The sequence below is a fragment of the Lissotriton vulgaris genome, chromosome 8 (assembly GCF_964263255.1).
Source record: "Lissotriton vulgaris chromosome 8, aLisVul1.2, whole genome shotgun sequence".
Taxonomy (NCBI): domain Eukaryota; kingdom Metazoa; phylum Chordata; class Amphibia; order Caudata; family Salamandridae; genus Lissotriton; species Lissotriton vulgaris.
The window spans coordinates 785,243,558-785,315,646 of record NC_141696.1 but is presented as its reverse complement, the minus strand read 5'-3'; positions in this window follow the sequence as shown (position 1 = coordinate 785,315,646).

Here is a 72,089-nt window from a genome sequence, read left to right as displayed (position 1 = left end):
TTTTCTTTTTGAAATAAAGTAATTTGCGGGTCATTGATTTAGTTAGTGTTATTCTTGTGTGCTACTGATTTCTGACCCTGCAGCCTACATCACCTCCCTGCGCCTGCTTGGAATTCTCTGTCTCACTTGCCTTAGAGTCAAGTGCTAAAAGGGGAGCACTTTCTACAGTTTGAGGGTCCATGGTTTGAAAGGCCTATATCACTAGGGGCAATACACTTCCCATTGGCACCATCAGATTCCAGTAACTTATGATAGCTGTGGGACTCCCTGGGCTGAATTTCAGAATTGGTATTATCAGTGCATGCACATAATCTTGCCAAAAGGGTCTTAAAAAAAGCCGCTCCATCACTGGCCAACTTATTTGGTACAAACTGCAGAGGGCAAGGTCATCCCCTGTGGTAATGAATCCAGGCACTTGATTTGCATGCCGTCTGACATTTGAATTGAATAAATCTGCTTCCAAAACCTTCAACTTTCAGAGCTGCATTATATTTATTGTTCAAAATATCACACTTTATTTCAGCACTCAATCAATCAATCAATTAATCAATATTTAAACCATAAAAGTAACTGACAATAACATCAAGCAGTGTATAACAATATACAGTAAAGCAAGACATTAGGAATCCTCAACCATTGAATTCCTTAGTCCAATAGCACAATTTAAAAAAAAAAGGAACAGAAGGGCAAATAGAAGGATCACTAAGTGTAAGAACAATAAAGCAAGCCTAGCCTGCATAATGTTTCTTCCCACAAATAGTGGCTTTAAGAAGCAAGATCTAAGTGTTTGTGGATTGGACAGAAAAAAAATAAACTGACTGAGATCATAGTAAAGCAAGGGATTCCCACTCTTTGTACAGTTGTCTACGAAAGGCTTCTTCGAACCAAGTAAGACCAGCTTTCTTGATGCTCTCAAGGGAGCTAAAAAGAAAGGGGCCCTTAATTTGAACAGATAATCTCGATTGTGTTTTTTAGTTCCGTAGCGGGTTGTGGGTTTATAGGGGAATAGAGTGGGAAGTAATTTAATTATAATAAATTAATGAATATTTTTTTTATTTGATCATATTTATTTAATTGTGATTTTATAGTGTTAATTGTGGGAAGTAATTTATTGGTTATTAATTATTAATTGGTTGTTAAATAATGCAATTAATTAATTAATAATTCATTATGTTAATTGTGTAATTGTTTTAGGTGCAGGTTGTGGGGTTAATAGGGGTAAAGAGTGAAAAGTAATTTATTTTTAATTAATCAATAATTAGTTGTTAATTAATATGAATTAATTAATTAAAAGATAAATATGAAAATTGTGTCATTGATTGGGGCTTATGGGGTAAAGAGTGGGAAGTAATTTAAGTTTAATTAACAATTAGTTATTAACTAACATTAATTAATTATTTGAAAATTAAATATGGAAATTGTTTGATTAATTTCAGGTGTGGGTTGTGGGTTTGATAGAACTAAAGGGTGGGAAGTAATTTATGTTTGATTGATTATTAATTAATTAGGGTGATTGTATATTTGTGTGTGGGGGTTTTGGTTTAAAGGGTGGGGAGTAAATTAATTTTACTTACATATTATTAGTTTTTTAATTGAAAATACATTTTAATTGTGTAAATATTTTTTCAAGGCTACTTTTTGCTGTGGGTTGTGGGAATTATAGGGGTAAATTGTGGGAAGCTAATTAATTTGTATGTGTTTAAAAATGTTTTTTTAATTAATGATATTTCTTTAATTGATAATTATTTATGGTAAATATTGAAGTACTTTTGTTATGAAATTTAGATGTGGGTCGTGCATTTTGTGGTGCTATAGGGTAGGAAATAAAAAAAACGAAATTTGAGTAATAATTGATATTTTTGTTTCTGAATAATTTCTAATTAAAAATATTTATTTGTTTGAATTTTTTTATTTTATTTAATATAATAGTTGTAGCTATTTGTCATATGTATTTGCCATTATCATGTGGTTTTATTTTTTTACTTTTTAATATTAAATATATATTTTTAAATGTTTAACATATTTATATATATATATATATTTTTTTAAATATTTTGTTGTTGGTGTTGATATGTTACTGGAATGGGAATAGTCATTTTCACCCCTCAGCTATCCAACACTTTTTCTACTGTTGCAATAATTGGAGTGGGAACAGTAATGTTTCCACCTCCGCTATCCAACACTTTCCCTACTGTTACAATCACTGTAGTGGAAATAGTAATTTTTACCCCTCCACTATCCAACACTTTCGCTATTGTTGCACTCGTTGGAGTGGGAATAGTACATTTTTACCCCTCCACTACCCAACACTTTCCCTACTGTTGCATTCATTGGAGTGGGAATAGTCAGGTTTTACCTCTGCACTATCCAACACTTTCCTTACTTTTGCACTCATTGGAGTGGGAATATTAATTTTTAACCCTTCAGTATCCATCACTTTCCCTAAAGTTGCACTCATTGGAGTGGGAATAGTAAATGTTACCCCTCTGCTATCCAATAATTTCACAACTGTTGTATTGACTGGAGTCAGAATAATAAATGTGAACCCTCCGCTAGACAACACTTTCCCTACTGTTGAACTTACTGGAGTAAGAACTTTAAGCATAAAGTTTTTTAAATAGTTTAATGTTTCAATTTCTAATAGAATTATTTTAATTAGATTTTATGTTACTGATAAATGTATGTATGTGTGTATATATATAGTGAGCAAGTACACTCTGTCCGAAACGCGTCTGTTCGACTTTTTGCACCCTGCACTTTATGATTCAATAAAGCAACCAACAATGAAAGACTGACTTGGGCATGTCTTTTGTATCCGCGCGCTGGATTCTGCGTTCTGCGTTTGGGATTTCTACGCGGCCACCGGCTGGATTGTAATATATATATGTATATATATATATATATATATGTATATATATATATATATATGTATATATATATATATATATATATATATATATATATATATATATATATATATATATTCACTGAAAAAACCATAGGTTATAGACCATATATAGTTAGGGATTAGCATTTGAAAAACCTTATTTTATTTGCACAAAACCATTGAAATTCAATATATAGTTAGTTGCACTAACTATATATCGCGGACCCGCAATCCACTGCTAATGATGTCACATATTACATCATTCATGACATGGTCAGTGACATCACTGATGACATCACTGATGACATCTCAAATGACATCACTGATGACATCACTGATGACATCACTGATGACAACACCCAGTGACTGTATGTTTCTGTAAAGTTAAAATATGTCTTACATATTGAAGAATGAGTGGATGTATAAGTGTCTGGATGAAGGATTTGGTAGGTGCATGACTGACTGTATGAGAGAATGATTAAATGTGTCTCACTGAGTATATGGGTTAGTGATTAAAGTGTCTTAATTTGGCAATCATTATTTATGTTGTTCTGTAAACTGCTACATGTTTAAATCAGTAGCTATATCAGTAACTATATGGGTTATTGAATGGTTGCCCAAGTATTTGTATGGGAGACTGAGTATGTGTGTGGGTGGCTGGGAGGTGTATAACTCTGTGCATAGATGTGTGAGCAGTTGATTCCCTAGGTGTATGGGTTCAAAAGTCATGTAGAAACAGCTGTATGGACAGTTGACTGTGTGCATGAGTATATTGGTGAGTGAATGGATATCTCAGTGCTACATGTGAAAGTAAGTACATATGTAAAACACACTCCATGTGAGAGTTGACATATATAAATAACTGAACATAAGAGCCAGTGAATGTGTGAGTGGCTGTATGAATCATTGTGAACTTGTATCAAGGATTGTATAAGAGAGTAAATATGTGTTACTATATGTTTGAATAAGTAAGGTGTGTATAACTGTATAGTTGAGGAAATGGAGATGTGATTGATTCTTTGCATGACTGACTAGGTGTGTGAGTAACTCCATGGATGTGTGACAGTCTGTGAGTGCCTGTTTACACTGAGTGTATCTAAGGTTATATTAGAGTCTGAAGATGTATTATCACATAAATGATATCATCAGTGATGTAATCAGTAATGTCAAATGAGATGTCAGTGATGTCATCAGTGATGTCATTTGAGATGTCATCAGTGATGTCATCAGTGATGTCATTTGAGATGTCATCAGTGATGTCATCAGTGATGTCACTGACCATGTCATGAATGATGTAATATGTGACATCATTAGCAGTGGATTGCGGGTCCGCGATATATAGTTAGTGCAACTAACTATATATGGAATTTCAATGGTTTTGTGCAAATAAAATAAGGTTTTTTAAATGCTAATCCCTAACTATATATGGTCTATAACCTATGGTTTTTTCAGTGAATTTTCAAGTTTTTGTAAATGCAAATTCCTAACTATATATGGTCTATAACCTATGGTTTTTTCTGTGAATTTCATTGGTTTTTTAAAAGCTAATATCTATAGCTGTAAAATATATTCTTTATTAAGTGACGTATCACGTAGCGCGTGAGACGCCTCATGATGCATCGCATAACCGTGACGTATCGTCTCTGCAGCGCAAACCAAACCCAAAACGTAAGCGCGCCAGAACACGCTTAAAGATATATATATATTTTTTTAACCTTAATTAGACAAAATCCACACGTGCACATATCACAAACGTTCAAAAAACACAATATGTCGGACTCCCGTTACGCTGCCGGTTAGCTGCCCGGTTAACGTACCAGGAAGCACCTTTACCGCGAAAAATCGCAATTTTTTTTTTCTTTTGCCCCGCAGGGAACTTTAATAGCCCCCTCATCAATCCTAGGGGTTCAGGAGGGGTCTGCCTTACCCCTTTCATTCATTTACACCTTTTTTTTTTCCACCTCTTGTCTCTTGATCCTACCGAGAGACAAGATGGCGGCCGCTCCGGACTGTTTACAATGTTGACAGCCAATCAGCTACTCCTCAGACTCCCGTTACACTGCCGGTTAGCTGTCCGGTTAGCTGCCCGGTTCGCTTACCAAGACGCGTCTCTACGGCGAAAAAATCGGATTTTTTTTTTTGGGGCCCCGCGTGGCTCTATAATATCCCCCTCATCAATCCTATGGGGTCAGAAGGGGTCTACCTTGCCCTCTTTCCTTCATTTCCTCCTTTGTTTTGGTCTCCTCTTGTCTCTCGATCCTACCGAGAGACAAGATGGCGGCCGCTCCGGACTGTTTACAATGTTGACAGCCAATCAGCTACTCCTCAGACTCCCGTTACACTGCCGGTTAGCTTCCCGGTTAGCTGCCCGGTTAGCTGCCCGGTTCGCTTACCAAGACGCGTCTCTACGGCGAAAAAATCGGATTTTTTTTTTTTTTGGGGCCCCGCGTGGCTCTATAATATCCCCCTCATCAATCCTAGGGGGTCAGAAGGGGTCTACCTTGCCCCCTTTCCTTCATTTCCCCCTTTGTTTTGGCCTCCTCTTGTCTCTCGATCCTACCGAGAGACAAGATGGCGGCCGCTCCGGACTGTTTAGAATGTTGACAGACACCGGAGAGCCAATCAGCTTCGCTTCGCAAAGTTCCGATACGCGAAAAGTTCGCTAACCGGATCGCTGCCCGGAGCGCTGTTACAGATATATATCTTGATTTAAACGTTAATTTCTCAAAATCCACTGAAGCACATATATTGAGACCTAGCAAAGGCACATCGGGCTAACAGTCCCTACAATTTTGCCAAGTTTCGTGGAAATCCATTCAGCCGTTCGGGCTAAAAGTGAGTCCAACCGCCCTATGGAAATTAACATGGGAAAAACGCGTTTTGGGACCCCCCTTTTTTCTCGGCCCCCCCTTGACGAACCCCCCCCAACTTTCCAGGAGCTGCTCAGAAACAAAATGTGCAATTTTCCTGAAAATTTCAGCCGATTCCGTCCACAAACGCCAAAGTTATTAGACATAGAATTTTCAGAAATCCCATAGGGAAAAAATCCTAACTATATATACCTACTGGCGACCGCCAGTAGGTAATATATATATATATGTATATATATATATATATATATATATATATTCACTGAAAAAAACCATAGGTTATAGACCATATATAGTTAGGAATTCACATTTACAAAACCTTATTTTACTCACACAAAACCATTGAAATTCCATATATAGTTAGTTGCACTAACTATATATCGCGCACCCGCCATCCACTGCTGATGATGTCACATATTACATCATTCATGACATGGTCAGTGACATCACTGATGACATCACTGATGACATCTCAAATGACATCACTGATGACATCACTGATGACAACATCCAGTGACTGTATGTTTCTGTAAAGTTAAAATATGTCTTACATATTGAAGAATGAGTGGATGTATAAGTGTCTGGATGAAGGATTTAGTAGGTGCATGACTGACTGTATGAGTGAGTGATTAAATGTGTCTCACTGAGTGCATGGGTTAGTGACTAAACTGTCTTAATTTGTGCATCATTATGTCTGTTGTTCTGTAAACTGTTGCATGTGTTGATAAGTAGCTATATGAGTAACTATATGGGTTATTGATTGGTTGCCCAAGTATTTGTATGGGAGACTGCGTGTGTGTGTGGGTGGCTGGGAGGTGTATGACTCTGTGCATAGATGTGTGAGCAGTTGATTCACTAGATGTATGGTTTAAAAAGTGCATGTGGAAACAGCTGTATGGGCGGTTGACTGTGTGCATGAGTGTATTGGTGAGTGAATGGATATCTCAGTGCTACATGTCAAAGTAAGTACATATGTAAAACACAGTACATGTGAGAGTTGACATATATAAATAACTGTGCATAAGAGCCAGTGAATGTGTGAGTGGCTGTATGGATCATTGTGAACTTGTATCAGGGATTGTATAAGAGAGTAAATATGTGTTAGTATATGTTTGAATAAGTAAGGTGTGCATAACTGTATAGTTGAGGAAATGGAGGTGTGATTGATTCTTTGCATGACTGACTAGGTGTATGAGTAACTCCATGGATGAGTGACAATCTGTGAGTGTCTGTTTACACGGAGTGTATCTAAGGTTATATTAGAGTCTGAAGAGGTTGATCGTATTATCACATGAATGATGTCATCAGTGATGTTGTCAGTAATGTCAAATGAGATGTCATCAGTGATGTCATCAGTGATGTCATTTGAGATGTCATCAGTGATGTCATCAGTGATGTCACTGACCATGTCATGAATGATGTAATATGTGACATCATCAGCAGTGGATTGCGGGTGCGCGATATATAGTTAGTGCAACTAACTATATATGGAATTTCAATGGTTTTGTGTGAGTAAAATAAGGTTTTGTAAATGTGAATTCCTAACTATATATGGTCTATAACCTATGGTTTTTTCAGTGAATTTTCAAGGTTTTGTAAATGCTAATTCCTAACTATATATGGTCTATAACCTATGGTTTTTTCAGTGAATTTTCAAGGTTTTGTAAATGCTAATTGCTAAATATATATGGTCTATAGCCTATGGTTTTTTCAGTGAATATATATATATACATACATATATAAACATATATCATCTGTATATCTATATAAATACAAACATAAATGCATGCATACATATACTTATATGCATACAGATGCATGTTATTTACATGAAAGTTGAAAAAACACTAATAAAAGCAAAGCTAAAAAGCCACCTCATTACAAACAGAATGGCTTTAACTTAAACGAGGGCGAGATCTATTGCATTTTCAATGCTTGTTTACTTTGGTTCCATCAAGAAGGCATTCAGATGTGTCACACATTTGCCATAAATTCTGAATGTTAGCACTCAAGTTGCACATTAGATCACTGTAGTAAAGCTACTGCTCATCAGGGACGTCTGCTGCTGGTATTCAAAGTGCATGTTTCAGTCTGCATGTCAGAATTTTTTTAATGAAATAGAAGAGGATTTGAGAAGTCACTCAAAATGATCCCTAATTTTTCTTTCTGAAGCACTAATCATACTTTCTAAGGCAAAATTAACCCCCTCATGTTGTTCCTTTTTAAATTGAGTGTTTTCAGACTTACCACTTCATTCCAATCAAGATGGCTTCTGGTGTGCCATACTTTTGTCATAAGTAAGACTGTTAGCGCTCTAGTTGTTCTTTAGAACACTCTGGGACATTCTGCCATTGGGCTATACTTGGGGTACATCTGGGTGATATTTGCGCTACATTTAGGCTCTTTTGTCTTTGGTGGCCATCTTGGGAGACTGTATGTCAGAATTTTTTAATGAAATTGAAGAGGGTTTGAGAAGTCACTCAAAATGTGCCCTAATTTTTCTTTCTGCAGCACTAATCATAATTCATATGGCAAAATATACCCCCTCATTTTGTTCCTTTTTAAATTAAATGTTTTAAGAGTTACCACTTTATTCCAATCAAGATGGCTTCAGGTGTGCCATACCTTTGTAATAAGTAGGACTGTTAGCGCTCTAGTTGTTCTTTAGAACACTCTGGGACATTCTGTCATTGGGCTATACTTGGGCTACATCTGGGTGATATTTGGGCTACATTTGGGCTCTTTTGTCTCTGGTGGCCATTTTGGGAGACTGCATGTCAGAATTTTTTAATGAAATAGAAGAGGATTTGAAAAGTCACTCAAAATGTGCCCTAATTTTTCTTTCTGCCGCACTAATAATACCTTCTATTGCATAATATACCCCCTCATTTTGTTCCTTTTTAAATTAAATGTTTTAAGAGTTACCACTTTATTCCCATCACGATGGCTCCAGGTGTGCTATACCTTTGTAATAAGTAGGACTGTTAGCGCTCTAGTTGTTCTTTAGAACACTCTGGGACATTCTGTCATTGGGCTATACTTGGGCTACATCTGGGTGATATTTGGGCTACATTTGGGCTCTTTTGTCTCTGGTGGCCATTTTGGGAGACTGCATGTCAGAATTTTTTAATGAAATAGAAGAGGATTTGAAAAGTCACTCAAAATGTGCCCTAATTTTTCTTTCTGCCGCACTAATAATACCTTCTATTGCATAATATACCCCCTCATTTTGTTCCTTTTTAAATTAAATGTTTTAAGAGTTACCACTTTATTCCCATCACGATGGCTCCAGGTGTGCTATACCTTTGTAATAAGTAGGACTGTTAGCGCTCTAGTTGTTCTTTAGAACACTCTGGGACATTCTGTCATTGGGCTATACTTGGGCTACATCTGGGTGATATTTGGGCTACATTTGGGCTCTTTTGTCTCTGGTGGCCATTTTGGGAGACTGCATGTCAGAATGTTTTAATGAAATAGAAAAGGATTTGAGAAGTCACTCAAAATGTGCCCTGATTTTTCATTCTGCAGCACTAATCATACTTTCTATGGCAAAATATACCCCCTCATGTTGTTTCTTTTTAAATTGAATGTTTTAAGAGTTACCACTTTATTCCAATCAAGATGGCTTCAGGTGTGCCATACCTTTGTAATAAGTAGGACTGTTAGCGCTCTAGTTGTTCTTTAGAACACTCTGGGACATTCTGTCATTGGGCTATACTTGGGCTACATCTGGGTGATATGTGGGCTACATTTGGGCTCTTTTGTCTCTGGTGGCCATTTTGGGAGACTGCATGTCAGAATGTTTTAATGAAATAGAAAAGGATTTGAGAAGTCACTCAAAATGTGCCCTAATTTTTCATTCTGCAGCACTAATCATACTTTCTATGGCAAAATATACCCCCTCATGTTGTTTCTTTTTAAATTAAATGTTTTAAGAGTTACCACTTTATTCCAATCAAGATGGCTTCAGGTGTGCCATACCTTTGTAATAAGTAGGACTGTTAGCGCTCTAGTTGTTCTTTAGAACACTCTAGGAGGCTGCAGTAGAACACAAAGGAATCAACTGACAGTCTCTGTCCTTGTTGGATGTACATGTTTTACTGAGAATGTCAGACTTCATTTTCACATGACTGAGAAAGATAATGTGAATTTACAGAAAATATGCTTTCAGTTTAGCTTATAGATCCCCTTCCAAACCACTGTGGGAAAATCATGAGATATTAGTTTTCTTTCAAACAATATTCATGATATCACAGCAGAAGGTTTTTTCACATGGTAAAATCACCTTAGAACCCACCACAATTCCTTAAACGAGTATGGTACCATCAACAAATGATTTATAATGTAACTAAAGTCCTAAAACCCTCTATTAACTACAATGCTTTTTAATGAGGTGCTATCATGTATATTGGTCCCAAGATGGCTGCCAACACTTCTTGGATGAAGTGCTGACAGCCAATCAGATCAGATGTGTGGTTAGGCTCCGCCCAGATATATATCTTATTTTGAACCTAAATTACTCAAAATCCACTGGAGCACATATATTGAGACCTAGCAAAGGCACATCGGGCTAACAGTCCCTACAATTTTGCCAAGTTTCGTGCAAATCCATTCAGCCGTTCGAGCTAAAAGTGAGGCCAACCGCCCTATGGAAATTAACATGGGAAAAACGCGTTTTGGGACCCCCCTTTTTTCTCAGCCCCCCCTTGATGAAACCCCCCCAAATTGTCAGGTGCTGCTCAGAAACAAAATGTTCCATTTTCCTGAAAATGTCAGCCAATTCCGTCCACAAACGCCAAAGTTATTAGACATAGAATTTTCAAAAATCCCATAGAGAAAAAATCCTAACTATATATACCTACTGGCGACCGCCAGTAGGTAATATATATATATATATATATATATATATATATATATATATATATATATATATATATATATATATATATATATATATATATATATATATATATATATATATCCTACTGGCGGTCGCCAGTAGGTAGTTATAGTTAGGACCTAGTTTCCATAGGAAATCCGCAACATTCTATTGGGAATAACTTTGGCGTCGGTGGATGAATTTTTGTGAATTTCTCAAAGAAGATGGCCCGTTATGCTTCGATCCTTCCCTGAAAGTGTCGGGGGATTTGTGAAGCGGGGGCCGAGAAAAAAGGGGGTCCCAAAACTTGTTTTCCCCGTGTTAATTTTCATAGGACGATTAGACACGGCTACAGCCCGAACCGCTGAACGGAATTACACCAAACTTGGCAAAATGGTAGGGACTGGTAAGCAGTAGGGCCTTTTCCATATTTGGTGAAAATCGCTCCAGTGGTTTTTATGAAAATTAACTTAAAAAAATGAATATATCTATATGCGCGCTTCGAGCTCTTTGGGTACACCTACCGGTAAGCGCACCCGTCGCGCCACGGAAGTGCGCAAGCGGAAAGCTGATTGGCTCTCGGGTGTCTGTGAACATTCAAAATGGTCCGGTGAGTCCGCCATCTTGTGTCTCGGAAGAACCGGGACACAAGAGGTGAAAAAAAAGGGGTAAACATTAAAAGGGGGCAGGGTAGAGACCCCCTGACCTCCTAGGTCTTCTCAGGGGGGCCTAGAAGGACCCTGAAGAGCAAAAAAACTATTATTATTATTTTTTTAATTTCGCGGAGTACGCTCAGGGTGCGTTTACATGTACGCTAACATGTGCGTTTACCTGTACGCGTACCCTGAGCGTACCATGGGGAAAAACAGTGAAAAACAAAAGAGTAAAATGAGAATTTAGAGTGCTTAGAGGTAGGGTAGCTCTAAAAAGAGCTGTTGTATTATGTGGGTGATTTACGTACCTACAAGTAGGTACCGATGCAGAGTCTAACATTCAAGAGGACGATTCTGTTCCCCTCAACTGTGAAATGTACAGCGTCTCCTCCATAAATGCCTTGCATGTTGTAACACAAGTTGTTGTGGTAGATACAACCCATACTATAGTCTCTGAGGAAAGCAGAAACAGACTTATTCACATGTTTCCTTGCTTTCTCAATCTGTGGACATAATGGTTGGACCACTTCCATTTTTGCCTTTGGCATATATTAGAATATACAAAGGCAGTTTGAGGAAAAAGTGACATACATTTCCCAAAGGTGTCCTTTAAAAACATTTCCAGACCTACCCCAGTCAATGTGCCTAGGTCATTTCCACCACAGTGCACAATTATGAGGTCAGGGTTTGGGAGATGCAAAAAGGATTTAACAAATGGTATCAATTGGTGACATCTCAATCCTCTCTGGCCAATCCACATAATATCCACATTTGGTAAATCAAGGTTGGGAATACCTCTGTTTGCTGCATACCTTTCACTCCAGTAAATATAGCTGTGTCCCACAATCCACACTTCAGGCATCTTGAAGGGAGATTTTGTTGTACTCAAATGGGCTCTGGAAGTGAAATGGCAGTTTGAAAAGTAGGAGTTTAGAAAAAAATGTAGATGAGATTCAGTGCACTTGAAGAATAAGAAATGATTGGTGGTTTCTGAAAATTCAACACTGAAAATTAGGGTGCATGCTTCTGTTTTTTGAAAGAAGTAATTCTAATGGTTGAGAATAAGTCATTGAAAGAAACATTGCACAGGATAAGCTGGTATATTGAGAAGTCAAACACCCTTGTTGGGTTCATTTGCAACATAGTATGATGAACTTTTCACCTGTGTGCTCAGGTAGGTGATGTGTGGAGTGTTACCATGGTGACAGGCAAAAAGAGCAGTGGGGGATGAGTGAATATTATGTGAGTTTGAAAGTGTTGAAATGTAGAACCAATTAAAATGTTAGTTTGGTTTTGAATTTGTGTGGGAAGAAATTTGATTGGTTATACACAGGCATATGTGTGAAAAGTAAAAGGGAATCAGGGCCATTTTGTGGTTGCAGTGTCTGAGGTGCATTTCAGAGATTCTGCTTAAGAAAATCTGGTGTGTGTGACTGACACTGTTTTAAATCTTCACAAGCATTTTTAAAGGTGAGTAATGATTCATTTAATATAGATAGAGTGCTGTATACACTATGGGGAAGATTAACAAGCATATAGGGCTTCTTTATTCTTGCATTGTGTCTCATGATTTTTTGTAAGGCTGGTAAAAAATGTAATGGTGCACATTGGAAATGTATTTTGGAAATGTGTCAGGTTTCTGCACTGTAATGTAGTGCTTATTTATATGGGATGTGCTCTGTCTTTTAAATGATTTATTGTGGTACATGTTTTTAGGTAAAATGATTGTTTTTAACATTAGTGTCTGTGTAAATTAAAGAATTATATTTGTACATTTTTTTATAATGTCTCCTCACAGTTTGCATCTGTTTGCTTATAGGGTACTGTTTCTTTTTGCATCGTGTCTCATGTTTGTATGTAATGCTGGCAAAAAACGAATGGTGCATATTGGAAATGTATTTTGGAAATGAGTCAGGTTTCTCCATTGTAATGTAGTGGTCATTTATATGGGCTGTGCTCTGTGTCTTAAACAATTTACTATGCTAAATGTTTTTTGGTAAAATGTATGGCTTTAACATTTTTGACTAGGATCACACTGAGTGTCTGTGTAAATTAAAGAATTATATTTTTACCTTTTTCTATAATGTCACCTGTGTCTCCTCACAGTTTGCATCTCTTTGCTTATAGGGTACTCTTTTTATATTGTTTCTCAGGCTTTCATTCAATGCTGGTATAGAGATAGTGCTGTAAATTAGAAATGTATTTTCAGACTGCAGAAGCCCTCTCCCTCTGCCTGTACCATCTCACCCTCTGCTGTGTCACTCTCTTCTTGCATCATTTCTCCTTCTGCCTGTGCCATCTTATTCTCTATCTGTGCCATTTCACTCTCTGTCTCCGCCATCTCTCCCACTGCCTGCGTCATGTTACCCTGTGCTGGCGCCATCTCTCCCTCTGCCTGCGCTATCTGCCGTCTGCCTGCATTATCTCTTCCCTCTGTCTGCACCATGTCTCTTTTGCCTGCACCATCTCTCCCTGTGCCTGTGGCATCTCTCTCTCTGTGAGATGACACACACAAAGAGAGAGATGGCGCAGGCAAAGAGTGAGATGACACACGCAAAGAGAGAGATGTGCAGGCAGAGAGTGAGATGACACACGCAAAGATAGAGATGACGCAGGTAGAGGGAGACATGATGCAGGCAGAGGGGAGATGGTGCAGGCAGAGAGTAAGATGACACACGCAAAGAGAGAGATGGTGGAGGCAGAAAGTGAGATGACACAAAGAGAGAGATGACACACGCACAAGATGACACAAAGAGAGAGATGACACACGCAAAGAGAGAGATGGCGCAGGCAGAGAGTGAGATGACACACGCAAAGAGAGAGATGGTGCAGGCAGAGAGTGAGATGACACATGCAATGAGAGAGATGACGCAGGTGGAGGGAGACATGATGCAGGCAGAGGGGAGATGATGCAGACAGAGTGAGATGACACACGCAAATTGAGAGATGGTGCAGGCAGAGAGTGAGATGACACACGCAAAGAGAGAGATGACACACGCAAAGAGAGACATGGTGCAGGCAGAGAATGAGATGACACACGCAAAGAGAGAGATAATGCAGGTGGAGAGAGACATGATGCAGGCAGAGGGTGGGATGGCGCAAGCAGAGAGTGAGATGGCACACGCAAAGAGAGAGATGACGCAGGTGGAGGGAGATATGATGCAGGCAGAGGGTGAGAGGGCGCAGGCAAAGAGTGAGATGACACACGCAAAGAGAGAGATGAGGCACGCAAAGAGAGAGATGGTGCAGGCAGAGAGTGAGATGTCATACGCAAAGAGAGAGATGATACATGCAAAGAGAGAGATGGTGCAGGCAGAGAGTGAGATGACACACGCAAAGAGAGAGATGACACACGCAAAGAGAGACATGGTGCAGGCAGAGAATGAGATGACACACGCAAAGAGAGAGATGATGCAGATGGAGAGAGACATGATGCAGGCAGAGGGTGAGATGGAGCAGGCAGAGAGTGAGATGACACACGCAAAGAGAGAGATGATGCAGGTGGAGGGAGACATGATGCAGGCAGAGGGTGAGATGATGCAGGCAGAGTGCGATGACACACACAAAGAGAGAGATGGTGCAGGTAGAGAGTGAGATGTCACACGCGAAGAGAGAGATGACACACACAAAGAGAGAGATGGTGCAGGCAGAGAGTGAGATAACACACACAAAGAGAGAGATTACTCACGCAAAGAGAGAGATGGTGCAGGCCGAGAGTGAGATGACACACGCAAAGAGAGGGATGACCAGGTAGAGAGTGAGATGACACATGCAAAGAGAGAGATGATGCAGGCAGAGAGTGAGATGACACACGCAAAGAGAGAGATGACGCAGGTGGTGAGAGACATGATGCAGGCAGAATGTGAGATAGCGCAGGCAGAGAGTGAGATGACACACGCAGAGAGAGGGATGACGCTGGTGGAGAGAGACATGATGCAGGCAGAGGGTGAGATGGCACAGGCAGAGAGTGAGATGACACACGCATAGACAGACATTGTGCAGGCAGAGAGTGAGATGTCACACGCAAAGAGAGAGATGACACATGCAAAGAGAGAGATGGTGCAGGCAGAGAGTGAGATGACACACGCAAAGAGAGAGATGGTGCAGGCAGAGAGTGAGATGACACACGCAAAGAGAGAGATGACGCAGGTAGAGAGTGAGATGATATACGCAAAGAGAGAGATGGTGCAGGCAGAGAGTGCGATGACACATGCAAAGAGAGAGATGATACACGCAAAGAGAGAGATGGTGCAGGCAGAGAGTGAGATGGCACACGCAAAGAGAGAGATGACGCAGGTAGAGAGTAAGATGATATACGCAAAGAGAGAGATGGTGCAGGCAGAGACTGAGATGACACACGCAAGGAGAGAGATGATGCAGGTGGAGAGAGACATGATTCAGGCAGAAGGTGAGAGGTCGCAGGCAGAGAGTGAGATGACACACGCAAAGAGAGAGATGGCACACGCAAAGAGAGAGATGGTGCAGGCAGAGAGTGAGATGTCATACGCGAAGAGAGAGTTGACACATGCAAAGAGAGAGATGGTGCAGGCAGAGAGTGAGATGTCACACGCAAAGAGAGAGATGACGCAGGTAGAGAGTGAGATGATATACGCAAAGAGAGCTATGGTGCAGGCAGGGACTGAGATGACACACGCAAAGAGAGAGATGACGCAGGTGGAACGAGACATGATTCAAGCAGAAGGTGAGAGGTCGCAGGCAGAGAGTGAGATGACACACGCAAAGAGAGAGAAGGCACACGCAAAGAGAGGATGGTTCAGGCAGAGAGTGAGATGTCATACGCAAAGAGAGAGTTGACACATGCAAAGAGAGAGATGGCGCAGGCAGAGAGTGAGATGTCACACGCAAAGAGAGAGATGACGGAGGTAGAGAGTGAGATGATATACGCAAAGGGAGAGATGGTGCAGGCAGAGAGTGAGATGTCACACGCAAAGAGAGAGATGACGCAGGTAGAGAGTGAGATGATATACGCAAAGAGAGAGATGGTGCAGGCAGAGAGTGAGATGACACACGCAAAGAGAGAGATGACACACGCAAAGAGAGAGATGGTGCAGGCAGAGAGTGAGATGTCATACGCAAAGAGAAAGATGACACATGCAAAGAGAGAGATGGTGCAGGCAGAGAGTGAGATGACACACGCAAAGAGAGAGATGACACACGCAAAGAGAGAGATGGTGCAGGCAGAGAGTGAGATGACACACGCAAAGAGAGAGATGACGCTGGTGGAGAGACACATGATGCAGGCAGAGGGTGAGATGGCACAGGCAGAGAGTGAGATGACACACGCAAAGAGAGATATGACGCAGGTGGAGAGAGACATGATGCAGCCAGAAGGTGAGAGGGCACAGGCAGAGAGTGAGTTGACACACGCAAAGAGAGAGATGGTGCAGGCAGGGAGTGAGATGTCACACGCAAAGAGAGTGATGACACACGCAAAGATAGACATGGTACAGGCAGAGAGTGAGATAACACATGCAAAGAGAGTGATGACGCAGGTGGAGAGAGACATGATGCAGGCAGAAGTAAAGAGGGCGCAGGCAGAGAGTGAGATAACACATGCAAAGAGAGAGATGACGCAGGTGGAGAGTGAGATGACACACGCAAAGAGAGAGATGGCTCAGGCAGAGGGTGAGATGACAAAGGCAAAGAGAGAGATGACACACGCAAAGAGAGAGATGACACACGCAAAGAGAGAGATGACACAGGTGGAGAGAGACATGACGCAGGGAGTGAGTGAGATGACACATGCAAAGAGAGAGATGATGCAGGCAGAGACTGAGATGACACAGGCAAAGACAGAGATGACGCAGGTGGAGGGAGACATGATGCAGGCAGAGGGTGAGATGGCGCAGGCAGAGAGTGAGATGACACACGCAAAGAGAGAGATGGTGCAGGCAGAGAGTGACAATAATGTTGAAACTGTTCTGCACTGCCATAAACTGAGAAACAGCACCCACTGCATGATTTCCTACTCTCGTGAGACACAGTTGCTGTGCTATAAACTTACTTATGTTGTAAACTAGTGTTTATATTGTTTAGTTATTGTAATTGCTATGTAGTATGTTAGTAGTGGTCTATAATATGTTCTTTTTTCTTTACAACAGATTGTAATTATCTACAAATAGAAGAAGCAATATGCCTACTAAATCCGTTCGAAGAAGAAAATATAAAAAAGCTTACTTTTCCAAGAAAACGCAATTACAAGATGTATGTAAAAAATAAAAAACAGAGAAAAAGAAGAATGCTCCTGGTAAGGCAACAAAGAATTTTATAAGGAAATTAAATCAATGTAAAAAAGTCAAGATAATGCACAAAAGAAAAAAAATGTTTCTGCAACTACAAAGAAAAAGCAAAATCCCAGCAAAAATGTTGAAAAAGTTTATGGAGATGATATTGTCTATATTAATAGACGTAAAAATTGGTACATTGACATACGTAGGCGAATGTTTTATAACAGAATTGCTTTACATTTATTAAAACATGTTAAAAATTGTAAAAGAAAAACAGTTTTTTACAAGAAAAAGAAAAGTATAGAGAGGATAGTTGATCAGGCTTTTGAAATGAAAAAAAAATTATATATTTTAGTAATCAATAGAATTCGTACACTAGACAAGGCAATCAATGTTTTGAAATCACAAAGTAAGTGGAAAAGAGTAATTAATCGGACTAATTTTTGTGATGTTTTTATGGAGAATGGAAGAATAGTTCAAGTTGTGAGCCATTTTTTAATGAAGAGAGTTGTTTTCAGGATAATGATTTGATACATGGAGTTGACACCAGTGGTTGAGGATATGAGGTGAAGGACGGTTGTCCGACTGAAAAAGAAAAAATTGTGCCTATAAATGCAGAAGAGGTGTTAGCTGATGAAGTTTTAGGGAGACGTTCTAAGGCTCCAGTGTACACTTGGAATTGTAGTAGTATTTTTTGTGTGAGACAGGATTCAATTGATTTGTTTCGCAATTTCTTACGTAAATATACTAAGAAAAGTCTTAAACAGAAAATTAAGATGTTGCAAGAGTTAGATCCTTGCAGAGTGAGAGAAAAAACAGGTTTGCATGGGCTTTCACTGGCTTGTCTTTCTAGAAAAGTATGTCAGAGGGTTTTTCATCATTTTAGGATGTTAGCAGTACATCATACTAAAGTGAGGAAATTAGTGAGAAGGTTGTATTATGCAAAAAGTCCAGCACTTAAGCTAAAACAGTTAAACAGTGCTCTTTTGCATGGATCTGTATTAGATGTAAAGAACATTTGTGACGAAATTGAGTTTAGTTTCTTTGGTGAAAAAGAGGACAGTGCAGAAACTGATACAGTGATAGAAGGTAATGTGGAAGAGAATGTACAGAATTTAAGTACAGAAAATGTTGACCATGAAATTACAAAGTTTAAGGTCATTTCAAGTGAAAGGCCAAATTTTTCTTGTGTGTATTGTCGACGAACTCTTTCTAAGAATCAGACTAAGTTAGTTGGTTTATTATGTAAAAAGTGAAAATGAAAATAATAATGAGTGGATGGATTTTGCAACTTATTTGTTGGTAGAGAATTGTTTTGATTTGGGTTCTGATCTGCGTTTTTGTAAATATTGTTATAATAAATTAAATGAAAACAAAATGCCTGCTAGAGCTGTACATAATAATCTTGAGTTGGTAAACATTCCTTCTGAATTGATGGATTTAAATACTTATGAGTCTATTCTGATTAAATATGTGCATCCATTTCAGGCTTTTGTTCGCATGGAGCCTAAGACAGGGAAATTGCCTCCTTCAGATTTACCGAGAGGATTAAAGGGAAGAGTTGTTTATTTGCCTCTAGATTTAAAGAAAAATATTGATACAATTGGTGTTGAAAAAGTGAAAGAGGAACCTTTGTTCATTCTAGTTAATGGCGTTCCTACAAAAAATAAGAAAATCTGGCAAGAATTAGTGGATGTTAGGAAAGTCAAAAAGGCAACGTTATGTTTGGTAAAAAACAATCAATACTACAAAAATGAATATGTAGGGGAAGAGGAAACAACTGTAGAAGAGGACAGTGATTTCTCAGCTGGGCAAATTGAAAAAGTAGATGTGTCTAGAAGTGAAGAAATTTATGAACATTATAGTGTTCATCCTCTGCATTCCAAAGAAGTAATGGGGAATGCTATTGAGTTGTTCCAAATGAAAGAAGCAAAAGGAAGTCCCATAAGTGTATGGGAAGAAAGCTTGGAAGCTCGTTGTTTTCCAACAGATCAAGGTGGTCGATATGATGACCGACCTGTTCAAGTTCCTGCATCTGAATACTGGACTTTAAGATTATATGCAGAAGATCCAAGGTTTCGCCAATGTATTCCATATTTGTTTCATCTTCTGTTTCAGATTGACTTGTCTGGACTTTCTTATGCAGTGAACCATATACTGAAAAGTGGAGTACATCTGCAAAATGTTTCGGCAAGGGACTTTATGGATAAAGTACAACAGCAAGACACTATTTTGGAGTCTCAGCTAATTAATCTCATGGCATGTCAGTGTGGTCCTAACGAGTATTGGTACCGTCGTCATGGGGAACTGAAATGTATGCTAAGAAACTTAGGAACTCCTACATGGTTCCTTACTCTTAGCTGTGCTGAGTATGCTTGGGAAGACTTACTTCAATTCCTTCGAGAGTCAAATGCAAACATAAAAAATATGGAATATAAGACACCTGGAGAACTGTGCTCTTTGGATCCAGGAAATGTATGCAGGTATTTCAATCATAGATTTGAAGCTATGATGTCTTTTATCACAAATAAAAAAAATCCTCCTCTTGGAGAGGTTTTGGATTTTTTTGGGAGAAAGGAGTATCAAGCAATAGGTGCTCCTCACATACATATGCTGCTATGGATCAAAGATACTTCAAATTTGGAACAGATTCGGATGACACAGTGATGAGTTTTATTGAACAGTATTCTACATGTGTTGTTCCGAAAAGTACAGAAGAAAACAATTTAAGACATCAAGTCTTACGGTTTCAAACCCATCGTTGTGGAAAATACTGTTGTCGAAAGTTCAAATCCAAGGACAAGTTCTACACAAAATGTCGTTTTGGATTTCCGCGACCAGTAATATCTAAAGGAAGAGTGAACACTTTTATGTCTTCTTTGCGACATACTGTGACAAGAAAATCACCAAAAAATACATACAACTTAAAAAGAAATGAAGAGTCAAAATACATAAATGACTATAATCCAGTCATTTTGTCCATGTGGAATGCTAACATGGATATTCAATATATTGCTGACAACTCTATTGCTGTAGCTCGATATGTAATGTCTTATATACCAAAATCAGAAAAGACAGAACTAAAGGAAATGTGGGAGGAAATTTCTCATGAAAAGAGCCTAAGTAAGAAATTGTACAGTTACAGTCTGAAGATGTTGTCGCATCGAGAAATTGGAGCATATTAATGTTCAGATCAGTTATCATCAGCAAGGCTATATGCCAAATCTAGAACAATCATTTGGGTGAGTCTAGGTCTTGCTGCAACACGAAACCGAGTTTTTAAATCTGTACAAGAAATTGAGTATTTAGCAGAGAAAGAACCAAACAGTACAGATATTTTGAAGACAAACATGTTGGATACATACTATCCAAATAGAAGTAGTCATCTTGAGAATGTTTGTCTCTATGAAGTACTGCAAAGCTATACTTTTAAGAGGAATATTACAGAAGATACCAATAAAGGAGTATATGATGTAATTGGATGTGAAGGATGTCTGGTGAAACAAAGAAAAGGACACTTGATTAATCATCGAAAATTGAGTTGCGAATCTCCTGACAAAAGGGAATTTTACTATTTAGCTCTTTTGCAACTCTTTAAGCCATGGCGTACAGAAGAGGAACTACTTAGAGATTTTCTCAGTTATGAAGATTCTTTCAATGCAAGCAAAAATACTATAGAATGTACTTCTTTTACTAATTATCTGCAAATGTTGAACGATGAAATACAGCAAGAAGCTACAATTGCAGCAGAGATTGCTAGAGACAGTTCTCAAGACAGTCAGAGTTCTGCTTCGTTGAGTCAGGATCCACTCGGAGGACCAATTATCCAAAATGAAGCTGCCACTGCCATGGATGAGGTAGAAAGAGCAATGGAACAAGCTCAGGAGGATGTAGTAAACTTAGAAGAATTGAAAAAAGAACTAAAGTTTGAGCAGAAACAAATATATGATGAAGTCACAGAACAGATTGAGCATGGTTTATGTCATGAGAAAAAAGAGTGCTTGTGTACCTCATTTAAACCTGTCGACTGTACGTGAGTGGAGAAGCAGGAACTGGAAAAAGTTTTCTAATTAAAGGAATTGCAACTTATCTACAGAAAAGAACTGAGTCATCGCTCTCTTGTGTTCTTACCGCTCCAACTGGGTTGTACCGCTTTTGGCCGCCATAAGTGTGGCAGGGTATGCTCAGACGTGAGTCCCTTGCTCACTTTGCCACTGGATTCAAGCAAGCCGGGCTGAAGACGGCTGGAATGCCAGAAACCGGTCCTCGGAAGCTTGTTTCCGGTCCAGGGAAGACATGGCTTGGCAGTTCGGGCTGGACTGTTCCCATGAGGCACAGGGTCAGACTGATTTGCATATAGCCATGTCTGAACTGGGGTGGCAGAGTGGGCTAAAGAACGGTGATGGATTAAACCCAGATCTTTTGACTCAATGTGAGTGTTTGATTGATTCAGATGCTCCGTCCATCACCACCCCCTTTTGTACCGCTTTTGGCCACCATAAGTGTGGCAGGGTATGCTCAGATGTGAGTCCCTTGCTCGCTTTGCCACTGGATTCAAGTAAGCCGGGCTGAAGACGGCTGGAATGCCAGAAACCGGTCCTCGGAAGCTTGTTTCCGGTCCAGGGAAGACATGGCTTGGCAGTTCGGGCTGGACTGTTCCCATGAGGCACAGGGTCAGACTGATTTGCATATAGCCATGTCTGAACTGGGGTGGCAGAGTGGGCTAAAGAACGGTGATGGATTAAACCCAGATCTTTTGACTGGGTGTGAGTGTTTGATTGATTCAGATGCTCCGTCCATCACCACCCCCTTTTGTACCAACTGGGTTGGCAGCACATAACATTAAAGGGATTACTTTACATTGTTTATTGATGCTGCCAGTAGAGCATGATAATAAATTACAATACCACAAGCTATCTGGAGAAGCTTGTTGTGAAGTTTCCAGAGTCCTGAAGAAAATGAAACTTCTTATCATTGATGAGGTAAGCATGGTATCAAATGTAATGCTTGCTTTTCTGCATTTAAGAATGCAACAAATTCTTAAAACAGAGTATGATGTGTTATTTGGAGGCGAACACATCATTGTTTTTGGGGATCTACTGCAGCTAACTCCTGTGAAAGGACAACCAGTGTTTAAAATGCTTATGCATGAAGATACCAGAAAGTGCCTAGGAAGCATTGGAAATGTTAATATATAGATATATTTTAAATATGCAGAACTGCTTCAAAATATGCGACAGGCAAAGGATGAAGATTATAAAAATATTCCTCAAGAAATAAGAATTGGAAAAGTAAGTGAACATGGCAAAGAAGCTTTGCAGGCATGATTACTTTCAAATTTGTTTCCAAACGAAAATATTCTCCCAGAGAATATTTATAGGAAAATTGCTGAAAACAAATCTGTGTTATGCTTGATGCCAACTCTGCAAGAACGTTCAATCTTCAACAACAAAATGTTAAAGTTAGAAAATCAAGAGATTGTAAAACTGGAAGCTATTGATAAAATAGAGCATGAAGGAGCTACTATTATTTTGTCAGAAAAGTTGAAATCAAAATTGGATTCTTCAGAGAAGACAATATCTAAAACTGCTGGTTTTGAAGAGTCTATATGCATGTTTAAATTGTCGTATAATATTACGATGGAATTTACATGTGGAAAGAGGTTTAGTAAATGGAGCAATGGGTCATGTTGTTGAATTTGTGAATTACCGAAATAGAGATGAAATTGAATTTTTGAAAATTAAATTTGATGGAATTGAAGAAGTACAACAATTGAGTCGTTATTCTGCTCAATTTTTGCTTGTGAAAGATTTATATGTCCGCCAAAAACAGTTTCCTGTTTGTTTGGCGTATGCGGTGACTATTCATAAATCTCAGGGTTTAATTGTAGATAGTGCTTTGGTGAATATTGGAAGTTCTGTGATCAAGGAGGGTATGGCATATGTTGCTTTATCTCGAGTCATAACTTTATCTGGTTTATACTTGATTGATTTTGATGAGACAAAGATTGGTGCAGATCTAAATTGTGTAAAAGAATATAATAGGTTAAGAAGGGAATATGCTCCAAATTTTCCTCAATATCCTTTATTTGAAAAGCGTGTGGTAGGCCGAAAAAGAAGAAATGAGAAAAATTGTAGTGAGGTTGTAGCAAAAAGAAAAAACTAGATGAACCAGTAATTCAAACAAACAGCAAAATAGCAGTAGGAATCGACAGTTGCACCACCCTGATATATACACAATCAGTCAAGGCAAAACCTTATTTACCATAGTTGCCCACCTCTTAGGTCCACTGCCAAAGAACCCTAATTATACAAACAAAAATAGAGAACAGAGAGGCAACAATTTGGAATACAGTACACAGATCAAGTTAATGTTCAACAGTTATCATATATGTTCACAAAAAGAGTAGCGGTCCTTCAGGTTGTTCTTCAAATATATTTTTATTGCAGTCTTCAAATAATATCTTGACAGAAATGACAGCCAACGCGTTTCGCCCAGAATTGGGCTTCCTCAGGGCAAAAATATATTTGAACGTCAACGGCACTGCAATGTGATGTCCCAAAAATAGCAGACTCAGAATCGTTGATGGTGAATTAAAGCTGTCTAAGAGTGGTGCAGTCCGCCTGTTTTCTATTTAGATCTATAAAACTCAAGTGTACATGGAACAGGGAAACGATCCTGACACTGGAATATGAATTCCAATGAATCGCCATCCAGCACCCAGTCCGAAGTCTCCGGCGTTTTGAAAGACTAACACGCACGGAGACTTCGGACCGGGTGCTGGATGGCGTTACCTCTTTCTACCTCATAATTTGTGACATCTTGTGACACCTATCATGGAGAAGTGTGGCTCACTGGTTAGAGGAGGCAGACCTAGAAGCAGAGGTCAGCCCGGGACCAGGGTTCAATTCCCGGCTCGGCGGGGTCTTGAGTACTAAAATGTCCATGGACTCAACAATTCTCGCTCTGGTGCCTACTCGATTCACGGGTTCACACTCTGCGACTCTGGGCAATAGCTTGCTAAATCTCCACAATGGCCCCTCGCGGCGGGATGCCTGGCTTTCACCTTGTGGACACCCTGTCGGGGTTATCTCACAGGGGAATACCAGGACGGGTTCCCTAAGCAAGCGCTTAGAAACCGCTCGGTGATTTGCGCTATATAAATTCCTGTACATTTACATTTTACATTTATCATATTGTCTACCCGAATTTAGCGTATGACTCGCTGAGACCTGACTATTATGCGTCTTTGAGAAAGATTAATTGGAATTCATATTCCAGCGTCAGGATCGTTTCCCTGTTCCATGTACACTTGAATTTTCACAGTTCGTTTGTTTCCCTTTCTGTTTCCTTCATTCCTACTTTATCTCTTAGTAGGTAAGTTTCACCAGCAAAATTTAGTTTCTCATCACTCTTTTCCTCAACCTCACTGCTCTTCTCTCACCCTCCCTCACCCCCGTTCCCTTACTCCTCTTCCCTCACTTATTCTCATTCCCCATGTTCACTCCCCTCCCACACTCAGCTTCTTTCAGTCCCCCTTCTTCACTTCTCTTCCCTTCCTTCACTCCCTCACTCATTCTCCTTTCCTCACTCACCGTACTCCACTTCACTCACTCCTTCTCACACTCCCTCTGCCCTCTCACTTCCTCACTCCTCTTCTCTCACTCCCTCTGTCTTACCCTCACTCCCTCCATCCCCTCACTCTCTTACTTCCCTTCACTCACCCTCACTCATCTTCCATCCCTCACTGTCATCAACTCACCCTCACTCTCTCCCCCTTCCTTCTCCTTCACTCCCCTTGCCTTACTCTCACTCCCATTACTTTATCCTCCCTCACCCTCTTTCCCTCAATATCAATCCCCTCTTTTCACCTTTACTCATTCCCTTCCCTCACTGCCTGTCACTCTCCTTCGTTCACTCCACTTCGACTCACTCCCGTTCACAACTCACCTTCCCTCACTCCCCTTCTGTCACTTGTTGCCTCAGTCACTTTCTCCCCTTCATTCAGTCATTAGATTCATTCATTTATTCAGTACACATTATTTGCAAAAAAGAATGACACAATATATAAGGAATATAGCTCTTTTTGGAGAATTGGAGGTAGTTCTGAAAAGAACTTAAAAAAAAATAATAATTCTACTTTTTAAGAACTATTTTATATATTTTTTGGATTTTTTTCAGGAGAAAAACAAAACCAGGGAATCCAAAACTGCTCAACAGGAGCAAAAAAAGGGGAAAAATTAGGGCTGGGAAGAGCAGTGGTGGTCCTCCTTCTTATGGACAATTAGTTCAATGCTCTGCTCCCCGTAGCAGAGCAATTGATCACAATGTTTGCAGTGGATTTTCAAATCTGCAAACACTGGCTGGATGTTGGGGATTAAAGTTGTTGTTCCTCTCCCAGATGATGTAGATGCTCTGGTAGAGGTGGTGGCGCCTTCTCTAGGGGGATTGCGTGCCAGGTCCCTGGTGCTCTCCCTGGCAAAGTTGTTAGGATGCCTCCTCTCCACATGCCGGATCAAGGTGGCATTCCCAAAGCTGTATTTTCGGGTGGGATCTCCACGTGACAGAGTTGTGTCACATATCCGGCACGTTACTTTTGCAGCATTACATTTCTTTTCCCCCTCTTGGAAAGTAAAGAACTTCCAAATAAAATGCTCTTTAATTTTTTTGGGGGGGGGGCTCCTCAGGCAGGAATTCCACATCAGAATCTGTGGAGGGGTCCTGGGAAGCAGACATCCTTGAAAAATGAGTTTGAGAAACAGACAAGAGGTGTTCTCTCAGCAATTGCAAAGAGGTAGTGAGGGAAATGGATGGGGACTTTCCATAGTTGTCAAAAAAACTGTTATGAACCAATCAAAAGTGTTGTTATAAGGTCACATGGCTTGACGCGCTTACGCTGCGCACTCCGGGGCGCTTAATTGGCACGTATGTAGGCGCTTACGGAGGCGCATACGGGGGCGCTTACGCGGCGCGTATGAATGACGTTTTGCTTGATTTTCGGAAATGCGTTTAAAGTTAAATTACGGTTCTTAAAAATCAAAAATACTACTTTATGAGTATGCCACTAAATGTCTTGCATTATTATTTACTTTCAATACATAAATATATTTTTTTCGCTCGCGGTAATTGTGAGATGACACATGCAAAGAGAGAGATGACGCAGGCAGAGACTGAGATGACACAGGCAAAGACAGAGATGACGCAGGTGGAGGGAGACATGATGCAGGCAGAGGGTGAGATGGCGCAGGCAGAGAGTGAGATGACACACGCAAAGAGAGAGATGGTGCAGGCAGAGAGTAACAATAATGTTGAAACTGTTCTGCACTGCCATAAACTGAGAAACAGCACCCACGGCATGATTTCCTACTCTGGTGAGACACAGTTGCTGTGCTATAAACTTACTTATGTTGTAAATTAGTGTTTATATTGTTTAGTTATTGTAATTGCTATGTAGTATGTTAGTAGTGGTCTATAATATGTTCTTTTTTCTTTACAACAGATTGTAATTATCTACAAATAGAAGAAGCAATATGCCTACTAAATCTGTTCGAAGAAGAAAATATAAAAAAGCTTACTTTTCCAAGAAAACGCAATTACAAGATGTATGTAAAAAACAAAAAACAGAGAAAAAGAAGAATGCTCCTGGTAAGGCAACAAAGGATTTTATAAGGAAATTAAATCAATGTAAAAAAAGTCAAGATAATGCACAAAAGAAAAAAAATGTTTCTGCAACTACAAAGAAAAAGCAAAATCCCAGCAAAAATGTTGAAAAAGTTTATGGAGATGATATTGTCTATATTAATAGACGTAAAAATCGGTACATTGACATACGTAGGCGAATGTTTTATAACAGAATTGCTTTACATTTATTAAAACATGTTAAAAATTGTAAAAGAAAAACAGTTTTTTACAAGAAAAAGAAAAGTATAGAGAGGATAGTTGATCAGGCTTTTGAAATGAATTTTTTTTATATATTTTAGTAATCAATAGAATTTGTACACTAGACAAGGCAATCAATGTTTTGAAATCACAAAGTAAGTGGAAAAGAGTAATTAATCGGACTAATTTTTGTGATGTTTTTTATGGAGAATGGAAGCATAGTTCAAGTTGTGAGCCATTTTTTAATGAAGAGAGTTGTTTTCAGGATAATGATTTGATACATGGAGTTGACACCAGTGGTTGAGGATATGAGGTGAAGGACGGTTGTCCGACTGAAAAAGAAATAATTGTGCCTATAAATGCAGAAGAGGTGTTAGCTGATGAAGTTTTAGGGAGACGTCCTAAGGCTCCAGTGTACACTTGGAATTGTAGTAGTATTTTTAGTGTGAGACAGGATTCAATTGATTTGTTTCGAAAAAATCTTACGTAAATATACTAAGAAAAGTCTTAAACAGAAAACTAAGATGTTGCAAGAGTTAGATCCTTGCAGAGTGAGAGAAAAAACAGGTTTGCATGGGCTTTCACTGGCTTGTCTTTCTAGAAAAATATGTCAGACGGTTTTTCATCATTTTAGGATGTTAGCAGTACATCATACTAAAGTGAGGAAATTAGTGAGAAGGTTGTATTATGCAAAAAGTCCAGCACTTAAGCTAAAACAGTTAAACAGTGCTCTTTTGCATGGATCTGTATTAGATGTAAAGAACATTTGTGACGAAATTGAGTTTATTTTCTTTGGTGAAAAAGAGGACAGTGCAGAAACTGATACAATAATAGAAGGTAATGTGGAAGAGAATATACAGAATTTAAGTACAGAAAATGTTGACCATGAAATTACAAAGTTTAAGGTCATTTCAAGTGAAAGGCCAAATTTTTCTTGTGTGTATTGTCGACGAACTCTTTCTAAGAATCAGACTAGGTTAGTTGGTTTATTATGTAAAAAGTGAAAATGAAAATAATAATGAGTGGAAGGATTTTGTAACTTATTTGTTGGTAGAGAATTGTTTTGATTTGGGTTCTGATCTGCGTTTTTGTAAATATTGTTATAATAAATTAAATGAAAACAAAATGCCTGCTAAAGCTGTACATAATAATCTTGAGTTGGTAAACATTCATTCTGAATTGATGGATTTAAATACTTATGAGTCTATTCTGACTAAATATGTGCATCCATTTCAGGCTTTTGTTCGCATGGAGCCTAAGACAGGGAAATTGCCTCCTTCAGATTTACAGAGAGGATTAAAGGGAAGAGTTGTTTATTTGCCTCTAGATTTAAAGAAAAATATTGATACAATTGGTGTTGAAAAAGTGAAAGAGGAACCTTTGGTCATTCTAGTTAATGGCGTTCCTACAAAAAATAAGAAAATCTGGCAAGAATTAGTGGATGTTAGGAAAGTCAAAAAGGCAACGTTGTGTTTGGTAAAAAACAATCAATACTACAAAAATGAATATGTAGGGGAAGAGGAAACAACTGTAGAAGAGGACAGTGATTTCTCAGCTGGGCAAATTGAAAAAGTAGATGTGTCTAGAAGTGAAGAAATTTATGAACATTATAGTGTTAATCCTCTGCATTCCAAAGAAGTAATGGGGAATGCTATTGAGTTGTTCCAAATGAAAGAAGCAAAAGGAAGTCCCATTAGTGTATGGGAAGAAAGCTTGGAAGCTCGTTGTTTTCCAACAGGTCAAGGTGGTCGATATGATGACCGACCCATTCAAGTTCCTGCATCTGAATACTGGACTTTAAAATTATATGCAGAAGATCCAAGGTTTCGCCAATGTATTCCATATTTGTTTCATCTTCTGTTTGAGATTGACTTGTCTGGACTTTATTATGCAGTGAACCATATACTGAAAAGTGGAGTACATCTGCAAAATGTTTCGGCAAGAGACTTTATGGATAAAGTGCAACAGCAAGACACTATTTTGGAGTCTCAGCTAATTAATCTCATGGCAAGTCAGCGTGGTACTAACGAGTATTGGTACCGTCGTCATGGGGAACTGAAATGTATGCTAAGAAACTTAGGAACTCATACATGGTTCCTTACTCTTAGCTGTGCTGAGTATGATTGGGAAGACTTACTTCAATTCCTTCGAGAGGCAAATGCAAACATAAAAAATATGGAATATAAGACACCTGGAGAACTGTGCTCTTTGGATCCAGTAAATGTATGCAGGTATTTCAATCATAGATTTGAAGCTATGATGTCTTTTATCACAAATAAAAAAAATCCTCCTCTTGGAGAGGTTTTGGATTTTTTTTGGAGAAAGGAGTATCAAGCAATAGGTGCTCCTCACATACATATGCTGCTATGGATCAAAGATACTTCATATTTGGAACAGATTCGGATGACACTGTGATGAGTTTTATTGAACAGTATTCTACATGTGTTGTTCCGAAAAGTACAGAAGAAAACAATTTAAGACATCAAGTCTTACGGTTTCAAACCCATCGTTGTGGAAAATACTGTTGTCGAAAGTTCAAATCCAAGGACAAGTTCTACACAAAATGTCGTTTTGGATTTCAGCGACCAGTAATATCTAAAGGAAGAGTGAACACTTTTATGTCTTCTTTGCGACATACTGTGACAAGAAAATCACCAAAAAATACATACAACTTAAAGAGAAATGAAGAGTCAAAATAAATAAATGACTATAACCCAGTCATTTTGTCCATGTGGAAAGCTAACATGGATATTCAATATATTGCTGACAACTCTATTGCTGTGACTCGATATGTAATGTCTTATATACCAAAATTAGAAAAGACAGAACTAAAGGAAATGTGGGAGGAAATTTCTCATGAAAAGAGCCTAAGTAAGAAATTGTACAGTTACAGTCTGAAAATGTTGTTGCATCGAGAAATTGGAGCATATAAATGTTCAGATCAGTTATCATCAGCAAGTCTATATGCCAAATCTAGAACAATCATTTGGGTGAGTCTAGGTCTTGCTGCAACACGAAACCGAGTTTTTAAAACTGTACAAGAAATTGAGTATTTGGCAGAGAAAGAACCAAACAGTACAGATATTTTGAAGACAAACATGTTGGATACATACTATCCAAATAGAAGTAGTCATCTTGAGAATGTTTGTCTCTATGAAGTACTGCAAAGCTATACTTTTAAGAGGAATATTACAGAAGATATCAATAAAGGAGTATATGATGTAATTGGATGTGAAGGATGTCTGGTGAAACAAAGAAAAGGACACTTGATTAATCATCGAAAATTGAGTTGCGAATCTCCTGACAAAAGGGAATTTTACTATTTAGCTCTTTTGCAACTCTTTAAGCCATGGCGTACAGAAGAGGAACTACTTAGAGATTTTCTCAGTTATGAAGATTCTTTCAATACAAGCAAAAATACTATAGAATGTACTGCTTTTACTAATTATCTGCAAATGTTGAACGATGAAATACAGCAAGAAGCTACAATTGCAGCAGAGATTGCTAGAGACAGTTCTCAAGACAGTGAGAGTTCTGCTTCGTTGAGTCAGGATCCACTCGAAGGACCAATTATCCAAAATGAAGCTGCCACTGCCATGGATGAGGTAGAAAGAGCAATGGAACAAGCGCAGGAGGATGTAGTAAACTTAGAAGAATTGAAAAAACAACTAAAGGTTGAGCAGAAACAAATATATGATGAAGTCACAGAACAGATTGAGCATAGTTTATGTCATGAGAAAAAAAAGTGCTTGTGTACCTCATTTAAACCTGTCGACTGTACGTGAGTGGAGAAGCAGGAGCTGGAAAAAGTTTTCTAATTAAAGGAATTGCAATTTATCTACAGAAAAGAACTGAGTCATCGCTCTCTTGTGTTCTTACCGCTCCAACTGGGTTGTACCGCTTTTGGCCGCCATAAATGTGGCAGGGTATGCTCAGACGTGAGTCCCTTGCTCACTTTGCCACTGGATTCAAGCAAGCCGGGCTGAAGACGGCTGGAATGCCAGAAACCGGTCCTCTGAAGCTTGTTTCCGGTCCAGAGAAGACATGGCTTGGCAGTTCGGGCTGGACTGTTCCCATGAGGCACAGGGTCAGACTGATTTGCATATAGCCATGTCTGAACTGGGGTGGCAGAGTGGGCTAAAGAACGGTGATGGATTAAACCCAGATCTTTTGACTCAGTGTGAGTGTTTGATTGATTCAGATGCTCCATCCATCACCACCCCCTTTTGTACCGCTTTTGGCCGCCATAAGTGTGGCAGGGTATGCTCAGACGTGAGTCCCTTGCTCGCTTTGCCACTGGATTCAAGTAAGCCGGGCTGAAGACGGCTGGAATGCCAGAAACCGGTCCTCGGAAGCTTGCTTCCGGTCCAGGGAAGACATGGCTTGGCAGTTCGGGCTGGACTGTTCCCATGAGGCACAGGGTCAGACTGATTTGCATATAGCCATGTCTGAACTGGGGTGGCAGAGTGGGCTAAAGAACGGTGATGTATTAAACCCAGATCTTTTGACTGGGTGTGAGTGTTTGATTGATTCAGATGCTCCATCCATCACCACCCACTTTTGTACCAACTGGGTTGGCAGCACATAACATTAAAGGGATTACTTTACATTGTTTATTGATGCTGCCAGTAGAGCATGATAATAAATTACAATACCACAAGCTATCTGGAGAAGCTTGTTGTGAAGTTTCCAGAGTCCTGAAGAAAATGAAACTTCTTATCATTGATGAGGTAAGCATGGTATCAAATGTAATGCTTGCTTTTCTGCATTTAGGAATGCAACAAATTCTTAAAACAGAGTATGATGTGTTATTTGGAGGCGAACACATCATTGTTTTTGGGGATCTACTGCAGCTAACTCCTGTGAAAGGACAACCAGTGTTTAAAATGCTTACGCATGAAGATACCAGAAAGTGCCTAGGAAGCATTGGAAATGTTAATATATGGATATATTTTAAATATGCAGAACTGCTTCAAAATATGCGACAAGCAAAGGATGAAGATTATAAAAATATTCTTCAAGAAATAAGAATTGGAAAAGTAAGTGAACATGGCAAAGAAGCTTTGCAGGCGTGATTACTTTCAAATTTGTTTCCAAACGAAAATATTCTCCCAGAGAATATTTATAGGAAAATTGCTGAAAACAAATCTGTGTTATGCTTGATGCCAACTCTGCAAGAACGTTCAATCTTCAACAACAAAATGTTAAAGTGAGAAAATTAAGAGATTGTAAAACTGGAAGCTATTGATAAAATAGAGCATGAAGGAGCTACTATTATTTTGTCAGAAAAGTTGAAATCAAAATTGGATTCTTCAGAGAAGACAATATCTAAAACTGCTGGTTTTGAAGAGTCTATATGCATGTTTAAATTGTCGTATAATTTTACGACGGAATTTAGATGTGGAAAGAGGTTTAGTAAATGGAGCAATGGGTCATGTTGTTGAATTTGTGAATTACCGAAATAGAGATGAAATTGAATTTTTGAAAATAAATTTGATGGAATTGAAGAAGTACAACAATTGAGTCGTTATTCTGCTCGATTTTTGCTTGTGAAAGATTTATATGTCCGCCGAAAACAGTTTCCTGTTTGTTTGGCGTATGCGGTGATTATTCATAAATCTCAAGGTTTAAGTGTAGATAGTGCTTTGGTGAATATTGGAAGTTCTGTGATCAAGGAGGGTATGGCATATGTTGCTTTATCTCGAGTCAGAACTTATCTGGATTATACTTGATTGATTTTGATGAAACAAAGATTGGTGCAGATCTAAATAGTGTAATAGAATATAATAGGTTAAGAAGGGAATATGCTCCAAATTTACCTCAATATCCTTTATTTGAAAAGCGTGTGGTAGGCCGAAAAAGAAGAAATGAGAAAAATTGTAGCGAGGTTGTAACAAAAAGAAAAAACTAGATGAACCAGTAATTCAAACAAACAGCAAAATAGCAGTAGGAATCGACAGTTGCACCACCCTGATATATACACAATCAGTCAAGGCAAAACCTTATTTACCATAGTTGCCCACCTCTTAGGTCCACTGCCAAAGAACCCTAATTATACAAACAAAAATAGAGAACAGAGAGGCAACAATTTGGAATACAGTACACAGATCAAGTTAATGTTCAACAGTTATCATATATGTTCACAAAAAGAGTAGCGGTCCTTCAGATTGTTCTTCAAATATATTTTTATTGCAGTCTTCAAATAATATCTTGACAGAAATGACAGCCAACGCGTTTCGCCCAGAATTGGGCTTCCTCAGGGCAAAAATATATTTGAACGTCAACGGCACTGCAATGTGATGTCCCAAAAATAGCAGACTCAGAATCGTTGATGGTGAATTAAAGCTGTCTAAGAGTGGTGCAGTCCGCCTATTTTCTATTTAGATCTATAAAACTCAAGTGTACATGGAACAGGGAAACGATCCTGACACTGGAATATAAATTCCAATGAATCGCCATCCAGCACCCAGTCCGAAGTCTCCGGCGTTTTGAAAGACTAACACGCACGGAGACTTCGGACCGGGTGCTGGATGGCGTTACCTCTTTCTACCTCATAATTTGTGACATCCTGTGACACCTATCATGGAGAAGTGTGGCTCACTGGTTAGAGGAGGCAGACCTGGAAGCAGAGGTCAGCCGGGGACCAGGGTTCAATTCCCAGCTCGGCGGGGTCTTGAGTACTAAAATGTCCATGGACTCAACAATTCTCGCTCTGGTGCCTACTCGATTCACGGGTTCACACTCTGCGACTCTGGGCAATAGCTTGCTTAATCTCCACAATGGCCCCTCGCGGCGGGATGCCTGGCTTTCACCTTGTGGACACCCTGTCGGGGTTATCTCACAGGGGAATACCAGGACGGGTTCCCTAAGCAAGCGCTTAGAAATCGCTCGGTGATTTGCGCTATATAAATTCCTGTACATTTACATTTTACATTTATCATATTGTCTACCCAAATTTAGCGTATGACTCGCTGAGACCTGACTATTATGCGTCTTTGAGAAAGATTAATTGGAATTCATATTCCAGCATCAGGATCGTTTCCCTGTTCCATGTACACTTGAATTTTCACAGTTCCCTTGTTTCCCTTTCTGTTTCCTTCATTCCTACTTTATCTCTTAGTAGGTAAGTTTCACCATCAAAATTTAGTTTCTCATCACTCTTTTCCTCAACCTCACTGCTCTTCTCTCACCCTCCCTCACCCCCGTTCCCTTACTCCTCTTCCCTCACTTATTCTCATTCCCCATGTTCACTCCCCTCCCACACTCAGCTTCTTTCAGTCCCCCTTCTTCACTTCTCTTCCCTTCCTTCACTCCCTCACTCATTCTCCTTTCCTCACTCACCGTACTCCACTTCACTCACTCCTTCTCACACTCCCTCTGCCCTCTCAGTTCCTCACTCCTCTTCTCTCACTCCCTCTGTCTTACCCTCACTCCCTCCATCCCCTCACTCTATTACTTCCCTTCACTCACCCTCACTCATCTTCCATCCCTCACTGTCATCAACTCACCCTCACTCACTCCCCCTTCCTTCTCCCTCGCTCCCCTTGCCTTACTCTCACTCCCATTACTTTATCCTCCCTCACCCTCTTTACCTCAATATCAATCCCTTCTTTTCACCTTTACTCATTCCCTTCCCTCACTGCCTGTCACTCTCCTTCGTTCACTCCACTTCGACTCACTCCCGTTCACAACTCACCTTCCCTCACTCCCCTTCTGTCACTTGTTCCCTCAGTCACTTTCTCCCCTTCATTCAGTCATTTGATTCATTCATTTATTCAGTACACATCCTTTGCAAAAAAGAATGACACAATATATAAGGAATATAGCTCTTTTTGGAGAATTGGAGGTAGTTCTGAAAAGAACTTTAAAAAAAATAATAATTCTACTTTTTAAGAACTATTATATATATTTTTTGGATTTTTTCAGGAGAAAAATAAAACCAGGGAATCCAAAACTGCTCAACAGGAGCAAAAAAAAAAGGGAAAAATTAGGGCTGGGAAGAGCAGTGGTGGTCCTCCTTCTTATGGACAATTAGTTCAATGCTCTGCTCCCCGTAGCAGAGCAATTGATCACAATGTTTGCAGTGGATTTTCAAATCTGCAAACACCGGCTGGATGTTGGGGATTAAAGTTGTTGTTCCTCTCCCGGGTGATGTAGATGCTCTGGTAGAGGTGGTGGCGCCTTCTCTAGGGGGATTGCGTGCCAGGTCCCTGGTGCTCTCCCTGGCAAAGTTGTTAGGATGCCTCCTCTCCACATGCCGGATCAAGGTGGCATTCCCAAACCTGTATTTTCGGGTGGGATCTCCACGTGACAGAATTGTGTCACATATCCGGCACGTTACTTTTGCAGCATTACATTTCTTTTCCCCCTCTTGGAAAGTAAAGAACTTCCAAATAAAATGTTCTTTAATTTTTTTTTTGGGGGGGGCTCCTCAGGCAGGAATTCCACATCAGAATCTGTGGAGGGGTCCTGGGAAGCAGACATCCTTGAAAAATGAGTTTGAGAAACAGGCAAGAGGTGTTCTATCAGCAATTGCAAAGAGGTAGTGAGGGAAATGGATGGGGACTTTCCATAGTTGTGAAAAAAACTGTTATGAACCAATCAAAAGTGTTGTTATAAGGTCACATGGCTTGACGCGCGCTTACGCTACGCACTCCGGGGCGCTTAATCGGCACGTATGTAGGCGCTTACGGAGGCGCATACGGGGGCGCTTACGCGGCGCGTATGAATGACGTTTTGCTCGATTTTCGGAAATGCGTTTTAAATTAAATTACGGTTCTTAAAAATCAAAAATACTACTTTATGAGTATGCCACTAAATGTCTTGCATTATTATTTACTTTCAATACATAAATATATTTTTTTCGCTCGCGGTAATTGCGCTCACGCTACGTGTACGGGTTCGCGCACCCTGAGCGCACCGGAGTTTCAATATTAAAAAAAACTATGCAGGAAAAAACATTCAAAAATTAATATTTAAAAAATACAGAATATTGGAATACTTAGAAAACATTAATAGCTATAAAAATTAGCTGTTAAAAAAACTTAATAATTCACGTAAAAAAATTTAGGTTTCAAACTCGTTATAGTTAGGAATTAGCATTTTGAAAACCTTTGAAATTTACTGAAAAAACCATAGGTTTTACACCAGTTATAGTTAGCTGGACATTTTACTCATACAAAACCATTGAAATTCCCACGTTATAGTTAGTTGGACTCACTATAACTCGCGCGCCTGCAATCCACTGCTGATGATGCCACATATTACATCATTCATGACATGGTCAGTGACATCACTGATGACATCTCAAATTATATATATATATATATATATATATATATATATGGGTGTTTGAGTGAAGCACCCTGGACTCATGGCGCTGACGAGGGCCCGAAAGGCCGAAATGCATTCGCCATTAACAAAAAATAAAGATGCTTTCAAATATCCCCTATGGGCTTCTGCTCGTTCTTTGGAAAGAGGATTGTTGTGACATTATGCGCGCTTGCCAGTTTCGTGCTACAGAGGCCCCCGCTCTACAAGATGGCCCAGCTCCCCGCTGGTGGCTGCTCTGGCAGGTTTGTGTGTTTTTCCAAGTGATTGGATGGACTGGGCCCGCCCTCGAACTTGGGACAATATAAGGCGGTTGCATTGAAGTGATTCACTTCAAGCCGGGCGGGTTGCATTGCCATACCTGCCCCCACTCTACAGCATCCTGAGGTCAGCGGTTGGAGCGGTTCTGGGGACCCGAGGAAGCTCTCATCATTCCATTCTACAGGACACAGGCACGAACATCAAGCCCTGCAATCCGCAAAGAACATACCAGCACCCGTCATGACTTTCCTGGGAGGGAGATGCACCATGGGATATGCAGTCCACTACACGCTTGTGGACTGAGCTTGGTGAGCCTACATTTGAGGGGCGACGCGGACGCTCACTTCTAGTGTTTGGCAGGATACAATTGGTGTTTGAATGAAGCACCCTGGACTCATGGCACTGACGAGGGCAGGAAAGGGCGAAATGCATTCGCCATTAACAAAAAATAAAGATGCTTCCAAATATCCCCTATGGGCTTCTGCTCGTACTCTGGAAGGAGGATTGTTGTGATATAGATATATATATATATATATATATATATATATATATATATATATATATATATATATATATATATATATATATATATATATATATATATATATTTGTCAATTGTTATATATTTTAAAAATGATACAAGACATTTAAATTCATTGTTTTAAAGTAAATATATACATAATAATTATTATATATGTGTTTAACTTTTTTAATTAAGTTTATTTGTTATATTTGTTACAATGTATATTCAATAAAATTAATGTTTTAATTAATGTTATTATTTAATATATTTAATAATTATTATTATATATATTTATTGGTATCAGACCGATTTTGCCATATCGGAGCGAGCCACTCGAAAATAGAGTGGGCTCTGCTACACATTTTTTAAGAGGTCTGGGGCTGAAGATTGCTTCTTCATCACTGAGCAGTCAGAGTTTGTGAGTGTTGTTCGAACGCTTGCACTTCCAAACTTGAAAGGCAGTCACACAGAGACTCTGACTAAAAAAGACATGAGGGGAAGCACCTTGGGAGCAAATTAAAATATTACTACCACCCAGCACAACACGGAATTTGATTCTTTTAAAGTTGTACTTCAAACTCACTAAGGCACCAATTAACAATTTACAAAGAAGGATGTCACCAGACTTTGTAAATCAGCTGCAAGGCATTATGGACATTGGAGTCCAGTATTAAAAAGAAGTGCACACCCGTGTACAGAATACCGAAAATTGCACAGATAGAGTGTATTTACACAATATTCTGAAGGGTATTTGTTGTGAAAAAAACTGTAGTTGGGTTTGCCAGGCTGAGAGAAAAGCAGTACAGCATTGCTTTAAAAAAAACTTACATTGTGTAGTCCTTTGTTTGTGTTACATACCTGTCTATAAATCATCCCGGTGTAGCCAACCCTCATTGATTGCATATGACTAAGATCCGCATGGATTGAAACGCGTTTTGAATCTTTTTTCTGCCTGAAATGAATTCATCATTTGAATGTTTGGTTAAAGTGGCTTGACTTTGCGCTAGCAATAGTGTGCGAGTTTCGTTTGGAATATATATATATATATATATATATATATATATATATATATATATATATATATATATATATATATATATATATATATATATATATATATATATATATATATATATATTCAAACACTTTGCGAAAGGATTAGTGTCTGGGATCCGATTCCCATTGTCAGGTGGCGTGTAGCACTCGGCCAATCCCACCGCCGAGTTTGTCAATATCCAAGATTTCTGCTACGATAAGCAAAACACGCTCTCAGAGAAGGTACAGCCGTTACCTTGTGAATAAACTTCCATTAGCTGTACCTTCTCTGAGAGCGTGTTTTGCTTATCGTAGCAGAAATCTTGGATATATATATATATATATATGTTACCTACTGGCGGTCGCCAGTAGGTATATATAGTTAGGATTTTTTCTCTATGGAACTTTTGAAAATTCTATGTCTAATAACTTTGGCGTTTGTGGACAGAATCGGCTGAAATTTTCAGGAGAATGGCACATTTTGTTTCTGAGCAGCCCCTGAAAATTTGGGGGGGGTTTCGTCAAGGGGGGGCCGAGAAAAAAGTGGGGTCCCAAAACGCGTTTTTAACATTGAGTTTTCCATAGGGCGTTTGGCCTCACTTTTAGCTCGAACGGCTGAATGGATTTGCACGAAACTTGGCAAAATTGTAGGGACTGTTAGCCCGATGTGCCTTTGCTGGGTCTCAATATATGTGCTCTAGTGGATTTTGAGAAATTAACATTTTAAAAAACAGATATATCTGTGACAGCGTCCCGGATAGCGCACCGGTTCGTGAACTTTTCGCGTAACGGAACTTTGCGTAGCGAAGCTGATTGGCTCTCCGGTGTCTGTCAACATTCTATACAGTCCGGAGCGGCCGCCATCTTGTCTCTCGGTAGGATCGAGAGACAAGAGGAGGAGAAAAACGAAGGGGGAATTTAATGAAAGGGGGCAAGGTAGACCCTTCTTGACCCCCTAGGAATGATGTTGGGGTTATTAAAGGGTCCAGTGGGGCAAATAAAAAAATATTGATTTTTTGCGGTAGAAGCGCTTTCTGGTTCGCGAACCGGGTAGTGAACCGGGACGCGAAACGGGAATTCGCCATTTTGTGTTTCGATTTAATTAAATTACGAGATGGAGGAAAAACAATGTGAGAAATGGGTATAAGGGGGTACGGGAGACGTATCTTGACCCCCTATGTTTTCTGAGGGTGGCTGAGGAGGCTCATATATGTTGATACCTGTCTTCCAGCGGCTGCGCGTGAGCGTTTTTTTTTTTTTTGCTGCATGACGTCTGTTAACGTTCGATTAGAAGGAAATCAGGAAGTGTTGACCGCCATTTTGACGCTGCGAGTAAATATATTGTTAAAAATAATTGTTATAAATTAATCCGTATTGATAAACATTGTCTGCGCCATCTTGCTTTTTTTCCAATGCCACACTTTTGTCGTGCACGGCAGCCATTTTAGATGCCTTCACCAGACCCACTCTCTGCACGCCGCCGATCGTGACGTCTGTTAACGTTCGATTCGAAGGAAATCAGGAAGTGTTGACCGCCATTTTGACACTGCGAGTAAATATATTGTTAAAAATATTTGTTATAAATTAATTCGTATTGATAAACATTGTCTGCGCCATCTTGCTTTTTTTCCAATGCCACACTTTTGTCGTGCACGGCAGCCATTTTAGATGCCTTGACCAGACCTACTCTCTGCACGCCGCCGATCCTCAGCATGGCTCCCCACCCTCGCAAGCATCTCCCCCACGCACTGGTCACCCCCGCTCTCTGTCTTATGCATGGGCCATAAACCTCCCCCCATCTGCGCTGCTCTTCCCTGAGAATCACACCCTGTGCCCGCCCGACACCACCCTTTCACCCTATTCACTACCGCACCCTCTGACATTCCTCTTCCTTTGTGTCTGATTGTCCAGGCCGGTCCCAGGCTATCACGTAGCCCTGCGGATGTAGTTTATGGCCTCAACTGTAAAGAATCACCCCTCTTCAAAGGAGTTACAGTAGATCAAGGCCCCCACCCGATGAGATCCGTCACACCACACGCGTTCCTACTATCTGATAACCGTCATGTATTGTGATTGGGGAGGGGATTCTCACTGTGAGGGTGTGTGGGACCGAGCCTGAAGCGGAAGATTCCAGGGATGCCTCTTTGTACATCAAAGTTTTTACAATTATGTGTCACATTAAAAATATATAGCACTCCAACAAAGTAGTAGGATTATAAAACTTTAATAACTTATAAATATATACAACGCAACAAAAACAGTAAACACATTTAAAAAATGTTTTTTAAACAGAAGCAACAATGGTCAGTAGCTGTCTTTTGTGCGAATTGTCCCAAGGCAGCACAACGTGCTGAGTTCTGGACGGCACCCAGGTGATGTCACCTGGGTGCCGCACTGGTTTTGGTATCCTACAATGCTGCTCCAAAAAATGGCGTGGGGCGCCCCGGGGGGGGAGGCCTCGTCAGTAGCGGTCTGTTGTGTGAATAGTCCTAAGGCAGCAGAACGCGCTGAGATGTGGATGGCACCCAGGTGATGTCCAGTAAGTTGCTGCACTGGTTTTGGTATCCTACAATGCTGCTCCGAAAAATGGCGTGGGGCGCCCCGGGGGGGTGGGGGGGTGGCGTGAACGGGCCTCCCCAGGTGGAGGCTTGTCTGCTATAGTGGGGCGCCCCTTTACCGTTTCAGTTGCCATTCCGCCCGCTTTTGCTACACTGTGCCTCACCCGCCATTCAGCTGTTTACCGCCCGCTCTTGCGGCTACAGCGTCTCGCTCACCATGTAGTTGAGTTGCGCCCACTCTTGCGGTGCAGCGATAGGCGGCTGCCACAGGACTCTAAAAATGTCGGCCGGCTCTTGGAATATGGGCCTGGTCCACTAAAATGGCCCTGGGACACCTTGGAACTCGGACGCTTGTCTGCTAGGGCTTGGGCTCCATTCTCGAAAGCGTCCCCTCAGCCTTGAAGATTCTACAAAAGTCTTGGGGGCCCCCGACTCCCGCAGGCTTCCGGTGGGGAGCGGCTGCCATGATTGCTTGCGGAATGGCCACGACGGAGCTACGAGATGGTGGTGCTCTCATGCTGACGCCAGCTTCAGTCTGAAACATCCAGAAACACTGTAGACTATCAATTCGATGAGTTCCTGTGGAGCCCCAACGTGACCCGGTAGGGAAGAACTTGCCCTCCCCTTTTTTGAGTGATGGTTCTTGTTGCCTGTCCCCTCTGTTGTCATCTAACGGAACCTTTTTTGATTGCCGAGTGAGATAAAAAAAGGTGGGTCTTTCATCGTTTGGGAAAAAAAATGTTTTAATCCAATGAAAAGTGTTATTTTTAGGTCATATGATCAAGCCTTCCATCATTAGGAAACCAAAAGTAAAATGAACCAATGAAAAGTTTTATAAACAAGTCACATGACCTGTTATGCGGCTTTGGGCTATAAAAAGCGTACAAAATCCGTTGGCCCATGAGGCGGCGTCAGTAGCGGACCGATGTGCGAATAGGCCGAAGGCAGCACAACGTGCCGAGATCCGGATGGCACCGTGTTGGTGTCCAGTAAGTTGCACTGGTGTGGCCATCCTACAATGCTGCGCCGAAAGACGGCATGGGGTGCCCGGGGGGAGGCGGCGCGAGCGGCCCTCTTCCGCCTCCCCAGGTGGAGGCACCTCATCTGCAGTGCGGCGCCCCTTAGCGTTTCACACGCTGTCCAGCAGAGTTGCGCCCGCACTTCCTGCTACAGTAGGCCGAAGGCAGCACAACGCGCCGAGATCCGGATGGCACCGAGGTGGTGACCAGCAAGTTGCCGCACTGGTGTGGCCATCCTACAATGCTGCGCCGAAAGACGGCGTGTCCAGCTGAGTTTCTCCCACTCTTGCGGTACAGTGACTCGAACGCGCCGAGATCCGGATGGCACCGAGGTGGTGTCCAGCAAGTTGCCGCACTGGTGTGGCCATCCTACAATGCTGCGCCGAAAGACGGCGTGTCCAGCTGAGTTTCTCCCGCTCTTGCGGTACAGTGACTCGAACGCGCCGAGATCCGGATGGCACCGAGGTGGTGTCCAGCAAGTTGCCGCACTGGTGTGGCCATCCTACAATGCTGCGCCGAAAGACGGCGTGTCCAGCTGAGTTTCTCCCGCTCTTGCGGTACAGTGACTCGAACGCGCCGAGATCCGGATGGCACCGAGGTGGTGTCCAGCAAGTTGCCGCACTGGTGTGGCCATCCTACAATGCTGTGCCGAAAGACGGCGTGTCCAGCTAAGTTTCTCCCGCTCTTGCGGTACAGTGACTCGAACGCGCCGAGATCCGGATGGCACCGAGGTGGTGTCCAGAAAGTTGCCGCACTGGTGTGGCCATCCTACAATGCTGCGCCGAAAGACGGCGTGTCCAGCTGAGTTTCTCCCGCTCTTGCAGTACAGTGACTCGAACGCGCCGAGATCCGGATGGCACCGAGGTGGTGTCCAGCAAGTTGCCGCACTGGTGTGGCCATCCTACAATGCTGCGCCGAAAGACGGCGTGTCCAGCTGAGTTTCTCCCGCTCTTGCGGTACAGTGACTCGAACGCGCCGAGATCCGGATGGCACCGAGGTGGTGTCCAGCAAGTTGTCGCACTGGTGTGGCCATCCTACAATGCTGCGCCGAAAGACGGCGTGGGGTGCCCGGGGGGTGGGGGGGAGAGGCGGCATAAACGGACCTCTTCCGCCTCCCCAGGTGAAGGCATCTCATCTGCAGTTTGATTTGGTGGATAATCCCCGACCTGCCAGTGCATCCACCAATGAAGTGGCAGTGACAGAATCAGAGGCAAGGGAAACGGTTCTAAATCTTCAGAAGAACTTTGGACGAATGAAAATGACATGTTTAACTTGCGGAAAATTAATTTCATGTGGAGAGAGGAGTGTTATTCTAATCAATAGAGCTTATGAACATCATGATAGTCGCTGGTTGGTGGAGACATTTTGACTATATCCTGGACCTGTCCGGCCTCGCATAAAATGGCGCCGGTATAAATGGGACTCGTAACTTCTTGTTGTGTACTGGTTGCCCAACCTTGATATCACGAGATACGTATGCAGTTTTGAAGCACATGGCGGGCGGGGACGAGTACTGATTGAACATTTGGACATCCCTATTGATATTAAGTTCTGATGTGTTATTGATTACTGTACTATTGAAAGTTCGATTTAACGTCACCCATGGTACTTGCCCGCAAATGTATATCTAGATAATTTTATTGTAACTGGCCCTGTCGTACTTTAATTATAAAATGTACGCCCACCGATTCCGCAAATGTTAGACACCTTAGTTCTTGCAACCTAATGGGTCGCCCGTTACGTTGTTCTACAGTGTAAATGTCCCCTCATCATATACGATTCCAGTTTGCTCCGTGGCCGGCCCACATGGTTATAGGACCGTATTTGTATACTGACATTTTCACAATAAAAGTTTTTAAAACAAAACATGGTAGTAGTACTTACATTGGAAAAGTTTTGAATAATAGCCACTGTTTTCGAAATCAGTAAAAGGCAAGTGAAATAAAGCAGTTCAATTACATGACGGTTAAAAGGTATAATACGCAGGAACGCAATTAAGATAAATGGTCAAGGGCTGTTGTGTTTTCTACTCCTGCAACATAAAGTGATCGATAAGAATCTGATATTCAGGCCTATTGGCGACTAAGACAGCAGGCCGAGCCTCTTTTGCTCAACGGCTCCCTCATGGGACGAAGAAACGCCCTTTTTCTCGAAATAGGAATATTTTACTTGCAGGACAGTTGTAAAGTTCCCGGGAAAATACATTAGCCTGGAACATCATAACATATATGTTTAAGAAAAAAAAATGTTCGAAAGCAATGAAAAGCGTTATTATGACCAAGCCTTTCATCATTAGAATAACAAAAGTAAAATGAACCAATGAAAAGTTTTATTAACAAGTCACATGACCTGTTATGCTTATGTTACGCGCTGCGCTCTGGATCGCTTCCGGGAAGCTGCGCCTTGCGCACCGGAGTACTTCCGGGTGCGCTAACGTGGCGCGTCATATGACGCATTACGCGACAACGCAGGTCCAGAATATAGTCAAAATGTCTCCACCAACCCGCGGTCGGAACACAACCCCTTTCAGTAGTCCAAAAAGTTCTGTTAAATGACAACAAAAGGGACAGGCTACAAGAACCTTCAGTCAAAGAGGGGAGGGCAAGTTCTTCTCTACCTGTTCACGTTGGGGCTCCACCAGAACTTATAGAATTTGGGCGGGGTGGGCGGCGGAGCCGAGCTGTCTTGCAGCCATCATGGCGTCGAGCTCAGTTCATCTCACTAGTTTCGTATTTCTCATGAGGGGTTGTTCCTAATGTTTCTATTTTAGCGAGGTCAAAAAGAGATACTATTATTGGCCTACTGATTTTGCTCGATTCCTTTTGTTTTTTAAAACAATTTTTCACTATCTGCAAAGACTAAACAGAGTATTGCGACTCTGTGCTTGTTTGTTATTAGAGAATGAAGCAAAGAGATCCAATTCTAAAACAGTAAATGCTTGGATAACAATCAATCAAATGGAGAGAAAAGCAGGCACGACGGATTACAACGGGGGCAAAGGCCTGCGTTACCTACCCTTCACTATCTGCAAAGAGAGAATACTCCTAAAAGAAAAAAAGGGGGGGGGCAGCGTTCAAAGCACATCAGCGTGCATAGACACAAAAATGTTTTTACCTACCACGTACTTGACATTTTAAAGCTTTTCATATTTGCTATTAAAAAACCATTGAAATTCACTGAAAAAAACATAGGTTATACACCATATATAGTTAGGAATTAGCATTTACAAAACCTTAATTTACTCGCACAAAACCATAGAAATTCGCATATATAGTTAGTTGCAATAACTATATATCGCGCACCCGCAATCCACTGCTGATGATGTCACATATTACATCATTAATGACATGGTCAGTGACATCACTGATGACATCACTGATGACATCTCAAATGACATCACTGGTGACATCTCAAATGACATCACTGATGACATCTCAAATGACATCACTGATGACATCTCAAATGACATCACTGATGACATCTCAAATGACATCACTGATGACATCACTGATGACATCTCATTTGACATTACTCATCACATCACTGATGATATCATTCATGTGATAATACGATGAACCTCTTCAGACTCTAATATAACCTTAGATACACTCAGTGTTAGCAGACACTCACAGACTGTCACTCATCCATGGAGTTACTCACACACCTAGTCAGTCATTCAAAGAAACAATCACACCTCCATTTCCTCAACTATACAGTTATACACACCTTACTTATTCAAGCATATTCTAACACATATTTACTCTCTTATGCAATCACTGATACAAGTTTACAATGATCCATGCAGCCACTCACACATTCACTGGCTCTTATACACAGTAATTTATATATGTCAACTCTCACATGTACTGTGTTTTACATATGTACTTACTTTGACATGTAGCACTAAGATATCAATTCACTCACCAATACACTCATGCACACAGTCAACCACCCATACAGCTAATTCCACATGCACTTTTGAACCCATACGTCTAGTGAATCAACTGTTCACAAATCTATGCACAGAGTCACACACCTCCCAGCCACCCATACACACACACTCAGTCTCCCATACAAATACTTGGGCAACCAATCAATAACCCATATAGTTACTCATATAGCTACTGATCAACACATGCAGCAGTTTACAGAACAACAGACATAATGATGTACAAATTAAGACAGTTTAGTCACTAACCCATGCACTCAGTGAGACACATCTAATCACTCACTCATACAATCAGTCATTCACCTACTAAATCCTTCATCCAGACACTTATACATCCACTCATTCTTCAATATGTAAGACATATTTTAACTCTACAGAAACAAACAGTCACTGGATGTTGTCATCAGTGATGTCATCAGTGATGTCACTGACCATGTCATGAATGATGTAATATGTGACATCATCAGCAGTGGATTGCGGGTGCGCGATATATAGTTATTGCAACTAACTATATATGCGAATTTCTATGGTTTTGTGCGAGTAAATTAAGGTTTTGTAAATGCTAATTCCTAACTATATATGGTCTATAACCTATGGTTTTTTCAGTGAATATATATATATATATATATCCACAACACAAAGTATAAATTATATTTTGCACATCTATATTTTTGAAATTGATATTTTTTTCTCAATATTTTTGTACTTACTATTATAAATATAAAAAGATGTTGATATTTTTTACATCAATATTTATAACTCAACATTATGGTATGGGGATTTTTTAGCTGTCAGTGAACCATAAATCTCTAGCATAGCCTAGACTGATTTGAGGTCTAATCTTGGGGCAATTCAAAAAGAAAGCAATGCTTCTGGCAAAGACATGTCTTCTTGCCTTAATCAAAGAAGACCAACTGAGAAAAGAGTCAAGCACAATAAAGCGCTCTATAACTATTTGAGTTGCGCCATTAGGAGACTGTATGCATGGACTGGCATACTTTCACACTGTGCCTACCCGCCAGGCATCCTTATTGCTTCTCCCAGCACTCTATACACAGTATTTGAGGTACGTAATATGCACATTTAGACATATTATAACATGCTAAAGCATTTTATACAGCCAGCAGCAGCTCCATGAATGATGTAATGCTCAAATAATTTAATGGCAAATAGGGTCCACCCCACTTCCATTACATTTTTATTTTGGTGGTTCTTTTTCTCTTTCCTATCCTTCCTGAGAGTGTAGTGTGTACACAGGAGTATAACATAGCCCTTGTTGACAAAGTCTCAGAAATGGCTGGACTATATCTTTTGTTTGTTTATTTGTACTAGTACAGTAGTAACTGAACCACAACGACAAATGCAACATTTCACTGATATTCTTCTCCTAGCTTATTTGCTTTTAGTTGAACAAAAAGCCAGAGTAGGAGGTGTCATCATGAGAAGTGTGGCTCAGGGGTTAGAGGTGGCAGACCCGGAAGCTGAGATCGGCCCTGGACCAGGGTTCAATTTCCCGCCTCGGCGGGTCTTGGGCTCAAAATTCCACGGACTCGATAATTCTCGCTCCGGTGCCTTCTCGACTCACGGGTTCACACTCTGCGACTCTGGGCAATAGCTTGCTTAATCTCCACAACGGCCCCTCGCGGCGGGATGCCTGGCTTTCACCTTGTGGATACCCTGCCGTGGGTTATCTCACAGGGGAATACCAGGACGGGTTCCCTAAGCAAGCGCCGGGAAACCCTTTGTGGGTAGCTGTGCGCTATATAAGCTCAAATACATTTACATTTACATTTACATCATCATCACCCGTTGTACTGTCAGCCAGACAGAAGTCCTGCTGCGCATCACGTCCACGTGTGACCACAACTTGTGCACCTGCGTCCTGCCTGACATGTGAAGAAGATGGCCCCGAAGAAAGGTACCAAGTCCAGTACCAAGAAAGTTGCCGGTGAGAAGAAGGAACAGAAAAAGAAAGTGCCACTAACCACGACTGGTGTGCCGGCCAATGATTTTCTTGGGAGCAAAAAAAGTACGCATGTAGCAGCGTTGTCCAGGAACGAAGCTGGGTGCAGCACCTCCGCACCAGCGGTCCAACCCCACCAACCTAGGCCCAAGCCCTTGAATGTCATAGAGGTAGCCAGTCTACTAACGAGCAGCGATGTTGAATGCCATTATCTCAAAATAGTACACAATCAACGCAGGCTAAAACTCAGCAGATAAGTGTGCAGCAGCAGCCGCAATGACAACAGCAGCAGCCACAAGAACAGCAGCAGCCACAAGAATAGCAGGAGCGGCAAGAACAGCAGCAGCCGCCAGAACAGCCCACAATAGTACCTGTTGCTCCTGGAGTAGGGGCATTTCAGGAAATCGAGCTTCCTGCAAACAAAGTGGAGCAAACCACTGTTTTGGAAGATCTATTGTCTTCCAGACCACCAGCAAGGAAAAGGAGGCTTAGTCCATCATCTTCTTCGTCAAGCCTCGCTTCTGATGATCGTGATGCCACTTGACAGCCACCAGCTGAGAGTGATGCAAGCCACAAGACAATGCTTCTGAAAAGGAAGGTTCCAGAAAAACTTAGAGTTATGGAGGTAGATGTACAAGAGGGGGATGATGTTGATGAAGATGAGCCAGTCATCACGCACATCACTCCCGCCCCAGAGGGGATGAAGACCAACATTCTTACCCTATCCAGAAAGGCTGCTACTGAGCGGGATGTAGCATGGATACCACCAACACAGGTTACACCACCACGACCTCCCACTGCCATATTTTCAAAGGCCAGGCAGGGACCTATATCCAGCTCAACCATCTCAGTAGGTAGTGGTAGTAGAAGTCACAGTGTAGCTGCACAGAGTCACATTCTAAGCACACCCACCAGTTCATCTGGTATTGAAAGTGGCACATCCAGCAGCTCCAGAAATTTCTCCTCCCCAGTTTGGGACTATTTTTCAGTTAGCACTAAGGAGGAGTACATTGCTATATGCTCAATTTGTCAACAAGGTGTTCGGCTGGGTAAGCTTGGTACAAACTATGGTACCTGAGGCCAAAAAATTCATCTCACAATACACCACACTATCGTGTGTGAAAATCACCTACTTTACTTACAACAAAGTAAAACAGATCAACCCATTGATGTTGGGCATGAAGAATCAGGGGACGATATTATTGCGGTGGAAGGTGAAGAAGAGGGAGGCCCTGTCCCCAGTAGTATAGTGTTACCACCCACGCCCACATCCTCCTCAGAAACATCTCAGTGGCATCGCAGTAAGAGCCATACTCAGAGTCAGGCTGAGACACCAAGGCGACCAAGTACTGCAATGAAACAAAGTGCGTCGTTGAGCCTAAGTGGGTTAATGAAAACAACAGCACCACAAAGGATAGTAATCCAGCCTACCTTTGAGAGCATGCTTAGGTTGGAGGGCCAGTTCCAACGCAACCACCCAATGGCACGGTTGTACAATGCAAAGCTGGCTAAAATGTTAGCGCTGGACCTTCTCCCTTTTTCATTTGTGGAAGGGGTGGGATTCCTTGAATTTGTGTCAGCCATCAACCCTAAATGGAGGATTCCCAGACGGTCCTATTTCGCAAGAATTTCTGTTCCGGCACTATGTCATGATGTGCTGGAATTGCTTGGATAAGCTTTGCAGCAGAGTGCTGTTCACAATATCCACCTAACAACAGACATGTGGACCAGTTGCCAAGCCACATATTACATGTTCATCACAGCACACTAGGTCTCTTTTGTCGGGGATAGAGATAAGCTATCTGAAGGAGGTGCTGTTCACACAGCTGAAATTTTTACAGCTACTCGGAAACATGCAACTGTAGCCATGTTAACCATGGAGAAATCTCATACTGCTATAAACATTTTGGAAGAGTTGTGCAGCAAGGTTTTTGAATGGCTGCACCCAAGAGGGCTTAGTATTGGTTTTGTTTCCACAGATAATGGCAGTAATATACTTAAGGCCACAGAGCTTGGTTTCTATTTTAGGGTTCCATGTTTGGCGCACTGCAGAAACATTATAGTTCAAGTCTTTCTGAAAAAAGAACCCATAGTCAGCAACTTACTGACCACCTGGAGAAGAATATGCACTCATTTCAGCCATTCTTTTTAAGCTCGGAAGCAGCTGAGGATCATTCAATGTGACTATAAAATGGCAGTCAAAGCACTCATCCAGGAGGTGGCAACACGTTTGAACTCAATTTATTACATACTTGATCACCTGTTTGAGCAGTACAGGCCACTCAATGAATATGTCATGCGAAGAGGGGATGCTACTGTGAAAGGCATGACCCTTTAGATGGGCCAATGATGCCTAGTTAAATGCCTGACTGACATGCTTCGTCCTTTTAAAGTCTTCACACGTGAAGTCAGCAAGGAGGACTGAACCATGGGCCAAGCTATCCCATTATTGCAAATGCTAGATCATCAGCTGAAGGCAGTGTCTGAATCATACAAAGGTGTAGAGGAAAAAAAAGAAGCCTATGAGTTGGTGGAGAGCTTAGCCCTTCGCTTAGCTGACAATACAAGGGTGCAAAATAAAATTTTGTCACAAGAATATTACATTTCTGCCACAATTCTGGATCCATGAACAAAATTGGCACTGAAGACATTAATTCCTTTTTGAGGACAGAGACGACGCGGTTCGGCCAGGTCTAGGCTGTGTGTAGATAACTTTTAAACTTTTAAATTGATTATTTGCCTACTTTTGCACAAAAAGACTTCTTTGCTCATTTGCACATTTCCTGCTCGCTCGCCCCAGGCTCCCCGGTCCGTCACCGCAAGTGCCGCTTGAACGGAGGGTGCCCCAGGGGGTCAGAGCCGTTCTTCACACTTCCTGTTCTGGGGCATTTCCGGCGCTACGCTACGCGCTCTAGTGTTCCACACCCACTGCTGTTAAAAGGCTTGGGGCAGAGCGACGCTAGTCTGATGACAGAGATGATGCGGCTCGGCCAGGTCTAGGCTGTGTGTAGATACTTTTTGAACTTTTAAATTGATTATTTGCCCACTTTTGCACAAAAAGACTTCTTTGCTCATTTGCACATTTCCTGCTTGCTCGCCCCAGGCACCCCGGTCCGTCACGGTAAGTGCTTCTTGAATGGATGGTGCCCCAGGGGGTCCGAGCCGTTCTTCACACTTCCTGCTTGGGGGTATTTCTGGCGCTACGCTACGCACTCTAGTCTTCCACAGCACATCATTATTTAAATCAATGCTAGACCGGAGGTGCAGCAGACGCGCGCAGCGGGCACGCCGCGGGCGCCCCGAAGGCACGCCTAAGGCAAGCCCATCTGTGCCCGTCCGCGCCGGGACCGGACCCAGGGCCACGATCCCTGCATAAATGTTTGGAGGGCCTGTGAGGCTTAGATATTCGAGTCATGCTCTACGCTTACCTAGAACTAGCGCCAGCTGTCCTATATTAGAGATGTACTCAGAAACCAAACTATGTCCAGTTTGCTCTCATACCTTCATCTTTTCTCTTATCGAAGGATTAGCCGCACCCAACTCACAGCACAATAGACCAGGGATAAAACTAAACATCACCAAGGCCAGACTAATTAACGCCAGGTCCATGGTGAAGCATAATACTCACATGGCGGAGTTAATAGAAAGCCAAAACTTAGATCTTATATTTATCACAGAAACTTGGGCAGACGAGGCCGCGGACATAGATCTGGCCTCTGCTATCCCAGAGGGGTTTTCCATCTGCAGAGTGGACAGGAAAGAGAAATGAGGGGGAGGACTAGCAATTATATTTAGAGACAAATTTATGGTCAAAAGCTCAGATAAGGGAAGCAATCTGGACTGTGAGACGTTATCCTTCCAGATCAAGGTTACTAACACCTTCAATGGCCTTCTAATATACAGGCCACCCAGAGCCAAAACACGCTTATTCATTTACTCAGTCTGTTCTTGGAATTAGGTGTGAAAGGCCAAGACTATACCATCCTGGGAGATTTCAATCTACACCTAGAAAAAAGTGCTGACACAACAGTATCAACATTCAGGGACGCACTGGCCAATTTTGCCCTGGAACAGACGGTCAGTCAAGATACTCATAGAGCCGGTCACACTCTTGATGGGATCTTTAATTCCTGTGGGGGCATAACAAAAGTTGATACTTTACAAGTCCCCTGGTCAGACCACAAGCTGATTACCTTCTCCTTGGAAGTAAAGGAAGAGATAAGCAGACTCATTGGTTCACCTAGGATTATCACATATCAGGATTGGTCGAGGACCAATACACAGACTCTTTTAGATAAACTACAGTCATCATGTCCCGAACTTGCCCCAGACAGCAATATAGCCAATGATCAGATCACTGATTGGATAAATGCGGCAGTTAACGTTGCAGTCCCGCAAAGTAAAGTCACGTTCAAGAGGAAAACTCCTTCTCAGCAATGGTTCTCGGAAACTCTTAGGTCACAAAAGCAGAATTGTAGAAGAGCTGAGAAAAGATGGAGGACCAATTATGATTCAGGGCTGAAGGAAGATTACAAAGCTTCCTTGGTCATTTATAAAAATCTGATTATTGCAGAAAAAAGCAGTTATTTTACATGAAAAATCAATGAGACAAAAAACTCCATCAAAGCTCTTTTTGCCACAGTAAAAAAACTAACAAAAATAGATAACAATAGTACGGTAGCAATGACCGACTTTTGCAATACTCTGGGTGAATTCTTCCTTAATAAAGTATCAGCGGTATATGGCTCCTTTAAAAGAATCGATAAAGGTACACCCGCTCAGGCAACCTTAGAACCAAACAAAGAACCCTTGATAATATCTCAGGGTCCATGGTTTCAATTTGTACCACCTTCAGCAGATCAGATTCTGCAAGCAGTGATGACCACCAGATCAGGTAGCACAATGGACCCTTGTCCACCTAAAGTGTTGCAGATTTTCCAGAGCTGCTAAGTACACAACTAGAGAAACTATTCATACAAATACTAAAGTCTGAGATTTTTACAGGCGCATGGAAAACCACCTCGGTGATGCCATTGTTAAAGAAAACAAATTTAGACCCCGAAGAACCGGGTAGTTACAGACCTATTGCCAGGATACCCTTCGCCGCAAAAATTCTGGAGAAACTCCTGAACAGGCAGCTGTCCCAATTCTTCTCGGGTGGAAACATAGTAGACCACTCACAATTTGGCTTCCGAGAGGGACATGGGACAGAAACGGCACTGCTAATGGCGATGGAAGAACTCAGGAGTGTTCTGGATGACGGAGGGAAGGCCGCCTTGGTTCTTTTGGACTTCTCGGGGGCCTTCGATATGGTGAGCCATGAGACATTCCTGGCCCGTCTGGCCGAAGTCGGAGTTCATACCTCGGCGCACTCTCTACTGGCATCCTATTTGTGCAATAGAACTTTCTCAGTAGAGTTGAGGGAGGCATGATCCAAATCATTCAGCTCACCATGTGGGGTGCCTCAGGGGTCATTATTAAGCCCCACCCTTTTTAATTTATATGTAGCTCTATTAGCAGGAATCATAAGGGAAAGCGGTTTTATTCCAGTTTCCTATGCCGACGACACCCAGATAGTGGTGTCCATCAGCAAGGATTTCAAAGAGACAGCGAATAAATTCAGATCATGTATGACACAGGTCAAACAATGGATGCTGAATAACTGCTTGAAGCTAAATGGAGATAAAAGTGAGGTAATGGTGCTAGGGGCTGATCCTCATACATGGTCCTCGGAGTGGTGGCCAAACAGCCTTGGAAACTGTCCAGCTCCAGTAGAAAAGGTGAAAAACCTGGGTATGACTTTAGACATCAAACTCTCTTTTGATGCCCAAGCCAGCAAACTGGCTTCATCAGTCTGGTACATACTGAAAATGATTTGGAAACTTCTGCCTTACATTCCAGCAGACGCTCAGAAAACGGTGGTGATGGCCTTGGCCTTGTCCAGGATAGACTATGTACACGGGGGCCAAGGTCCAAATTCTAGCAAATTTACAGCACCTGCAGAACTCAGCCGCAAGGCTGGTGCTGGACATTCCCAAACATGAACCAATTGCCCACAAATTGAGAACCCTTCATTGGCTCCCCATCACCAAAAGAGTGCAGTTTAAATCACTATGCCTAGCTTATAAGGCGCTCCACGGTTCTGGGTCGCAGTTTTTAAAAACCCAGCTTAAACTGTATGAGCCTTCCAGGCTTCTTAGATCAAGCCAGGCCAATTTAATCCAGGTTCCTAAACACAGACGGGCCAGATGGGGAGGAAGAAGTTTGTATTATAAACAGCAAAGATATGGAACATTCTTCCAATCTCTATTAAAGACAGTACATCCCTCCTCTCCTGAAAACATGGCTTTTCTCTGCCTGTTAGACTCTGTACTGTCAACCCGGAGTTCTCTGATTTGTCATAGCGCCAAGACGCCAATGGGCATTCGCGCGCTCTATAAAATTATAAATCCAATCAATCAATCAAATAAAATTTTTCAGAGATGGATTTTGCCTGCTACAAAACTTGGATAGCTGAGGCAGCAAGTAAGTTGGAAAATGAACGGCTGCTAATTAAATTTAAAAGCCCGCTAGATCAACCCACAACAAGTACTGCAGCAGGGCATCCAGCATTAAGGGCAACTTCTGAGGCTGAGGACAGTGCGTTTGACTCAGAACACTCACCATCACTATCAACAGCAGCAATAACTGGATCATTCGGCCCAGTAGAATCTTTACAGAATAGGTATTTACATTTAGGCATTGGTAAACGCAGTGCTGATGCACATAGAAAAGACCAGGAAAAAAGTTTAGCACCCGTGAACATTGAGCGGATTGTCCAGGCCTATCTGGATGACCCAACAGAGGTGCACTTTGATTAAAACCCATTGCGGTATTGGTAAGGGGAAAGGGCCCAATGGCCACTGCTCAGCAGGCTGACAATAAGCTATCTGGCTTGCCGTGTTGCAAGTGTCTCTTCCGAACATGTTTTCAGTGCTGCTGGTTCCATTGTAACAGTGAGAAGGACCAGTCTCTTGCCCAAAAATGTGGAGAGGTTAACAATGATCAAAATGAATCAGCACTTCATACCACCAAATTACACAATACATGAATCAAGGGAGGAAGATAAGGACAGCAGCTCAGGTGACGGAAGTTGTGTGTTACATGATGATTACCTACTTCTGGTTGAACTCCCAGAGTTTGAGGATGAGATATTCTGACAATTAGGCTTGTACTTACTGTCTTCCTCCCTTGATTTCCTTTATTTGTGTGTCTATCTTTCCGGCTACAAACTTTGAATCACAACAAATCCATCACCACCATCTTCTACTCTTTTTATTTCAATATATGAGTTTCAGCTGTCTGCATTTCACAGTACAGTCCTCCGAATCCAGGTCCTCCGCTCCATCCTCCTGAACCTCCCTAAATCCATTGCCCTCAAGACAGATGATGATTGGATGATGCAAAATAGAAGACAAAATGAAATATTTCCTAGTCCCTCCAAAAGAAGTGGAACATGATGACTAAGCTATCCTCCTTTCTGAGCCGAGAGAGACTGCACATTAACTGAAAATGAGATGGAACAGGTAATGAGTGATGCCATGCATTGGATGCAGACTGAATGATTTTGTTGTTGTTTGTTGTGCATGAAGTTATTTCATTGTGCACTATTTGTAAAAATCATCATTCTATACACTAAAAGTAACTCAAGGCAATTTTTCCCTTCTTGCAAATATTTTTAATAAGAAATGTGTACTTTTACTGCAGCTTGATACATTGCTTTTGATTGAATACAGGAAAGGAACTCAATCTTTACACTGCACACTGACTATGAAAACAGCACCGTCCATGATAATGATGGTGAGAGAGACGGCCCCTTAACCTAAGATGAGAAGGAACAGGTGATGCAAATGAATGGCATGCATTGAACACCTGACTCTGAGTAATTGGTGTTTGTGTTTTTGATTGTTGTGCATGAAGTGAAGTCAAAGTGTACTAGTCTTGGTGTACACACTAAAGAGTGACTCAAGTCAATAATATTTCTACTGTTTAATAACAAAATTGTACTTCTACTGCAGGCCAATCTTCACAGTCAGTCAGTAAAAGTATCGGAGATGATTGATGGAATAATACCAATTCAGGACGTTTCATGAGTGGCATAAATGGTAAACAAGTCATCAACAACCACAGTAGACCTAAATGTCGGTGTAGAAGTGGAGTCCAGTGTAGCGGTGGTATGACTGCGGTGCATTGATTTAGTCACTTAAATTGTAAAATGCTATGTTGCTGGACATTTGCTTTGTCCTACTCTTTAAAAAAATATTCTCTGTCTAAACGGAGGATGTGCTAAGCGACGTGCCATCACTGTGGGCCTGCTCTGTCCTGTTGCTGTTGTAGGTCAATGCTGGAAACGGACTAGAGTAGAGAGGATGCCTACATGCCACCTGGGAAAGTGTTCTTGTTGCACTACACCATAACTTGTGCATTTTTTTCAACTTTGTTTCTCAATAATATCCCTTTTGTTTTTCCATCTACAATTACAGGCCGGGCCTTACCCTGTGCTATACTTGGGAAAACATTGCACACTTACCTTACCAATGAATCTACATTTGTCAGGCAGGTAGTGGCGACTCCCAAGATTGATGGACAAGAGGACCAAGAGGAAAGCCGACATGCAAATCCACATTTTTGACCAGGATAACACAGTAACAGTATCAATTTTCATCATCTTTTCAATAATTTGTTTCATTTTTTGGTCTACAATCTTTACAACAGTGTGTTCTTCTTCTTGTTATTATTATCATTAGGTTTGCTTTCTGTTTATGATTCATCCCTACCAATATTTACATTTTTTATTTGCTATCTGTAAAAGTAAGCCCGGAACAACTGAACAAAAACTGTATGTAATCCAGGTCTCCTTATCAATCATCATCATGCATGCATTTCCATTTTCTCCCTTAACATATTGATATGGATATGGTAGTCTACAGAGTTTGCTGTTTGTCGATGCATACTGTTTTTCATTTTCAAACCTTTCCCCAAACCCCCCTTACCATCCATTCAACAAACCTTAACCCTCTTCCCACGGGCTGTGTAACTTATTGCGGTGTGACAAATTTAAATGTACACCAATAATTTGTCAAACGCTTGCAGGGGCGGATGTGGCGAAAGCAACAGAACTTCAATTTCAAGGCAGAGCGAGGATCTTCTTCTGCTTTCCCACCCATGAGCAGTATATTTTAGAGGTGATTTTTATTTACCAAACGAACATATACATCTGCATTAATTGCCGGCATTGATTGGATTTGTTGTCATCCTCATATACACAGCAGTAACTGTAACGCTTGGGTCGAGTGTACTGTAGGCCTAGTCAAGTGACTCAACACAACAATAGTTAGTAACTGTTTAGTAGGATATCTCCACCACCATTATGTTTTGTTGTAAAATATTTTTGCATATTATTGTTGCTCGGTAAGTTCTGTACTGTACTTCATTCTACTACTCCTCGAATAGTCTCTCTCAGGCGACTGACTGTCTCATTTTTTGTTTTTGCAAATGTTGCTGCCCTGCCAGTGTCTACTACTACTACTACAAACACCACAATCATGGCATGTTAGGAAAGGAAACCATCATCACCATGCAGCCATCGCAGTGCCTAAGTTAAACATCAAGCAAAGGTAAGAGAATCAATTCACACACCTCTTTAAGTCCAGTTAAAGAATGCATAGACTAGAATAGAGAGACTGACAGTACTAGTAGGACAACTCAATCAGTGAGGGATGCCACATCTATCTGTTTGTGTCTTGCACAGTCAGCCAAATATTTAAATCAAACACTGGCTATGGGCGGGCCTTCACCAGCAAGGGAACAGTGTGAGGTAAAACATTAACCCCACCCACAAAACATTACCAACATTGTATGTAAAGTAGAAATATTGATTTAATAACCTTAACAAAAATAAACTATGTAAAAAAAACACAAAACCTGACCCACCTCTCTCCCTAACCCCAATCAATGTCCGTAAAGAAAAACTCCAACCAAATGTCCAATTGTCCAAAACCCCCACTTCTAATTCCCACCCACCAAAACAATAAATAAAAAAGGGGCAATAAACAGGGTCTCCTATGTTCGGCGGGATTATCTTTGGAGGACACACACCGTCTCCTCAAGTAGGGCGACGCAGTGCGTTAGAGCGCGGCAGTTGCAGCCACAGTGGGGGGGCACCAGTGATGGAAAGGCGGAGGTGGGCGGCAGCCAGACGGTGATGCCCCACCGCTGGAGGGCGGTGGCTGGGCTCCGGGGCATTTGAAGAGGCTTCAGCTGCTGCCGCCTCCTCCTCCTCCTCTTACAGGACCACCAGCCGACAACATTCCAATTGTATGGCCTCCAGCTGCCGGCGCCGTGCCTAGGCGAACAACTCCTTCCGATCCGGTTTGGTAGGAGTAGCTGTATATCAAAAAGAAAAAACAAGACTATTGTAAAATATACTCTTAGAAAATTAGGTTAAGTTAATTATATGCATAGTGGCATGGTAGCACTATAAAGCACAGTACATAACATTTGTGGTAGGTATCTATCCTCCAACTTGCTTGGGCTTTAACATTGACTGGATTTTTTCAGGCATTAAACCAACCATGCATCTGATTCCTATCAGCCACCTTTGAAATTTGCATGCTTGCATCGCAAGTATCCTTCTCTCTGTCAATCATAAACATTAAATCTCACCCGTCCTTCTTCCTTCCACCTGTCTTTCACTTTTTAGTTCAACACCAAGTGATCTGATCTAACTTTTAGTCTTCTCCATAAAACTTTCAAAGCGGAGTTGAAATCAGAGGAAGAGGCCATTGGTTACTCAATACTCCCACCCCTAATACCTTTACTAATGCCAATTAAAGGGTGTCTTCACTCTTCAAACATTCACAACAACTTCTTACTTACTTAGGGCATCATTAGGGACAAAGTCCGCCCGCCATCCTCACACTAAAAGGGACCACCTGCCATAAGGGCGGGGGTCCCGTGGGGGCAATTAGGATGCACCCGCCACTGTGGCTGGCGCATCCCATACTTTTAACATTGCGGCGGGCAGTGCTGAAAGCACCCCCAGCCTCAATGCAAAAAATACATGTTGTGCTTTTCAAAGCATAACGTGACAGGCACCGCGCGGTGCCTGCCACGTTGTGCTATGAAAGTGTGCACCCCCACCCCCGGAGTTCATGGGGGCACGCAACGGGCCCCCAAGCAGACTCCGCATGCCTATCCGTGGCGACAATACCGCCACAAAAAGGTATTCCAAAATGCACATTCTAATATGGCTGGCGGTGTCTGAAAAACACCGCCACCATAATGAAACCTTTTCCGCCTTGTCGACATGTCAACCGTGCGGAAAAGCGGCGGACGGTCTTTCCATCTGCCACGGACCCCCAGCGATTGTAATATAGCGGGGGGTCTTTTCTACTGGGATGGCGGGCAGGTTGCCCCCGCCAGGCCGGCAGGGGCAATCCGCCAGCCATCATAATGGGGCCCTAAGCCTCAACAGTACAGTATACATACAGTACACCCTGGCGGTGAGTGTAATGTCAATAGTTAAGGATTATGAATCTAACTTACCACCGCCCGCCACTGGTGCTGACTCGCCCCCTGCAGCTCCATCCACAACTGCATCATCTTCACCAGCCACATCGCCTTCGCCGCTGGCCCCAGTACTGGTGGTCGGTAGTGCACCTAGAAAAAACATTACAAAATGTTTACGTGTCATATACACCTCCCCCTATTGGTCAGTAGCAAGATTGAAAAATGAGTTAATAGTAATACATACATGTACAACATACATCACTAAATCAGGTAGTAGTAGATGTCAGACTCCACGCTGCCTGATCCGGTTGATGCACATATGACTCCACCTCCCTATCTCACCAACACGCCCGTAATAACAACACAGCGTGTTCGAGTGATAAGGCGAGGGAAAAAACAGGAAACAAACAAGGAGGGGACGGAAGGGGGCTGCAGGGAAGGGATAGCTGGAAAGACAAGAAAACAATAATACAGGTTATTAGTATTCTCCTTGCATCCCTACACTCTCTCGACCTTACTGAGCATGTGTATCTATTCACCTTTATGAAAAGAAGAATTCTCCTCCTTCTCCCTGTATTCCTCAATGTTGCTGTTCACCACACTAGTCCCTAGAGAACACAAACACAGTTAGGGTCCAGCCAATTCCTGATTCAACATATAATACTGGTCACTGTGATGAACCTACCCTGTCTTGCATAGACGAGTGTCCAAATTATAACCAAGTGAATATCCCCAAACCCTAAGTGAAAAATCGTTACACTCCTTTTCCTCAAATGTTTTTGTTTGCATATGTACAAGAATCTCCAAACGGTACTTGAAGGACACGGTAAGACGTAGCCTCAATACTACTGTCTTCCGCTCTCAAATTCAATCCCTGCTTTCCTGGTTGTCCAGCTCCAAATACGGAAAGGTGTAGGATCTCCCCCCACTACCTTCCGCTTTGGCACTTGCCTTAATAAGCACTAGTGTCTTTCTTCGTAACGGAAGTACGCAGAAAGATCAAACCGTCGTACTCCGTTCTCTAAGGGGCAATCAATCCTTAAATTCACTCCCACGAATATAGCGCCTTACTTCTTAGGCTTCAGGGCCAGTCCGCCTGAGTCAGGATACAACACAGTCTTTTAACAACGGACGCGTTAGCTGCACGCGTTCTTGCTCTATTACTCACGGTACTGTAGTGCTGACTAATCCTCGGGGGATCGAAATATCCTGGAAACGCCGAGCCCACACTGCCGGTGAAAGGTCTTGGGCGCCGAACCTCGCGCTCCGAGGGGAACAAACAAATGCGCCGACCTCGCGCTAAACCAGCTGTTCTTCGCGCTAAGCGCCAAACGAGTACTCCAAAATCCCAAGTCTCCTTAACCAGGATTAACCTGCAGTTCTCTACTCCAGTATCTCCCAAACACGGGAGAAACACAAAATCACGAACAACGTGAAAAGGGCCGCCCTGTCTTTTATGGTGCCCCGCCCCCACACTAGAATTCTGGGTGATGTAGTTCATGTTTTAGGTGGCGCATCTCGGCAAGTCCTGACAGAATGCCCCCCCCTCCCTAGCGCCTTCTAGGGCCAGACTTAACAGGAAATCTTTGACGAACAGACAACTCCTTCCCATGAGTAGGTACCTTGGAACCTCCCACCCCTTGCCTGTACTCTAACCCAACCTTGCTTAAACATCCCTGTACCCCATTAATATCCCTTTGCCGCCTCCACTCCTTTTCCTGAACAACAGGCCGAAATTGGAGATCAAAAGGGATAACAACAGGCAAGTTATTGGTATCAATTCCGGAATTAGCAAGGAAGGGGAACATTCCAGGGGGACTACGCCACTCATTCTTACTAGACCTCTCAGCACTCCTCATGTGGTTAACCCTCCCAGTAGGAATGATAGACTGTTTGTCGCCCACTCCCTCCTTGTTTGGCAGCATTTGATGGATGAATGTGTCTGTATTCAGACTACTCAACCTATTGCGAACGGTGACCGCCTCTTTCTTTGCCAACGTGGCCACCTTGAACTGACATGCGACTACCGCTAAAGGTGATGACGCATAAGACACCAGATGTTCCTGACAATACCCAGACAAAAACTGAACTGTTCGGGTTTTCCAATCTATAGAAGGGTTGTGGTACGTAAACCACGGCATCCCCAATATGATCTCGTATTGGGGCGCTTCTATGATGTTCAACGTTATCTTTTCCATATGTCTCCCTTCTGACACATCTATTGACAATATTACCTCAGCTGTCTTCTCCACTACTAGACCTGATTTTATAGGCTGTCCATCTACAGCCAAAACCTCCTCTGGTATATCTCTAGGGACTCTGAGTATAGCTAAGCGAGACACTAACCCATTATCAATAAAATTGCCTGTGGCTCCTGTGTCCAGCATAACCCTAACCGGATGACTCTTTTGCTTATACTCTAAGGACATGTTAAGAACCAGGTGTGACTCCTTCACGCCTATACCCGGTGAAGATAGGGATGTGAGTCTCCAATCAGGTATCACTTTCTCTATGGAGGAAGGTGCTAACAAGTTGTCTGTCTCCCTTCCCATATTGGAAACAGCTATCCTTTTGTTCTTGTTCCAACTAGAGGAGTTTTGGGGCTTAGAAGGGCATTCACGCACGTAATGCCCTTTCTTGCCACAGTACATACAAAGACCATGTACTCTTCTGTTTTCTTTCTCCTCATAGGACAGAGTGGATCTAACAGCTCCTAGTTCCATAGGTTCTGCCTCTTCTGCTGATGCCTCTAAAGCCATAGGAGGGGAACTCCCTATGCTATTGTAACCCCTGTCCCATTTTCTTCTATCCCCACTCAGCTCAGTTAGCCTACCATCTAACCTCAGGACCAAATTCACCATATCTACACAAGTAGTGGGTTGAGGATCTATGTAGGCCACCGCGTTCTTCAACTCATTTCTCAACCCCTGATAAAATAAGGACATCCTTTTTCCCTCGGGCCATTCCGTTTCTGCTATCAACCTGTTGAAGGTTGTTAAATAGGTAATCAAATCACTCCTTCCTTGTCTCAAAGATAGCAACTCTTTATCAGCACTGAAATTGGTGGCCCTTCTATCGAATACTTTTTCGAACTCTTCCCTAAACGCTGTCCAGTTTGATAACATGGCATCATCTCTCTTTACCAGCGGAACCGCCCAATTGGCTGCATCCCCCACCAGATATGATATAGCGAACGCCACCCGGGAGTGATTAGTAGGGAATGAAGCTGGTTTGCATGAGAAGTGAAGCATTATTTGGGTCATAAAGGCTTGCGTCTTTTGGGGATCCCCCCCATAACGTTCAGGGGTGGCCAAGGGAATAGGGGGAGGAATCGTAACCTGGATCTGAGAAGAGCCAGATGAAAAAGGGTTCTTAGATAGTTGTTCAACCCTATCTTTAAGAGCCACTGCCTCAGCTTTTGAAGAAGCCAATTCCTGTTGAACCAAAACCAATGCCCTCAACACATCATCCAAGGTGGCCATATGTACACCGACCGAACCCGGCAGAATGCAATTCGTGGGTTCGTGATTCTGTCAGACTCCACGCTGCCTGATCCGGTTGATGCACATATGACTCCACCTCCCTATCTCACCAACACGCCCGTAATAACAACACAGCGTGTTCGAGTGATAAGGCGAGGGAAAAAACAGGAAACAAACAAGGAGGGGACGGAAGGGGGCTGCAGGGAAGGGATAGCTGGAAAGACAAGAAAACAATAATACAGGTTATTAGTATTCTCCTTGCATCCCTACACTCTCTCGACCTTACTGAGCATGTGTATCTATTCACCTTTATGAAAAGAAGAATTCTCCTCCTTCTCCCTGTATTCCTCAATGTTGCTGTTCACCACACTAGTCCCTAGAGAACACAAACACAGTTAGGGTCCAGCCAATTCCTGATTCAACATATAATACTGGTCACTGTGATGAACCTACCCTGTCTTGCATAGACGAGTGTCCAAATTATAACCAAGTGAATATCCCCAAACCCTAAGTGAAAAATCGTTACACTCCTTTTCCTCAAATGTTTTTGTTTGCATATGTACAAGAATCTCCAAACGGTACTTGAAGGACACGGTAAGACGTAGCCTCAATACTACTGTCTTCCGCTCTCAAATTCAATCCCTGCTTTCCTGGTTGTCCAGCTCCAAATACGGAAAGGTGTAGGATCTCCCCCCACTACCTTCCGCTTTGGCACTTGCCTTAATAAGCACTAGTGTCTTTCTTCGTAACGGAAGTACGCAGAAAGATCAAACCGTCGTACTCCGTTCTCTAAGGGGCAATCAATCCTTAAATTCACTCCCACGAATATAGCGCCTTACTTCTTAGGCTTCAGGGCCAGTCCGCCTGAGTCAGGATACAACACAGTCTTTTAACAACGGACGCGTTAGCTGCACGCATTCTTGCTCTATTACTCACGGTACTGTAGTGCTGACTAATCCTCGGGGGATCGAAATATCCTGGAAACGCCGAGCCCACACTGCCGGTGAAAGGTCTTGGGCGCCGAACCTCGCGCTCCGAGGGGAACAAACAAATGCGCCGACCTCGCGCTAAACCAGCTGTTCTTCGCGCTAAGCGCCAAACGAGTACTCCAAAATCCCAAGTCTCCTTAACCAGGATTAACCTGCAGTTCTCTACTCCAGTATCTCCCAAACACGGGAGAAACACAAAATCACGAACAACGTGAAAAGGGCCGCCCTGTCTTTTATGGTGCCCCGCCCCCACACTAGAATTCTGGGTGATGTAGTTCATGTTTTAGGTGGCGCATCTCGGCAAGTCCTGACAGTAGAGTAGACACTAGTAGTTATATGGTCCCTATGGTAATGCTAATCTTTGCTTAGTTAGCCCGAGCCATGTAACCAATTTACTTTTGAGTCTATTATTTGTGCACACGTGACGTTACCTCGCAGCTTGTTGTATAAGACAGCTTTGAGCCCACTAGATCTCATACTGCTACTGTCTAAGCGCTGCATACAAGGTCAACCAAAACATTAACAAGCTACTTTTTTATGAAGTTCTGGTGTTAGTCCATATTGCCTATCCATAAAAATGCTACACTTTTTGGCACGGCTGAGAAATGCTTCCAATATACTAACGTGCTCCATTTTTCTCATTACAGATGGAAGATTCCCTTCAACGAACCAGAGCTTTGCAGAGCTTATGATGTAACAACTAAAAGTACTAGGTTCTTCTTAGTTGAGGGGTCCCCAGAATTCGCTCAGAGATCTTCATTTATAATTTTATATAAACAATATTCCTACCAAGGGGATGGTGGTGCTGCCACCACTGTTCAGTTATCATGAGTTCCCATTTCTTTCCTATGGACTTGTAGTTGTTGTAACTGTAAGTAAGTGTAACAATGTTTATTGTTTTAATGTTATGCATATTCCAGTTGGTGCTGCATTATAGAACACATACAGAGCTTGTTTAATTCTCAGTGGTATTTTGTGTGGACTTACATGAGTGAGCGAGGGAAAGGAAGGGTGTGCATGCGCATTGCTTCCATGACTGAGAGGTTGGGTGTGTTATGTTCTGGGTTGTCTACTTGTTTGGTATCTTGGAGGGAGGGTTTGGAGAGCTAATAGTTATGATGAGACACTACTATAACTAGTTAGGCAGGGGATTGTGGCTCTGAACTTCTGATTGAGGTGTGAGGAAGGTCCAACCTCCCATCACCAACATACTATTTTCTTGTGCAAAGTTCTGTATGCGCAAAATCCCTACAACAGTAGTAGCATGTCCTATCCTATCAATATAGTAATTAATCTGGTTGGGCATTTGTTGGTGGGAATTGTCGAAAAGCCTCAAGATTAACAAAGACCTAAGATCAATAAGACTAGAAGTAGTACAAGAGGACAACCCAAATGACTGGACTCAATGGCTAGAGCTACTGGTCAATCTGAGTTTTATTTAAAAACTTTAAAATAAAGAGTGGCCAACTGGGCAAGCTTAGCTACTACAGACAGACTAATAGTAGTAGTACAGAGAGTCATCATAGCAGAGGCAGGGATAACAAGAATTTTGAAACAGATAGTCCAGATCGAAGGATAATTGTTGGTAAAAAATAGCATTAGGAAACGGAAACAATAGTTTGGATAAAATATGGTGCAGTAAAAGTTCTGGAATAAGAATCATTAATATTAAAAACAAGAAGACTTACTAGGGCCAGCAGAAGAGCCCTCATCGGTGTCCTCCTGTTCCTGTTGTGCTCCAGAAACTGCCTCCTCCCTGGGGCTTTATCTTTTATTCAAAGCTGGAGGGCTGTGCAGACCAACCTGAAGCCTCAAGAGTCACCCCCTCCCTAGGGCTTCAATTTTAATTAATGCTGGGGGCACGTGGGCCCCTGCAGCTCCACAGAGATGAAACTGCCACCTCCATGGGGCTTTTGTCAAATTACATTTAGAGGGCTGCATGCTCCCCCTGCAGCCACACAGACCACCACCTCCCTTGGGAAAATTCTAAAACAAAGTTAGGAGGCATGCTGCTCCTCTCCTGGAGCCATGCATGCTCCTGTTATGTCCTGGAGTACCCACCCCGGGGACAAAGCTGCTTGCTATGGCTTGCCAGTAGCATTACGACTCCTGCCAAACCATAGCAAACTGTGTTCCTCTTTGAGCAAGCGAGAGCATTTTGCTCTTGCTTGCCCAAAGCATAGCACAGTTTGCTTTTAAGCACAGGGAGCTGCATGTTAGCAGCTCGCCATGTGTAAAAGCAATGCCTGCAGGTACCGCAGAGGCATTCAGGCTCCGCCCATGGTCCCCAACATTGACAGTGGGTACCCTGATGGGACCCGAGCACCCACACTAGTGGCTAGGCCCTAGGGTATGGGGTCCCTGGGGCAAAATCAGCCCCTCCATTTAATTTTAAAAATACATTTTAATAAAAGGCTGGAGGATGTGGTCTCCAGTGCCCAAATTGGCCCAGGGAAGGGGGCTACGTTCCTCATTCTGTAAAAAAAAAAGAAACACATGTGGGATCAGCAAGTTGCCGGATGCCCGGTCCACTTCCTCCACACTCTGCAAATGCAACTCCGGGTGATGTACTGGTTGGGGGAAAAGGTCTCCTTGAATGCTGAGGGTCCTTGGGTTCCAGGAACACCTTCTGTTACCTCCAGTAAGTCCCAAACTGTGGGATTCCTGAGAGGACTTGAAGGCCATGCCCCCTTTCTCCACTACAATGGAATTGCACCTCCTGGTGTACTGCTGGGTGGGGAATGAATGTCCATGAGACTCCCCATTTATAAAAATTATAAGAGCAGTGGGGGGAGCTATATGGGCCTCCCCTACATTTATTTAAAAAGAAGCCCCAGGGAGGTGGTGGTCCCAGGGGCATCAATGAGCCTGAGGGCTGCGTGCCCGCCTCCTTTATTACAATGTCCCCAGGACCTGCCCACCCAGGGGCCAATTAGAAATGAAGCACAGGAGCCTGCGCTTCATTTTGTTCTAATTTTTGGCAACAAGTAAGAAAAAATGCTTTTGTGGACTTGCAGGGTCCCTGTGGGACCCCCCAGATACCTAAGGTATAGGGGTACTTCTACCATTTTTACATTTACGATGAGTGCCATTAATTGAAGTGTTGGAAGCCAATCAAATTTCAGTGCGTTTCACTCGGATTTTGGGCTCCCACATATCTATATTTTTTCAACTTAAATATCTCTGAAACTACTGAACAGATGTATACCTAATCACAAAAAGTACAATTAGCTTTCTGCCAAATTTTCTGTAATTCTGTTAATTGTTTCAGGCTGTAGTCATGTTCAAAAAATGAAGAATCCCTATAGATATAACATGACGAAAACGCATTTTGGGTCCCCCTTTTTTCTCCGCCCGCTCTAACGATCACCCTGAAACTTTCAACACAGCAGCTGAACCAAAATGGGAAGTTTTTTTTTAATTTTGGGAATATTTGCTAAGGCTGTACCAAAAGTTACCATTCGTATTACATGGCTAAATAAATGCTGTGATGTGATTGGGTGGAGACCCTGCGATAGCTCAGTTTCTCCTTGGTGCTTAGCAGGAGAAGGACATCTGTTTGAGTTTACTCATCAGAAGTGAATTTATGTGGAGCTGAAAGAGACTGGTGTGCTTATCTGCATGTAAGAAAGAACTCTGAATTCAGGTATTTAATAATATAATTTTTAAACATTGTTGTGAAGCGTCAGTAAGTGTTCTAATGTTGGCAAACTTGTTCTATACTATGTTTACAGAGTGAAGAGCTGTTTGGGGAGGTGTTGATGTGGTAATATAGCTTTTGAGAGGTACACTTTACAGTGTAGAGACATGTGAACAATCTTTGCAGATTGTGCTAAATAATAACGTTTTCCAACAGTATGTACTTGTCAAAAAAGTAGGTACTGTTTCTTAAATCATAAAGCCAAAAATGTTACGATACAAGCTCTATTAGCCTTATGAAGCTCATTGTATGTATATTTCAATACTATGAGATGATTGAGTGGTGAATATTTTATTTTCAGAGTGAAGACTGTGATGAGTGTTAGCAAAGGTGTGTCAAGATGTTTATATTACTTTAGAAACAGTTATGGAAGCAGAGTTCATGACATGTTATAATTTATATGCAAAAATATGAAAATAGATTGGTTGAGGGTGTGGTATTTTTCAGGAGAAAGGAAAAACAATTTACTGTGACATTAGATGTAAATTTTTGCTTGTGGGTGAAAAATGAAAAAAGGTTTAGAAAATACACTGATGTATCACTTTTATTAATTATTGACCAGTATGCAACATTTACCTTTTTGGTTAGTGTGTTATTTTTGAGGAGGGAAATGGAATCTTGTCTCTGAGGAAATCATTATCTGCTTACATAAGTGGCAAAAAAGAGCCTTGTTAACAAAAACAGGATTATTGTGCTGTTCAGCAATAAGTACCTCTTGAAGCACATTGTTCAAAAGTTGAAAGGATGTGGCACAAACTGAACAGTTGTGCAGTTCAGCAGCATAAGCTAACCCTGCACAAGCTACGCTTTATGGGCTGTAATTTATAGATATGTTGTTTTGCTGAGACTTTATTGACACCTAGCCTGCTATGATATAGAAGGAAAGTAAAGACTCTTTGTCAGGCTAAGGTGGCTAAAAGACTGGAAAAGAAGTGCTACTAAAATCAAAATTCAGTAGGCAAATAAAGCAAATTGGTTGAAGACATGAGCACCTGCTGATGAGCATCAGAGAAAAAGTTAAACATTCCTAAAGTTGCTTGTTTTGTTTGTATTATTGCTGTTCATATAGTTTGTTAATCCAGTTGTTGTAGATCGGCATTGTTATATAGTTTTGTTGTATTGTTGTTTGATTATTTTGCTTAATCCTCATTATAAATTCCATTTTCATTATAGTATTGCACTATTCACCAAAACTGTCAGTTCCATCTTCAGGGACTGTAAATATTCTGCTGTACATAAATGTGTCTCTATGGTAGTATGCACATATTTTGTCTAGAGACACTTGATAATAGAGAAGGCAATTATTTTGTTATGCAGCTATGATGACTTGCAATGCAACAATGAGACTTTAATCCTTGTCCCGCTATAGTAGAGGTACCTCTGATAGAAGAGAGAGTTATTAGCACAGAGAGTAGTGCATCTTTATGCTCTAATACAAGCTCTTATCACCTGCTGTGCACACAGTATTATGTATGAATTTCGCCATTGGTGGATGTCTAAAAAAGAGGTGGGTGTGTCCCTATACACAATAATGGACACTAGTAGTGCAAGACACGGTTTTGAACCATGAGAATACTTCATTTTATACTCCACTAGGGGCATTCATCACTATGAAGAAAAGTTTGCGGAGGGAGAACAGTCTCTACCCACAGTCTACGTTGCAAATATGTTACTTTGGGGATATGTCTAACCTGAAAGGGCAATGTGTTTCCATACCATAGTCTGTATAGTTGTTATGCATGAGAGACTACTCAGCATATAGGTAGTTTCACATCTACACACACTTGTATATCTGTCATCCTGGGGAGATGCGTGACCTGAGAGGTAAGCCCCTTTTCAAAGTCTATATTGCACACCCATTACCCCAGAGGAAAGTCACAGGAAAGGGATCAGTCTCCCCCCACAATATAGTACACAGACTTATCATTCAAGACAGATGTTTCAGCAAACAGCACAGTTCCTCCCTACAACCTACTATGTATACCTGTAACCATGGGAAGACGTATGAGCAGAGAGATACATTTTTCTGGAAGCCCAAAAAAGACACCTCTCACCTAAGAAAGATGTATTAGTGGACAGGTCACTCCCATCCCATATACAATTGCATATCCCTGTTGTTCTAGGGAGAGGTGTCAGCAGAGAGGCCACTGCTTGTCCGCAACGTACTGGTCATTCATGTTGTTCTGGAGATACTTTTTAGTGGAGAGGATAATATGTGCCTACACACTACTGTATATCTGTCATGCTGGGAAGAGCTCTGAGTGGACAGTGAAATCAATTCCCGCACACTAAAATATATGATCATTTATCTGGGGAGGGGTCTCAGTGGGGAGGCTAGTACTTGTTATACTTAAGATGGAATAGTACGGTCTTACATGTGAGGTAAGTACCTTCCTTGCCCTACTATGAATGAATGAGAGGTACTTCTTCATGCTGCACTACATGATCCAGCTGCCCCTACCAAACATCTTTTTGCATATTTGACATATGGCATATTTCTCAGATACTTTTCCCCCACCTGGCCTCATTTTAGTTGGCTGAGGTGGCTGAGTTGCATGAACAGCAATAAAGTTCTCATCTGAATCTGAAGAAGACATTCTGGTGGGAGAAATCAGCAATGTCACGGAGCTTGTCAAAAATGTCTAACCTCAGCAAAGCCCAATAGGTAAATGAAGCAACAAGAAAGGACTCTTTCTTTGCTAAATAAAAACATCCATATGAACCAATCACTATCCTTCCTTGGGATGTCTTTTCACTCCTGGGCATTCTGCGGGTGTCTCATGAGGGGCCCTCAAGAACGTAGAAACAAGAACTTTCTTAGTATCTCAAATGTAAGAATACATCAACAGTTTTTCTATTTTAAACAACCCTTATCATGTATTAGTTTCTTCAACACAACAACAGCAAATATACACTGTTATGAACTTAATTCCAAATGTACGATTTTCGCTGGTGTGTAGTTCCAATAATGAGCAATCTTAAGGAACGGGCCAGATGTAATATGTCCCTTCACTCCTTTTCAGTAAAAGAATGCATGCACTCCACCTCCCATCTGAGTTGAGCTGATGTGTTGGGTAACCTCTGTTGTGTAATGAGAAAAGCATATATATCAGAAAGGATGCATTTTTCGAATGACGTAAGGGGTCTATCGGAATTGAAGGTTGGAGGACGCAATGACTCAACATAGTGTTTTGCCAAAGGGGTTTGGAAAAGAGATCAAATGCCTTCTGTAGGTGAGAAAAATCTATAAGGCGCCCTACATCAAAAAGGTCCCCAATTCTTTTGCAGTTAGTTTCTTGCCATTCATTATAAGATGGTCCCTGCAATGCCAGTGGAAAATATAGGGGTCCCAATCTATGATGTTTGAGGAGAAATGGGATAAGACAATCCTTTCAGCACTTTGACAATGTCCTAGACACCCAAAATGTGGCGCAAAGCACTGGTGAAATGTACACCCCAGGTAGCCAATGAGCTTTAGATAGCCAGGGTATTTTCCAGTGATGGACTTCCATCACTGCTTGATAAATAAAACACCAGTGTTTTTCAATTTTTGTCTGGGGCCATACAACCATATACCTCAGCTGGGTCGCTTGGTAAGAGCTCACTAGATGGGGACACCCCCACACCTCCCTCTGCCTGTGGCAGGTACGCCTACTCTTTTGCCATTGTAGTGTAGTTCCTAGTTTCCCACTAGGCCCTGCGCATTGGAATCACATAAACAGTAGTATCGACGTGGAACTGCGGATATTCCAGGCCTCCACTGACTATGCTAAACTTAATTGGGTGTGTTACCAACTAGCTCAGAGGTCACTGGAAACTTTCTTCTCTGCATAGGAAGTGATCAGCTTCCTTGGCACAGACAAGAAGGGATTCAGTTTTCCAACAACCGTGCAACATGACAACTTTGCTCCTCAGATCAAGAGTCAATCTCTAGGGTCGTGTGAAACAATAGACATGTATTTCACTCAGTCAGTTTAGTGCAGTTTACTTTCACGAGATGTAGAGAATAGAGAGACGGGCGTTTGTCAATAAAGGGTTAACATTTATTGAACAGTCTTTCTTCTCGTACAAGAGAAATGTATTGCCACAATTGCAAGACTTGTTATGATAAAAAGTACGTACAGTAAGATAAGGATTGCGAAATAATACTGTAAAAGCATTGATATGGTTTCTTAGCCATACAATGGTTTAAAAGTAATAAAACATATATACATTCATATATACATGAGGCTAACATACTCAACTGGTGCTTCTAACTACGCCTACCCCAGTATGCCTGACCTAAGCCTAACACGTGGAAGGGGAGTAAGTAAG